The following is a 60,948-nucleotide window of genomic DNA, read 5'->3' as shown; positions in this document are numbered from 1 at the left end:
CACACAGGTTTGCGAATCCAGCTGAAGGCCACCCAAGGAGAATTGCCTGGAGAAGTGAGCAGGAACAGTGCACCGTGGAACTGCGATTACGATGAGCGTTTACGATGAGCGTTACAAATCGCTCATTCTGCCTTCAAAATCAAGCATGAACGCGCCCTATGTCTCTATCTCCTCTATCTCACACTCTGCCTCTCTGCCTCTTTTTTCTCTTTCTCTCTCTCTCTCTCTCACACATACTTTCTCTGTGTAATAACATTCCAAATATAGTCATCGCACTCCCGATTGCAGTATCCTATTCAAAACCACGCGAAGCTTTTATATTTTCTGGCATTATTTTTGTGTCGAGGGTAGGTCTTCACAATCACGATAACAACACAAAACCTAAAAACAGGTGCGTTAGTTGAAAACATATTTCTAATCGAAGTTAGGAGCGTATAGGCGTAGGCGTGAAGTGCTGAAAAACAGCACGTTTTATACTCATCCAATCATTCGCTGCAAGGGGGGGTCGTATGTCTGTAGGAGGAGCCAGCTCTCATATACATACTTTAAAAAGGAGCCAGTTCTCTTTTTGAGGCACATAGCGCTGGATATACCACTGGTGTAATTAGCCATTCTACTGCAGTTCGAAAACCTGGATGAAACCGTCATCGTTAACGATGGAGCGAGGTCGTTTGATTCTCATCATACTTTGTGTCACAATCTTACTGGTGGCCATCGTCGTCGCCATTGCCGTCCCCTTGTCGTTGAACAACAACAACAAAAGCAAGAGGGCTTCGGATCTCGCCAGGCAGTACATGAGGGATGTGCCTTTGATAGACGGGTACGTTGGTCAAACTTTGTTTTTGAAGTCTGATAGGAATTTTCGCCCTTTTCCCGATATCTGGTCATCTTTCCTCTTTCCCATAGTTAATACGGGCCCCGCCCCCCGCCCCCGTCTTCGTCATTTTCCCCCTTTCCTTTCCCCACCACTTTCCCAACTTTCCCTCTCACACACACACGTTCTTCAAGTTCTCTCTCCCCCTCTCTTTCTCTCTCTCTCTCTCTCTCTCTCTCTTTCTTCTAGCTCTCTCTCTCTCTCTCTCTCTTCTTCGTTTTCTTCTCCCCTATCTCGATATCTATATATCTATTATGTATCTCTCACTCTCTTTCCTCTATGGCTGCAGGTTTTGCGCTATCCGATTATTATTTTATTATTATTACGATAATAATTAACTTTCGTAAACACTATGAAAGAGCTGGATATGCGTTTATTTTCATCCCAAGGACAATTTTTGATACAGTTTTGTCTTGAAACTGGACCGGAATCGTTTGCATTTGTTTCACCCAAAGCACGAAAATCTAAGTACCGGCCCACTTTGTTTGATTTTATTTCTGGATTTTCAACATGATATAAAGTAATATACAAACTAGATACATATATATATTACTAAAAAAGTTACGATAAATAAATAATCATGTCATGATATAAATAAATTAATAATTATACCTTTAACAAAACACATAGTTGACAAATCATTTCAAAATTGAAAAATGCAGGAGACAGCCATCTTAAGCTAGAGCTTAAAAGGAACATTATGTGCGACCAAACCTATAATCATATAATTGTAAATAAATTAATGATAACAGCCACATAATAAAGGAAAAATTATATTCAGGTATAACATGAAATGCGTTAAGTGTAATTATTCATATTATGTAAGTGTATGTCTTCTGTGAAACGGTTTTAATTATGTTCTTTTTTAATGTGTTAATGTGTGTGTGCGAGTGCTTGTGTTTGGAGCGCTTATTAAATTATGATTTGTATGCTGATAATAAATTACGCTTCATGGCGGCCTTGAAAGAATGTGTCGTAGTACATGATTTAACATGTAATTTAATAGTTATTGAAAGGCATACTTCTGTCCCTCCATTTTGATTATCATTATTATCAATAAACGTATAGCAAATCTGGAATTATATAGCGTTTAATACAGAATACCATATCTAAGCGTTTTACAGATATTATTATTACCCCGGTCATCAGATTCATTCACGCACGCAGTGTGCAAAATTTCCACTCCCTGTGAGTATTCCTACCATAATTATGGTCACCGTGAGGGCCGGCATATGGATATTTCTACCACAAAGGCTTTCGACGTCCCCATTTCTCTCCTGTCTATGGAGTGGCAAATATAGATTAGTGTCTTGCCAAAGGAGATTAGTGTCATGTCGGGGATCGAACCCACGACATTTATATTTCCAATCGAGTGCCTTAGGGCATGTTTATGCTTAACTTTTTCTGGCCAGAATCAGGCATCTGTTACGCGTTTAGTTTAAAACACGGTTGCGTCCATGCTCACTTTTGTAGAATCACCGAAAAACGGCGATCACGATCGCCGATCGTAAACTCACAAAAAGATGCGTTTACAATTTGTAAACGCGTTTAAATGGGGTCAACGCACTGACCTCTAGTGGGTCTACGTAGCATGCACAGTGAAGGTTTGCGAATCCAGCTGGAAGACCAATTAAGGCCACACAGGGAGAATTGCCTGGAGGAGCCTGAGAAGTGAGCATAAACAGTACACCGTGGAACTGCGATTACGATGAGCGTTTACGATGAGCGTTACAAATCGCTCATTCTGCCTTCAAAATTTAAGCTTAAACGCACCCTTGCTTAAACCTTGCTAAACAAAGGTACTACTATTGCACTTTTTTCACGTAGGAACATTAAACAAAAATTGTTTTGACTTCTTGAACTTTCCGAGGGACGGGGGCTTCCCATTGTTGCTTGGGCTGGGGAAAAAGTAAGATCTGGCTATAGTGATCAGGCTCTATTATTTTAAATCAAATATAACTTGTTTTTCTTCACACACACAGACACACAAACCTTATTCATTGGCCGTGAAGTCTAGCCAGTATTAAGCAGCAATACAAAATGAATGTCATGCCTGATTATGTTTGACATTAAATAGACTAGAATGTTGTGTCCTTCTCACCTCTTGGGAGTCGATTGCAATTAAAAGCAGATATTGATACAGAACTTCTGCATCGTATCAAGTCAGCGGCAGCAGCCTTTGGAAAGTTAAAAGGGGGGGGGGGGGGTCTTCAATAACCGAAGTGTAGGCACAGGCACCAAAATCATGGTCTAGAAGAAGATTGTTCACCCTATTTTTCTGGATAGTTCTGAAACCTAGCTGGACCACTTTCAAGGCTCTTAAAGAGTTCCACCAAAGGTTCCTGAGACAGTTTCACCCCTCCAAGTTCGAGAAGGGACAGACAAACAACATTGTCCTTAACCCTAATAAGGCCGGGCTATTCGAGGTCTTAGTATGGCCGGGGGGGGGGGCCATTATGGCCCCCCCTTAAGATCTCGGCCGCGAAGCGGCCGATCGCCGCGAAAATTTGCACGCATATCAAGTGAAGTGTATAGAATAATATGATAATTTCAATTTTTGAAAAATTCACTCATTTGCATATTTATGGTAATTTATGCAAATAAAGTCATAAAAATCACATTTTTACCCATAAATCATATATTATTCATATTTAAGCATTCTTTTTCACTACATATATTCATTAGACCATTCTAAATAATAATATGACAAAAAATTTTGGAAGACCAGCTTATTTCTTATGTTATCCCTTGTTTTGATAATTTCTTATGTATTTCATTGTTTTTTTAACTTATGTATTTCACTGTTTTTGTTGTTTTATTTCATTTCTTACTGCAATTCAACTATATTGACTCCCAAAACAACCACCTAAACTTTAAACAAGACCCAATAACCCATGTTTGATCTGTTTTTAGGAAAAATGACTTTTCCATATGTTTTGTACACAAATCACGAAAATGAGCGATTTTCGGGCTGACATGCAATGACAAAAGGTCACGTGACCTTCTAACCGTAGGTCCGATTTTCAAAAAAATTCTTTTAAAAGTTGCGCAAGACTCGAAAGAAAAAAGTCAGCGAGCGGCGGGGCGCCATCCATATGCGTTCCCGAGCAATCGGAAAAATCCTGGAGGGGGGGGGGGGCATAATGGCCCCCCCCGGCCTTATTAGGGTTAAGGAGGCTATAACATGACAAGTATAGATCTAGAAGTCATGTTTGTTAAAGCCTCACCGCACTAGTTTGGCCAGGAAGGTTTCGAACTCCCAGTATGGTCACTGAAAGGTGATTATCTCATCAAATCATCTCTCAATTAACATAAGAAAAAGGGCATAGGCTATATAGAGGGCGCAATTAGCTATAAGTAGTGCAGTGGGGCTTTAAAACAGCTGCATTTGACAGGACGTACCCTCAGAATGCGGTCTACCCAAGCAGATTTTGTTTGGAAACCGTATGAGGGAATGCGGTCTAGAGGAGGACAGTGAAAACGTTACATGGACACTGGCCAATCTCAGGAAATGTTGCATCAACATGAGCATTGGCGTATAGAGGGGGGGGGGGGGGGGGGGGGAGGGGGGAGAGTGGTGTTTTGGGTGTTCAAACAACCCCCTTGGCAAACAGGGGATGTTTTAGGTGTTCAAACAGCCCCCCCCCCTCCGCAAAAGGGGGGGGGATGTATTTTCGAATTTTAAAGAATACCTTTATCCGTGTTATATCTATGCCCCCCCCCCCCCCAGCTCAAGGGGGGGGGGGTATGGAATGAGTGTTTATTTCCCCTCCCCGCTTATTCGCCAGCTGGCTGGACATATGGACATATTTTCTCACGAATTGGGCAAAAAACACCTTAAAAATCCTGGCTACACCCTTGAACACGAGTATACCCAGGAGTCCCTTGTTCAGCTACGTTGTGGTGATAGACTGTGCTCTTTAATCATCATAGAACCAGGGAGGTCCCTGGTAGAACCCTGGAATGTGCTTCACAGTTCAATCATTCCGAAACAATATTTCAAACAGGTAGAGAGTAAACACACATGAATGGCCCGATACACATACTCCCAAATCAAATGTAACGCCAGAGTTTTTCTTTTGTTCTGAACTGATACGTGTTACGTATACAAGGTAAAGACATTCAACCATGATACCCTTTGCCAAACCGACCGGCTTTCTGAGATGACAATGAACTTTCGAAAAGGAAAAACACGCACCCAACTTTGCCAAGTTTTGGGCAGTGTTAGATAAACAATATAGAGTTACAGCTGAAGTTATAATAGACAACAGGCGTCTATCATCTGGAGCTCATCAAATAGTATCTGCATGGATTTTTGACTATTTCCCCATTGCAGTGTGCCCTTACGGTGGTTACGTTGGCTGTTACAGGCCGAACAGGATGATTTATTAATTTCCCAGGGCTGCGTCAGCGACTGTCGCAGTCTTTGACGTACCATGTGAGAATGAAATTGTACGAAAGTGAATGCATGATAAACAGTACCAATAATCTGAGTTAATGAAACCCTAAGTCCTAATTTTCTTGATAGGCTTGATTGGCGAAGGCAACGACGCAGTGCATTAACGCCTCGTGTGCAACGCTATTAGGGCAAGGTTTTGATACGTCCTAATCCAAAAATCTGTACATTTTACTCGAAAAAAAAGTTGATGCGTGTGAACGCGCCAATAAAGGAAACGTTGCAAACGACTTGTTGAGTTCTTATTTCTCTTTATTTATGTTCTTTTCGTAACAAGTCATCTTCATTTAGCGATTCAGCAATCCAATTAGCGAATCATCATCTTCAGCAATCCAATTAGCGGTTCACTGTAAACAACAAAGTAACAAAGCATTATAAACATATGCATCATATAAACAGAATTAAATGCATGTAACCCTGTCTACATTACAGTGAATCTTGTAAATACTCTTGACATATAAACGTGATGTTTATATACGAAATAAACTCCAAAAGGAATGTAACTATCCAGCTATACAGTATATTCATTTATGTCTCTGTTTGATATATATATCTTCATAAATTCCTGTGCTTAGAATGTGCCTGTAAATGCACGGTGTTCTACAGATACGGCTTCATAATGCCCCCTTAACTAAGCAATTACAAAGTAGTCTATGTGATTCCAGACCCTATACAACTGACATCAATAATATTCCCTCAGAAACGGTTCTACACACTCCTTATAATGGTAATTAACCTCTTTTAACTCTTACAAGCTGTGCAAGTCATTATAACATATATACTAATTAAATCATGCACCATCTTAGAGCTTGTTTATATGAATAAACCCCTTTATGCACGACACATACCTGGGTGCAATGCGTTTCATAGCCCCATAGCAACACATAGGCTTCTGTACATAACGTTGCGTTAATCATCCAAAATCAACTCACTATTTGCACATAATTCACAGGAAATGAACAATAGTATGAAACAACTAGTTTCATATATTTGACAGTAAATCAGTTATCTACAGTAATCATGTATCGTAGCTTACCAACTATTTGTTCATCCGGAGCAAAGTCATGAATTCTATGGTAACAAACATCAAGTCTGATGCCTTTGACTAGGCTTTCTGTTGCACAAATTTTCTTAACGCCGCAGATGGCGCTATACAAGTTTCGCGCCGCTACATTCCGGCCCCAAATGAGTTACCTATCCTTAAATCATTTTCTACATTACCATAAAGCGGCATGCATTAAACTATGAATGAATTACAGTAACATTTGGTATGCATTAACGCAATGACGATACCTGTAAAATATCTGAAAGCAAAAACAAACATCCATTTAACTTTCACAAATCTTGTCAAAACTGTTTGCATAAACAATTCAAACTGTGACATACATGCAAGTTAGAAATGTTAGAAATTCTTTGAACAATAACATATAAATGTTTCACATCATATATAACAACCTTCGTTGTGTTTAGGAAGAAGCCTCGACATTGGCTTCCAAGAGGCACAGCTTTGAAATTGGCCTCTTGTAATATCGAGGCACTACTCGAACCTCTACTTGTCTTACAAGGCCACGCTTGTCTGGATAGGTCGTTAACACTCTTCCGATGGGCCACTGTCCACGAGGGGTACTTTCGTTGACCACTAGAACCAGATCGTCGACTTCAAAGTTTCTGTTTGGTCTAGTCCATTTCTGACGTTGCTGCAACAGGGGTAAGTATTCCTTGACCCATCGGGTCCAAAACTGCCCTGCTAGGTACTGGACTTGGCGCCAGTGTCTCCGTAGATGGCAGTCTTCTTTCACAAAGATCCCTGGTGGCAGACTTGGGTTCTTACGAAGCAACAACAAATGATTCGGGGTCAATGGCTCATCATCTCTGGAGTCCATGCTCAGGTGAGTAAGAGGCCTTCCATTCAATATTGCCTCTACTTCTGTGAAGAGGGTAAGTAGCGCTTCGTCTGTAAGCGTCTGCTGTGGGAGACTGGTCAAGATTTTCCTCACTGACCGTATGATCCTCTCCCATACACCTCCCATGTGGCTTGCTCCTGGCGGGTTGAAGTGCCATGTAATGCCCTTCTGTGTGAGGTATCGGTTCACTCTCTCGGAATTCAACCCTGCAAGAGCATCCTTTAGCTCCTTCTGACCCCCCTTGAAATTGGTGCCATTGTCACTGAATATAGCCTTGGGTTGACCTCTACGGTTGATGAAGCGACGCAGTGTTTGTATGAATGAGTCAGTCTCCAAGCTATAAGCCATCTCAAGATGCACTGCCCTGGTAGATAAACATGTAAAGATACATCCATACCTCTTCTGTGTACTGCGACCATGCTTCGTCGGGAATGGGCCAAAGTAATCAAGCCCTGTATTCGTAAAAGGTGGTTCTCCCGGAGTAACTCTCTCTTCCGGCAAATCAGCCATGAATTGCTGGCCTCTTGAAGCATTACGCTTCCTGCATTTGAAGCAGTTACCTATGGTGTGACGGACTGTAGCACCTCCCTTGTTGATCCAAAATCTTTCTCTGAGAGAGGTCCATGTCGAACCCATACCACAGTGTCCAACCTTCTGATGATGATGAACCACTAGAAGCTTGGTAACGTGGTGATCGTTGGGAAGAATCATTGGATGTTTCTCGTCATTCAGAATAGGAGCCTTGCTTAATCTCCCTCCTACTCGTAGCAGTCCGTCAACCATGACAGGATTCAGCTTCTCAAGGGGATTTCCTTGTTTCCTGGTTTTCTTCTCTATCCCCTTCACGTACTCATCAGGAAATGAGTGTCTCTGTACGTGTTTGATCACTTCGACCTCTGCATTGTTCAATTCCTGAACTGTCAAGCTTCCTCTTTCTGCCAAGTTGCCCGTTCCTTTGGACCGCAAGTATTGCTTGTACCGTAGTAGCCATGCAATTCCTCGCTTCAGACGATCCCATGATGAGTACCTTGTCATTAGATCATCTATCTCGTCATGTGAGCTGGTAGCGTAGACATGAGTTTTCTTCACCTCACTGTCATTCTGAAGATCAAGTTCTGGTACATCTTCCTTCTTCAAACTTGCTGGATCTTCCGGCCAGACTTCCTTTTCTTGTAACAAGAACTCAGGTCCTGTAAGCCATCTATCCAGGCTTCTTGCAGGGATACCCTGTGAACCATCATCTGCTGAGTTCCTGAGGGTGTCGACATCTTCTACTGATTCACCAACTCTTTCATCTCCTGGACCAGAGTCCATCTCCCAAAACCGCTTCACTTGATTTTGAAGCTCCTCAGCTGAGATGTGGTGAATTTCGTACGAGTTTCTGTGACTTGAGCTTGATGCAGGTCCAATAAACGTCCACCCCAAAGGCGTTCTGATCGCATAGGGATCTTTCTTTTGACCCCTCCTTTCTTCTTCTACCCAGAATGCTTCTGGGGTGTCGCCTCCTATCAGGAGCTGAACCTTTGCTTGGCCTGCTGTCACTAGTTGAATGCCCTGAAGATGAGGCCACTTATCGACATCTTCCTGACATGGTATACTTCTGGACGATATGGGTAGAACATCAACAGTCCACATCCTGTCCACATCGATCTTAGTGTCTTCTTGCAAGCCTTGAATGGTCATGCTAACTTCCATTCCTTTCCTTGGAGTGTTCATTCCATTGATTGTAGTCAACCTGAATTCCTTGTTGACTCCGACAATTCCCAGTTCCTCTGCAAGTCTCTTTTCACAAAGGGACGTATCGCTTCCTTCATCAAGCAGTGCCCAAGTCGTAACCTCCTTGGCTCCATGACGCACCTTCCAGGCGCGGATCCAGGATTTCTTAGGGGAGGGGGCCCAACTTTTTTTTTTTTTTGCTCCCGAAAATTTGAAAATCGCGCCGGCCGAAAAGTCGCTCAGTGGGGGGGGGGGGGGGGTAGTGAGAGCACATTTTTTTTTTTTTTATCCTAAACTTTTTTATTTTTTTATTTTTATTTTTTTTTTGCTCCCGAAATTTTGAAAAACGCGCCGGCCAAAAATTCGCTCAGTGGGGGGGGGGGGGGGGGGGGGGGGGGGGGGGGTAGTGAGCACATTTTTTTTTTTGAGCCTCAAAAAAAATTCAATTTGCACCCCCCCTTGAGCGCCAGGGGGGGGGGCCCAACCCCCAAAAAAGGTAAAAATCACGTGATTTTACATGATTTTTTTCTCAAGGGGGGGGGCCCGGGGGGCCGGGCCCCCCCCCTGGATCCGCCACTGGCACCTTCACAGGAAGTACTCTTAAGCGTACATCAGCTCTTCCTCTAATTGTATGGCATTCCACACCAGTTGTCACCCCGGCCCCGTTCTGCTGACTTGGGCTATCTTCATTGTTCTCCTGGTTGGGGCTTTCCTTCCTTTCAAAGTGCAACCATGTGTGGTGTTTCCATTTTTGACTGCATCCTTCTTTCTTACAGGTCGAGTCTGAGGGACAGTTCCTTGCTAGGTGTGCCTTCTTAAGGCAATTAAAACAGATGCCACTCTTCTTAAGGAAGATAAATCTCTCCTTCTGAGGCAAGTCCCTTAGCTTGAAACAGGTTTCCAACTGGTGCTCCTTCTTGCAGCATGGACATTCTTCCTTTCTGTTATTAGGCCTGTCAATTCCTCCTTCCATTGCAAAGGATGAAGCTCTGCCTCCCACGCTCCCTTTCTGTCGCTTTGCACTTGAACTTGACTTGAATGACTGTCCGATATTCTTCCCGAACACGTTGCTTGCTATCTTAGCCTCCTGTTCGATAAAGTCTGTCATGTGGCTAAAGTTGGGAATTACAGACTGCTCCATGGCTACGTGAGCCTTAGATGCCCACCTGGCTTGTAGGTGAACAGGCAGAAGGCTCTGTATCTTAAGCAGTGTGTCCGTTGAGCTCATGTCCGCTGAATAACCCATCTGTGATGTGGACATTTGACATCTCCTCATATCTCTGGCCAGATCCCATAAGGCCTGACTGTCACTTGGGCGCAGGTTGGCTCGGCAGATCACCTTATCGACGTGTGCCTTCGCTACTATGTAGTTCTGTCCGAATTGATCTTGTAGGATGCTGCGAGCTCTTGAATATCCAGTATCGGGATGTAACAAAATACAATTCTCTATAGCCTCCCTTGCCTTGCCTGTACAAAATTGTATTAAATAGGTTAGTCGCATCCTGTTATCTTGCACCTTGTGCTCAATGTTAACATCAAAACAATTACAAAAGCTCCAATAATCAATAGGGTTACCGGAAAAACAAGTCATATCAGGTTTGGGCAGGTGCATTGCCATCATCATCTCTGACAAATTATGTTCTACAGAATTTACATTCTTATTACATGTATATGCATTTGGCATTGTATGTTCACCCAACACTCTTTGGGAAGTAACATCCTGATTCTCATTACAAATATCTACCGGTACAACATTCCCTGTACACCATTCAGCAGTTCTTCGCTGAGTTTGACCTTCTGGAATTTGTAACAGTTCTTGTGGCTTTATTTCATGTTCTTGCCACAATTTTGCTTCAGCTTCGGCGTTCTCAAGTTCATTTTCAATCTTGAGTCTATCAAGTTTTTCGTTGAGTTCAAACTGTTCTCGTTTTAGTTTATGTTCTCTCTGTAGCTGTACTACCTTCATCCTAGCAAGCTGTCGCTTCACCTCGGCTTCTCTCATCTTCACGCTTGAGGAGATGCTCGCCCTGGAGGCCATCGATTTCACTTCAGCGTCCCTGGATGCTCTGGTTTCACTCCTTGCCGTTGCATCCCCGTCAACGCCGTTCTTTGGCTCTCCAGCTTCCGACCCCTCATGCTGGTTGCTTGCTTGGACCTTCTCCGACATCTAGAACAAGTTGTGAACTTTTGTGTGAACGCGCCAATAAAGGAAACGTTGCAAACGACTTGTTGAGTTCTTATTTCTCTTTATTTATGTTCTTTTCGTAACAAGTCATCTTCATTTAGCGATTCAGCAATCCAATTAGCGAATCATCATCTTCAGCAATCCAATTAGCGGTTCACTGTAAACAACAAAGTAACAAAGCATTATAAACATATGCATCATATAAACAGAATTAAATGCATGTAACCCTGTCTACATTACAGTGAATCTTGTAAATACTCTTGACATATAAACGTGATGTTTATATACGAAATAAACTCCAAAAGGAATGTAACTATCCAGCTATACAGTATATTCATTTATGTCTCTGTTTGATATATATATCTTCATAAATTCCTGTGCTTAGAATGTGCCTGTAAATGCACGGTGTTCTACAGATACGGCTTCATAATGCCCCCTTAACTAAGCAATTACAAAGTAGTCTATGTGATTCCAGACCCTATACAACTGACATCAATAATATTCCCTCAGAAACGGTTCTACACACTCCTTATAATGGTAATTAACCTCTTTTAACTCTTACAAGCTGTGCAAGTCATTATAACATATATACTAATTAAATCATGCACCATCTTAGAGCTTGTTTATATGAATAAACCCCTTTATGCACGACACATACCTGGGTGCAATGCGTTTCATAGCCCCATAGCAACACATAGGCTTCTGTACATAACGTTGCGTTAATCATCCAAAATCAACTCACTATTTGCACATAATTCACAGGAAATGAACAATAGTATGAAACAACTAGTTTCATATATTTGACAGTAAATCAGTTATCTACAGTAATCATGTATCGTAGCTTACCAACTATTTGTTCATCCGGAGCAAAGTCATGAATTCTATGGTAACAAACATCAAGTCTGATGCCTTTGACTAGGCTTTCTGTTGCACAAATTTTCTTAACGCCGCAGATGGCGCTATACAAGTTTCGCGCCGCTACAATGCGTTTTAATTCGATTTCGATCTGATTGGTTGATGCTCTGCCGCCTATTTGGCAACTGCACACAAGTCGTCAGATGTTATAACGTCATTTATGACAAGGTCAAGGACCTTCCGGGACATTCAGGCACTGACGCAGCCTCTGAATATATAGACACATCTTCTCGCCTCATTGGGGTTAGGACCCAACGCAGTATTATCATTGGTTTGTCTGTATAAAGAAATACGAACAGTCCACTCTTCCGTCAATACTGCTTTGTGAAACACATCTGAAACTTTGATAGCGCAAGGCCCTTGTACCCGATGTCTTCAATTGACACAAACAAAAAATGACACCTCATTGGCAGGCGGTAAAACTGGCAATAACCCATGGTATTCAATTTGTTTTGTTTTATTTCTACTTGACGCAGGCACAACGATTTACCATGGCAGTTGGTGCTGTACGTCGACAACAAGCTGCAAGAAATCGACCTCAATGTGCGTCCAAACTTTAATATTACCCATACCGATATACCCAGGCTGAGGGCAGGTTTGGTCGGAGCACAGGTAAGCACGACAGGGGCGAAGCTAGATTTTTTGAGGGGGAAGGGGGGGGGGGGGGGGGGGGGGGCACGGGTATCATCACTTTATGTGTATCGGGATGGAAGTTATCGGATTTCCCCCTTTATTTTGTGAGGAAGCGCGTTAAATCATAACACTTGGATCTCATATTCTGTGACCGAGTCAGCGGGTGTAGCGACCAAACGAAAAAAAAAATGCATTTAGCATCAAGTTATTGGTAGCTCTTTTCAGTCTTGGAATTATACCCAGTCCTAATATTTTTAAATAGGATAAGAACAACGTTAACATTAACATTATTTATTACGATCCTCATCCACCCCGTTACCCTCCTGTGGGCGAGCACCGTCATTGGTGCTCCTATGTGAGGTCCTAGGTTCAAACCTTGTTCGGGCTTAGATCCTTGGACAAGGTACACAATTAGAATGAGTGTACCTGGTAATACTGGGATGATAGTAATACCAGGACATTCAGGAAGAAACGTATCAGTCAATAATGATGTGGTTACCGTGGGTAAAAAGGCCCAAAACAATAAATATTATTATATTTCTATCATCGTAATTTTGTCTTTCACAGTTTTGGGCCGCCTATACGTACTGCGACTCACAGTACAAGGACTCCATCCGAAACGTCCTCACCCAAATAGATGTTATCAAGCGAATGGTGGAGAGGTACCCAGAAACGTTCGATTTAGTCACAACTGCACAAGGTGAGACAGTAGTTTTGAATCAGGGGGTCGCTAAACGGGGTTGTGAGGATGATGGGACACCCCCGCGCTGGTAATTATTTTAATCACGGCAGCAAGTTTGAGGTTTGTTGGCCTTATTGGTTAAATCGCGAAATTCACGACTTCTTCCATTGCTTGTTTAAAAAGGATTGCCTATCTTGTCTTCAAATTTGGTTTGACAACCCCCCCCCCCCCCCTCTATAAAGAATAATCTAGTGACGCCTCTGAGTGGAATAGCATGTTTCTAAGATGTATGGCTGTTGACCTGCTACCTGCTACTTGCTATTTGAGCAAAACTTATCACTACGTACTCAGGTAATTAAACCGGGTATACCAGGTACACTATAGCAACACCAGGGGGGTGTTTCACAAAGATCCTAAGTAGAACTTAACTCTAAGTTGGACTTAAAAATTATGGACAGCCATTGGAGTCTTAAAATGAAATATATTCAAAAGCAGAAATTCAAGTATTTTAGACTTTTTATAAATTCAACATCCAGAACATGAAATCTCCTTGATGATAGACAATATGAATGATTTGAATAAACAATTAATGCCTTTCAAAATAACTTTTACAAAATATTTTCAAAGATGCTAATGGCTTTCCATAATTTTTAAGTCCAACTTAGTGTTAAGTTCTACTTAGGATCTTTGTGAAACACCCCCCAGGTATACGTACCCTATAAAAGGTACCTTCCCTTACAAAAAAAGTACCATGGTAACCATGGTTTTTTGGTTCAAATTACCATCCACCATGGTACCAAAACAATACATTGTTTGATGACCTAATGTGTTTCATTGTTTTGGTACCATGATAACCATGGTTACCATGGTGGATGGTAATTTGGACAAAAAAAACATGGTTACCATGGTACTTTTTTGTAAGGGTTGTTACACCTGCTACAAGAGGTGCAACGGGTATATTTAGGTACCCTGGTATATTTGGTACACTGGCACACCCTGAACACGAGGAACATCGGATACAGTGTATATATATATATATATATATATACCAAGTAGGGCGTGTATACCAACGGGCACCCCAGGTACCCAGATAATATCTGTATTTACTTATTTTCCTATCACCGTGTAGGAATTGAAGATTCGTTCGCCAACGGGAAGATTGCCTCTCTCATCGGTGTCGAAGGGGGTCAGAACATCGATAGCAGCCTTGCAGTACTGCGCATGCTCTATGACCTTGGGACCAGATACATGACCGTCACCCATAGCTGTAATACACCTTGGTAAGCCTTCCGTCGCTCCCTCCGATTTATCAATTAGTGGATACGCCTGTGATGTAACAATGCCACCGATTCGGGAGTGGGGGGGGGGGGTGCTCTTATCTTATTTTGTTTTACATTTATTTCCTTCACCCCCCCCCCCTCTCTCTCTCTCTCTCTCTCTCTCTCTCTCTTTTCTGCCAATCAAAGGTGCTGGGGGGGGGGGGGGGAGGGAGTGTGTGTGCGGGGGCACGTCCCCCTTGTACCATTACTACGGTATATGTTTCCGTGTGTGTGTGCGCGGAATGATTGTCTATGTCTATCTCTCCGTCTTTCTGTATTTTGTTTGAGTATCAGTTTTTCATCAATATATTTACGATAACATGTATGTACATCCACATCTAGGGCTGATAACTGGAAAGAAGATTATGAGACCGCTGGCGAACATGACGGACTCACTGACTTCGGCAAGGTACGTACGTTAAGAGGGAACTTGATGTGATATTATAGTCATGATAATTGAGTTCCACGCACTTTTACCATAAATAGGCAAAAAATAAGACTGGAAGGGAAGATAGATGTATAGAGAGATAGATAGAGAGATAAAGAGAGTGGGGAAGCGAACGGGACAGGCAGACAAAGAGGGGGGGGGGGAGAGGAAAGAGTGAGGGGAAGAGTGAAAGGAGTGGGATGGAGGGACATCGTAGATGCTGAGAGAAAGTTAGAAGGGCAGAGAGAACAATTTTGAGAGAGATAAAGAGAGAGAGAGAGAGAGAGGTGAGATTTGAGTTTTGTTAATAATCAAATTTTCAAAACAAAGCAAGAATACACACTTTTGATGATGTATTAAATATATGTATGTATCGATCTATCTACCGTTTTATCTGTCTAATATATCGACATTTTATCTCGATATCAGTCTATTTGTCTGTACTCTGGATTTTAGTCTACTGTCTATAGAAGTCCTTCAATCTTTTATGTACTTGACTGCCGATCTGTCTGTATGTATTATATATCTACGTATGTACCTATCACTTACACAGAATGTTGTTCGTGAGATGAACCGTCTTGGCATGCTCGTCGACCTGTCGCACGTTTCCGTGGCGACGATGAACGACGCCCTCGACGTAGCCGTGGCACCCGTCATCTTCAGCCACACCTCGGCATACGCACTATGCAACCACTACAGAAACGCTCCAGACAGTGTCCTCAGGAGAGTGGTATGCGCCAATACATTCGTATTCGTATTCCTGTTGCATACGTGGCGTTATTTAGATTGCGTCATTACTTGCGCTAATCGAGTCTGTGAGCGCATACGTTAGTAATTCAACGCAATGTTTGCTGTGTTCATTTTGCATTAACTTTGTGTTTGATGTAACTCTCACACGGAACGTCAATGACTGTGCTAATCGCATACGTGGTTCTACGCCGGGCAAATAGGGACTTTTAGATTTGCGTGGACTGATACGTGTGACGTCCATTCAAGGCAGTCCATTAAAAGGACGTCGATCGTAGCAATCCACGTTGTCGTTGTGCAAATCTAAAAGTCCCTAATAACGCCTCGTGTGCAACCCGCACTAATCTTGACATTTTGGGAAGACGGGTGATGCAACTTTCACGGAACCCAAACTAAACTAAATGAATGTCCATAGTTGCAAGAATTTTGATATGTGTGATATGAAATTGATAGAAAAGGTGTAATAACTGAGTTAGGAGCGAATGAAATATGAAAAGTGAGCTAGTAGACTCATTCTAGAATGACTATGTAGTCCCACATGTGCATAAATGTAATATAAAATCAGCTAGTTCATAAAACATAAGTCCATTTCTTCTACGCCACGTCTTTAAAACGGCCGCTTTTTCAGTATGCAAGTTCCATTTTGATCGCTCATGTCGAAAAATGGTTACTATAAAATGAAATTGATGATACGATTATTAAAGAAAATATCAAATCAAATTTACCTCATAATTAAGGTCGATACGATGAAATTAGTCAAATCTTTTTCGTGATGTCTTCGATGATTAAGCCCTTTTTTTTCTCTCTCGACATCCAATTTCATTAATAGAGTTCCCGATAGCTTCAATTTTGTACAAATTAAGTACATACAATGGAATGTATTAGTGTCAGTCAAAGCCTGTGAATAAAAGTCACTGTTAACCTTGAACATGATATGGACATCATGAATATTAGGTTGATTCTCACATGTTTTGAAAGTGGCACATGCCTCCAGACTCTCTGACAAACAAGATAAAATAAGAATTGTCCAATCTTTTAAAGATGTTTAAAACATCATAATAGGGCCCCCATAACGCTGTTCCTACAGCTCTTCTTCCGTCTTTACTTGTTACTTTCCTTATTTTTATTAGCATTATATTTAAAGTCAAATATGTAACATGAGGACAATGTTTTCGACTTTATACTTGTTTCTCTTGTGTTTTTTGCTGTTTGTGTCTTCCAGAAAGAAAACAAAGGAATTGTTATGGTGAACTTCTATACGTATTATATCAACTGTCCGCCTGGTAATGTTACAGCTGACGACACCTACGCTACCCTTGCTCAAATAGCTAGTAAGTATACTTTGTAATAAATAAAAACAAAACAGAAAGACAAAACAAAATACAGCATATAACCGACAAAAACTTAACAAAACAACGTCACATATATTATCATGCCCACATCGTTCTCCCCTTTGATAGAAGCAGGTTGAGGTCTGTAAATTCGGGGGGGGGGGGGGCACAAGAGTACATTTTGATGGGCATTATGGCAAATTTCAATCGTTTAACATAGGGACACGTTCCCTTTTTGCACTTATCATCCTTATCGTGTCTATAAGGCCCTCTACCATCTGATTCTAGTCAAGTTAGATTTGGCTCTCTTTTCGCTGTCCATTCGTTGTACAAGGTCTCACGACGCATGTCTCGATTTTGTAGTTTTTCTTTAGTAAATATATGGCTTGGAATGTTAATGCTAGAAATATCAGAATTAAACATATTTAAATCGTGATACCTGACGTAATAAATTCAGTGGTAAAAAGTAAAAAGATGAATGCCCGAGCCCCGAGGTGAAAAAAGGTCAGAGGCAAAATAAATCCAACAGATTGAAATATCACACAGAGGTTAGAAAGAAAGAGAAAAATAGATTAGCTTACAAATGTCAATCCTGCCCGATACTTATGTTCTTTAATCCATACATATTTTCCCCTTTTTCTTCTTCTTCTTCTTCTTTCGCTCTCTACCTACTCTCCTTCTCTTTACTTCTTAATACTTCTCACCTCAGCACCCCCCCTCTCTCTCTTTTCTCATTTCGCCCTCTATCATTTCTCCCTCTCTTTCCTTCTAAACCCCTCTTTCCCTCTTTCCTTCTAAACCCCTCTCTCCCTCTTTCCCACTCATTATGATGCTCACACACCTCTTCTCTTTTTCTCTGTATATTTCTGTTTTCTATTGTTCCATCAATTCATGATTTGTTTTTAAATACAATTTTTATCTTGATTCAGATCACATGGATCATATCAAAGAGGTTTGTGGATGGGAGTGCGTTGGGTTCGGAAGTGACTATGACGGCGTTGATTAGTAAGTTTCCGGGATGAAGCTGAATTATCTTGTTGCATTCAGAGTTTTTTTCAAACAAGCCCATGATGTTAATTTAAATGGAAGGATGAAGACCAACACCATCTGCTGGTCATTGACAGTTTGCCAATATTCCGAGGCGTGTTTGCCAACAAGCACGCACGCACATAAACACAAACAAGATTATTTCAATTTGCCGAAAACTTTAAAGTCGCACCACAAAGTCGCTAGTCCTAACATGAAGTATGATTTCGATCATCTTGAAACATAGGAGCTGGAATCAGGGTCACAAATACTAAACGTTCGTTGGGCCAATGTCACCAACCTAGATTTCATTTATAAATATCGCTGTATTCAATATCATGTATCGTTTTTTGTTGGTAAACAAATCAAATCAAAATCAAACCAAATCTAACAGATGAATTGTTCATGTAAAGCAAAATAATGCACATTTTCCAGCTGTGCCGCTATACTATTATACTTTGTCTATTACATAATAATATGTCAGAGTTTAGGAAGTATAACAAGATGAACTGTTTATGTAAAGCAAATGCACATTTCAAGCTATGCCGCTATCCTATTATACTTTGTCTATTACATATTAATTATAGGTCAGATTTTAGGAAGTTCGTAAGATCGTGTTTCATGTACGCTTGATAATGAAATCTAAATCAATTCAAACTGAAGAAAGAATTTTATGCACTATATTCTTTGTAAAGGAACATCAGATGATAAAGTAGTGATAATGTCTTCCGCTTCGATTATCATAATTATTGTCATTATCTCAAGTACTATTATCATGATTATTATCATTATTCTTATATTATTATCATTATCATGATATTTAGTGTTATTAAAATATCTTTATTATTACCATTATTATTATCATAGCCGTTATTTTAATCATGATTTGTACACTGATAATTATTGATACTATTATTAATATAACTTTTATTTTTATTGTACTTTTATCACAATTCAAAAAATAAAATATAATGCCTTATTAATATCATTATCATTATCACTATCATGCAGTGTCCCTGAAGGATTAGAAGACGTCTCTAAGTTCCCTGACCTGGTGACAGAACTCCTTCAGAGAAATTGGACAGAAACAGAGGTGAAGGGCGCCCTCGGAAACAACTTTCTTCGTGTGTTTAGGAAGGCGGAAGAGGTATTAAAAAAAAAATCATTAACAAAGGATAATCATTTAAGGTTAATTTTTTACTTTTTGTTTTTTTGCTTTCTGTCAAACTTTAATACAACTTACATCTACGTAACGATACAAGACAAATGTAAAATATACATCCTTTCCCATGTAAACTGTAAACATATATATATCTCTCTCGACCCAGCGGAAAAGATTATTATTACTAATAATAATAATAATAGTGGGTTCTTGTATAGCGCTCATGTCAGTCAGATTTGACCATCCTGGCACTTCCGATTATTACCCTGGCTTTAGCACGGCTGCTATGCGTCGCTCTAGCAGGTACCCATTTACTTCACCTGGGTGGAGTGTGGCAAATGTAGATCAACGTCTTGCCAAAGGACATTACCGCGGCGGCGGGAATCGAACCGCGGACCTTGTGATCGACAGTCCGGCGACGTATCCACTCGACCACAACACCTCTATGGCATGATTGTTTTCTTTCAAATTAAGTTCAGGAATATTCACCAGCTACATTGGCACCCCAAATAGACGATAGGTCTGTATGTTTCAATGCAAATATTTGGTCCATACAGAACCGTTTACCACGAAACCTGAAACTGATAATAAGATGATTTCGTCTGGACAGAGCCAGAAGGGGGTTAACTCATCAAATATTTTGTTTGGGGTGTCGTTTATCTTGTTTTATTTCGTTCTTTTCTTCTTCAGGTTAGTACGATGCTTCGTGCAACCACCGAACCTTACGACGATGTCTTCCCGAGAGAAGCCCCTAAGGAGGCTGACAATACATGCCGTACCTACATGTACGGCACATCCTTCGCGTAAAGCCAGGTACCCATTCTCCACGACCAATAGCTATGGTTTCAAGCAGGGGCGGCGATTTCTTTTCACGACCAGGGGGGGGGGGGGGGGGGGGGGCGAAATGCAAGGGACGAGGGAGCATAGTGAACGAGAGGGGCGAAGGTGACGGAAGTGACTACCCCCTTACAGGTTTTCGAAGTTTTGTTGTATTAAAAAATGATATTCCTTATATAGCAAAACTATAGTATAAAAACAAGCAATATACTTTTTTCACACTTCACTTTTACTTTACCGGTAATTAGTGAGCAGTCCGAAGTATTGTAAATATTTAGTAGGTCAATTTTAGGGAGCTTGGGTTTACATTACGTTATTGAAATACGGAACGATTGTGCTTATGTCATTATTAATTAACTTGTTATAAATTGTTATGTAAATAAATTATGAATCGGGCAGTTTCCATATTATAATTTTTACATTCTATATTTTCATATACGGTGCTGGTTGATAATGACAATGCTTACTGTTCATATAATCAGGTTGCGTTTGAAATAATCAGAATACACAGATATTGCTATATCGGGTTAGCCTCACACAATCGCCAACCAAGCTAAAAGTCTCAACGAGATTAAGATCCTTTTATGTGATTTCATTTTGTTTACACTATAGTGCGCCTTGAGCATTTGATTTCAAGTCGATTTGGGGCCTTACAGACCTCATATATTATTAGTATTTTCAAATTCTGTCAAAGAAGTTGGAATTGCTCATGCACACATACTATTATTAAAATCGGTGTTATATGGTTAAGTATGTATTCATGTTTATTAATAAATCTGGTTTAACTGGGTTTTCGTTGTTGGTCATATAGAACTGTTATGCTTTTTCTTCTTACGAATATAAAAATATTGATAAATTATCAATATTTTTATATTCGTAAGAAGAAAAATCATGTTACACGTGTATAATTTCCTTATATTTTTATGAAACTTTGTAGATTTTATCTGTTGTTCTTGTATTGGTAAAAGTGGATTCTTGCAGGCCTGTGTGAAATTTATTATGTAATGCTATGGAATACCAATAAAATACTTCATATTTCAACACTTTTTGCAGATATTTTGATTTATGATTATCCTGGTTTATAATCATGTCTAGCAAATAGTATATGGTTTGTGTAGCTTAAATCACTTTTGACAAAATGCAGTCTTTCATGGATTAAAGTTGATGAAATATAACAATTTACTAAAGTGCATTTCAAACAACTCATTTCGTATCATTTCGATGAGGGTTGATCTACAATCTGATATAAACATAACACAAAATATCTCTCATAAGAACCAAGGGGTCGTTTCTCGAAACCGTCATAAGTATAACGTCGTTGACATCCCATTGAAACGTCTTTTATTGAATTAAAAAGCTTTTCTATGAGATGTCCACAAACTTGGACTTATGACGGTTTCAAGAAACTGGCCCCAACTTCTTGCATTAATGAAAACTTCAGAATATAGGGGTAAAAGTAAAACTATGATACACCTATCTTCTTTCCTTCAATTGCTATTGAATATTTTGTACAGAAAATGGACTTTGAGTGCATTTCAATATTTGGAGGTAACGAATTGTTGTGCTACAGAGTACATAATGAAATGTGGTCTTTCGGAGGGTTTAACAGGAAAATTATAATTATTATATGAATGTCTGCCTTTTGGTTAACAAATATTTGCATTTCAGTTTCTTTGGAGTTGCATATGCATACTTTTGAATGTATGCATGCATTTCTGGGTATTATTTGGATACCGAAACGGGGGGGGGGGGGTGGGGGTCTACCGACGAAGGTCCTAAGGAGATATGTGAGCTGTATGCATTTGTGTTTTTGTGAGCATGTAGAGCAAGTAGAGCCTGGAAACCAAAGTAAAACTGACTTAATTATTAATGTAATTATGTTTTGTACTGGGACTACGGGAGGGCTGTTACTTGCCCCCCCCCCTTCGTTTCCGTGACTTCCTACATTATTCATTCAAACCAAATGGTATCGATAAGACTGTTATATACATTTCCTTAAACAAATTAACTTTGGTATCACGTTGATAACCAAATAGAGGGCCCTTTATAAGCTTCGAGGACTAAAGGCGTTAGTCCTCGAAGATTATACCAAGCTACCAAACAAACACAAGGAATATCCTCTAAACAGGCAGTGTCCATGGTAAATAAGAATAGTTGATTTTGGTAAACTATCAATGAAGCTTGAACCCTGATTGGTTCGCAGTACTGGAGTTGTGATCAAACGCAATTCTAATAGGCTCATATTGCGCATCACGTCATGAATATTCAGCAGATAACTGCGAAGCCCTGACAAATTTGCCAGTTGATCAGATTACTCGTCCTTGAGGCAAGTTGGCAAACGAGTATAGGAAACTTAAGAGCACTGGATATATACCACCGGTAGAACTCAGGCCCTAATCTGTCGCCGTTTGACGTCCTGATCGAATCCCTTATCGTCGACCATGGAGCGTAGTCGTTTGATTATCATCCTCGTAGCCGTGGGGATCTTAACGGTGGCCATCGTCGTCGCCATTGCCGTCCCCGTGTCCATGAACAACAACAAAAGCAAGAGAGCTTCGGAACTCGCCATCCAGTACATGAAGGAGGTGCCTCTGATAGACGGGTAGGTCAAAGTCGCGCTGAGAATTGGTGGGAGTTCTCGCCATCTTGTCATGTTGTTTCCGTCTGTCTCCTTTATAATTTATCTAAGTATCTTTCTCCCCCACATTAACCATCCTCCGGCCCCTCCCCTATCTCTCCTCCCCTCAGTCTTTAGCCGTCCTTACTTTTCTTCTCTTTCAAGTCTTATTTGAATTCTCCTTCAGATTCTCCATAGGTATCCGTCTCTTTTTTTTCTAATCTTTTCGTCTTAATTTTGTTTCTTCCTTTTCTTCTTCTTCTTCTTCTTTTTCTTCTTTTTCATCTTCTTCGTCTTCTTCTTCTTCTTCTTCTTCTTCTTCTTCGTCTTCTTCTTCTTCTTCTTCTTCGTCTTCTTCTTCTTCTTCTTCTTCTTCTTCTAATGTTTCATTATATTATCTTTTGAAATAAAAAACTGTCTGTATTTGTATGTTTCGTAAAATGGCAAAGCCTGGTGGTTAAACACATACGATCCTTGTCGTTTGTGAGCTCAAAGATATGGTTTCGTAAAATGGCAAAGCCTGGTAAAACTACAAATGGCGTAAATTTTAAGATCAGATATCAAGGACATTGGCTTTCTCATGAATCTAAAATTCTAGAAAGTCAATTTGCAATCAACAATTTCTCAAGTGAAAAACTACATCATCTTGAACATTAATACTAAATTGCTCATTCGAGTACATACATTTGGGACAAATCAGATCATTTCAGCATTTATACATTTTTGTTCTCAATTCAATTCAACTTATATTTCTGTTTCCAACAAAACATTACAAATCAATTATAGTCATTTACAACCATTTATACTTGCTATAAAAAGCAACGCTTGTAAAATTGTGGACCCCTCAAATGATAGTTTGGAATAATGAGTAATTAAATTAACAAATTTGTAACTACAGGTCTATACTGTCCATTTGTTCATATCTTTCTCATTATTGTCAAGTTCAAGTTTTATTTCCATTTTCAACAAGAAAAACACAAATAGTTATGTACAATAAATTAATTACATAAATTACAAACAACATTTTAGAAAGTTTACAAAAGTAATAATACAAGTGTACATGTTATTTTTTACTAGCATAACAAAAGCCATTGTTTATATAATTCATAATTGAGTTACAAGGAATTATACGATAATCATATCATACAGTCTAAATGAAGAGGAAGAAGAAACAAATGTTGCTGTATATTTATACATGCATATGTCTAATAAAGATGGAGAGGTCCACTAAAAAGCAAAGCTGGTAGAGTGTGGGCCCCTCAACAAATAATGATATTATACAAATAATACATGTTTGCGAGTGCATTATTAAATTTGCACTGCACGCATGTTAAGTCACAGTAGGATAATGAACGAGGCTTGTCGAGTTCATTGTCCGTCTCATTGTCACTTAACCAAGTGCAGTGCATATCATTAGTACACGAGCTAAAAGCATGTATTATTTTTTGTATAAGATGGGTCTATAATATGAGTATAAAGTCGAGAAATTGACGGTTGTTATCACCAAAATGCACGCCCCGTGTATATGGTAAAAGTTATTGCACGCACACGCGATCCATTACGACGCTTTTCATTTGCTACATTCTTGAACCCATTTTAATTTTTTTTAAATAACACGATAATAAAAAACAATAACAAAAACACAAGTGTTGGGTCTACGGAGACTACTGAAGAGAACAGATATCAACACAATAAGACGCAGTGTGGAAGCATAAGGGTAGAATTATAAACTACATGGACAATATTATACAAAGGAAAAGGGATGAGTGGGTGTGGACAACAGGAAGGACATTGCATATGAAAAATAGGAAGTACGAAGGAATTAAGAGCATGATGAGAGAGGCTGTGCGCGCAATTTTGATTAGCACCAATTGGAATTAATCTTGCGATGAACTTTTTTTTAATAATTTTTTTTTGTCTCATCCCCTGTCCTTTTTTCGGCTGTTGTGCTTGTCCCTCTCTCTCTCTCTACTTCATGATTTCACATCGCTCCTTCTATCTCACATTATCCCTATCTCTATACTCCTATATACTTTCTCGCCAATTCATTGTGTTCTCCTTTTTGTTTTGTTCTATCGCTAAAGGAATAAAGATTTATTAAAACGGAGTAACTTATTCAGTCGACAGGCACGATGAACCCATTAACGATGATGCACCATTTATCATTGTGTTACATAATTAGTAGGGGATTTAGGGTGACATCGTTACTGACAGGGGAGGTTCAAAACTCAATTAGGAATACCTAAAATCTTATTAGGGATGCCTAAACCCTAGAATTGAATCACTTCCCCATCACTTCCCTTCTGTGCCTGTTTCCTGACAAAAGTTAGTAGAATGATCTCGTTACGTACTCGCTAAAATAATGTAGAGAGGTGGAATGTCACCTTTCAGAGGTCATTATTAGGGATCGCTTTGTTTTGGTTAATGGTGTAATCGTTCACATGTAAGTATATAAGAGATTAATGAATGTTTGGCGTCGACGTTTTAATATCTGATATCATTACGAACTACATGTCCAATCTTTGGCTACGTACCAAGGTAGCAAACATTCTATATCAAACATCAACACCGGGTTTCAATAATAATAGACGCGACATGATCATGCTGATGTTAATCATAATTTTGCATTGTCATGGTCATCATTCCCAGTGCGTAGCCGGGAGCAGCCCCCCCCCCCCACCCCCTTGCATTGAAAAAGAAATTATCAATAAAGCTCGCAATGACATGCAATTGTTATTTTGGGTAAAAATGTCGCGGTCCTGGCTGAGAGAATTTTTGGAGGGTCAGGCGGGATTCCCGAAATTGTATATTCGTGGGTAATCTAATCTTCGGGAAATTGTCACCCTCTGCTTTCTGAAAAAACAACATCAGGGAGGTGTTTCACAAAGATCCTAAGTCGAACTTATCTCTAAGTTGGACTTAAAAGTTATGGAAAGCCATTAGCATCCTTGAAAATATTTTGTAAAATTATTTTAAAAGGCATAAAATGTTGATTCAAATCATTCGTATTTTCTATTATCATGGGAGATTTCATGTTTTTGATGCGGAATTTATGGAAAGTCTAAAATACTTGATTTTTCGCTTTTGAATATATTTTATTTCAAGGCTACAAATGGCTCTTCATAACTTTTAAGTTCATCTTAGAGTTAAGTTCGACTTAAAATCTTTGTGAAACACCCCCCTGATGATATTTCTGATAGAAAATTCAATTAGATAGTTCTTCTAATTAGAAATCGCTTAAATTTACACTACATTTCATAGTGTGAATAAAGGTTACCGCAAGATTTCGATTAATGAAAAACACAAACATATTTTATGATTTATAGAATTTCAAAACTAATACTTATCTGATTCAAGTGGCATATGATCATATGAATGTGACTGTCGGAAATCATTACATTATCAGTTTTCCATTCAGTAAAAAGGCTAAATCGGCTACGAGTCGTCAACCAGTCGTGCAACTGGTACAGACGTTCTTACGATTCGCAGACGATCGGGCCTCTTCTCCAAATGGAATGCTATAAAAACACGCAATATATTTTCTATGCCAGTTTGCGCCTGGTCATTCTGTGCACATAATATCCATATGAGGAAAATGTGATATATGGGAATACCTATTGCTAATAATCTGATTTTCATTCTAGGAGGGATCCACGCTAAAAGTGATCTTGATAGAACTTACTGTTCCTTTAAGACCAAACATTTCAGAAAACTTTAGAGAGAAACTTAGTGCGTTGAAGCACTTTGTCTGAATATATATTATATAAGCAAGTTTAGTAAAACTGCGATTTCTGACTATGGGAGCAAATGTAGATATAGAGGTTGAAAAGGTTCACCTTTATTAGTTGGAAATCGCATCAAAATGGGAAATCGCATTAAAGTAATGAAATATAGCGATTCCCCTTACAATCATAGTAATTAAGAAAGCAAATACAGAATACAAACAAAGCACAAAACAAGACGAAAACCATTATCACATTACAAGCATTAAACAGGTAACTAAAGAAACATATTAAAATACATAGTCAGCGATGGAAAAATAGAAATATAGAAGTGAGAAGCTAGTAGATATTTTGAAAGGTTTGTTTAAACTTAGATTGAAAGGCATTTTTGGAGTATATGTTTCTAAAATGAGATTCAAGATACATACCATTACAATACCTTTTATATTGATCTACCAGGAACAGGGTGGTGCACCTTTCGAGTTTAGATTGTACTTTACCCCTCATCCAAATAAATCAGTCATTGTGAGATAATTATCAGAAGCAATTCAGTCATTACACTATCGGAAGCAATTCAGTCATTAGACAACAAACTCATTTAGAAGATAGATCACTCGTCAATGTATTTAGGATGCCATTAACATGTTTGTAATGGGAAAAGGTAAATATGTGATAAATCTATGGAAGAATAGGAGTTTAACTAAATTTATGTAACGAGTGTCATTCTCCACGTTTTATCTTAATAATAAAATATCCTCTTGAAACTTAATCGTCATATGATTATGAGGTGCATATACACAGAGTGGATTGATAAGGGTTAATTGAAGGATTTAAGATAAAAGGACTTTAATGAATAAATTCCATTCTCGCAGTCTAAAGACTGAATTTGGATGGTTACGGTGAAATGTACATGATGATATTAAAACAATGATATAAAATCAGAATAACTTAGACAATGTTTATTAATAATTAAAAATAGAAATAATAATTAGTATTATCATTATTTGTTACAATAAGAATAGATTGCAAATTCACCCCGATAAATCATTGATGTTGTAAAAGCTTTCTTATATTTTGATAAAGATTTGATTTCTTAAATACCATAGTAAAAGTTATAACAAATTCATTGAAATAAAGTACGCAATAAAAATCAATTATTCAGGTACCCTTGATTTTTATAAATGGTAAATTCTTCGGCACATTTGTTTTCTATTAGGGAAGAGAAATGAAGATAATTAGAGGAGAAAGAAAAAACAAATACATCGTGGTCCGCCAATAAAATAACTCTTTGCTTTAATTTCTAATGCTTGATTTCGTGCTCCGTGTGAACTAAAAAGCAACTTAGAGGTGGATTTATAACATCTGCATGAGTATTTTGTATCTTTTCATATAACATTATAATACTCTTGCATTTCTTTACACGTCGATTTTTCTTGTATGCATGTGTGTGTGTGTGTGTGTGTGTGTGTCTATAAGATGAACAAGGTCACCGTCTGTTTGAGAACCAGAGGGGCGTTAAACTATTTACCAACGAAATCCTTTTGAAATGACACGAGTTAACGCCCACTTTCATGGCTCTCTAGCGATTACCATACAGGGACTTGCCGGCACGGTCGTAAACATCGGACGACATGACAGGGTGCATCGTTGATGTACTAGTAAAATAGCCATGGCTGCTTCGAATGACCGATTTTTAATCCGTTATAAATACGACGTTGATAGAATTATTAGAGCATGAAACCATTCTTGTCACACCCACTTTCTCTCTCTCTCTCTCTCCCTCTTTCTCTTTTCTCCCTGCTCAATTGATCTTCATTATTGACAATATTACAAGTTCGTGATCTAAAATGTCAGTTTGGGCACTCCCACAATTTGGTATTGCTAAAAGGTAAACGAATGTCATGAGTAAATAAATGCTGTTGCTGCTGCTCTCTTCCTCTTTCTCTCACTCTCTCTCTCTCTCTTCCTCTCTCTCTCTCTAATATTGAGAATACAAATAAGAGAATAACATAGTATAGGCTCAGCCATTAAAGGGTGCATACTTGTCGGGGGGGGGGGGCACCCATCGTACTAGGCGGATTATTAAATTCAAAAGAACAAGACCATCGAGTGAAGGGAGGGTATGAAAAGCAGCATCGACTTCTTTCCGTAATGCCTCCCCTATCTTCCTATAGACCTTGTTTGTATTTATTTTTAATGTTTCACTTTTTTTTATTTTTAAATATCCCTTTCTTTTCTTTTTCATCCTTTGACTGGCTGGGGGGGGGGGGGGGGGGGTTATGCACACACTGTGCCTCACGTAGCTCTGCCATTGATAGGTCCGGAGCAGAAAATAATCGTTCATCGTTACACTCTCGGAAGCATACTCCTCGGACTCAAGTATGTCATTGGAAACCATGTTATGGGTTTGATGTTAAGGTCAATGTTCAGGTCAAAGTTAGGTTCAAAGCTAGGTCATACTCGCTCAGATAGCCTCCAAACACAAACTTAATATTATAGAGCCCATCTAACCTTTCTTACTGCACGTACTTACTGCCGAAACAAGTTGACCCCTTTCCAAGACAACTGCGCGGTTTACAAACCCACGCCAATAGATCTAACTTGGCTGATAAACTTCATTGTTTTCCTGATGTAAATACTATATAGTTGATATCTATACGCACCTGGCATAACAACTGCTGGCGTCGAAACGGTTGTGAAAAAAGGGAATGGTGAAGGGTCTTTAGGGTGGAGGCATGAACCATGTCAAAATGACTAAATCGTTTAGTATCTCAAGAAGGGAATATCATAGTTCTGATTTCACAACATTGGACCAACAGTTTCATCAACCATTCAGTACCCTCATAAATCAAATCTGCAATTGGCATTTAAATTCTAATATAATAACTTTCATCTCCTAAAATGTCATACTTTTGAAGTACTTCTGATAAGATTTGCCGATGGTGAGACTGCACGAACAAAAAGTATAGACATTATCAAATCAACATGCACTATCATCATTAAACTGGCCTTACACGTCACTCTAATACAATATAGTACACATTCAAACCGCTAGATAAGCAATTTTCTGAACATGTTTACGAATACCTAATATAGAATTGTTTGTTGTTTGAAGATCAATGGTTAATATTCATGCAAATATTAGTCATAATCTTGTCTCGTCTTCGAACGACAAAAAGTTTGTCATATTCACCTTGATTTCGAGATGTTAATATTGAAGTCGTTCTACTTATTCGTTTCACAAGCATCGCTTTTTATACTCAGCAAGTCAACCATGTAGAAGTTACATTTCAATATTCAATATACAGTGCGTCCCGAAAAAAACTATACACTTTTGAAATGGCTGCCGAATAAAAAAATATATAATTCTGGGGGAAAAGTTTTATATGTGTGGAAAGCTCATAAACTCAACTTTCATATGACACCAAAAAGTCCGAAAATAATTCATGCTTGGTTGAGTACTGCTCACTTTTGTAAAGGGTATGCAAATTAGGTTGCGCAGGAATTAGCTTTCCAATTTGTGAGAGGTAAATTCTTTGGAGCTTACGGAATTGAGGATGATATGACTAATTTATGATAAATTTTGATGAGTTTGGGTTTGTTGAGTGAAATTTGTGGTTTATGGATGAGTGAACAGGAATTGCATTTGTTATTACCGTATAGCAATGTAACTTTCCATGGTATACTCAGTTAAGTGTTCATGGGAGTCAGGACGGGGTGATGGTACATGGTGCAGGGAAGGTGAAATGTAGGGTAGGACTTTGTTTGGTAGATTGGATAAGGGTCAAGAGGACATGTATGCCCCTTCCCCTCTCTTTCTCTCTCTCTCTCTCTCTCTCTGCCTGGGTGTGCTTGTGCATAACTTGACAATCCATTACATTCAGCTATCAATCACTTAATCAACAATGTACGGTATCAGCCAATCAGTCAATCAATTAATCAATCAAGCATTCAATCACCATTCAGTATTTCAATCAATTTAATCGTTCAATAATAATTAATCAATAACTTAGTCAATCACTCAATCTATCAACCAACCAACCAGTCATTTTAGCACTTGAGTTTATGTAAATGGTTAATGGGTAAGCTGAAGAATAAGTAGCCAACATATGTGATATTCCTCTTTTCAACAAACCGTATTTGAATAATCAATTTACATAATCCCCATCTGGTTATTAATTAAATCAATGAGATGTTCAACTTATCTTACAATAACTGAAATGTGGGGTGAAGGTTTTTATTCAAAGTCACAGATGTAAAAAATAACAGTTTGTAAGATGGAAATTACAACATGTACCATCACCCCATCTTGACTCCCATGAACACACCTATCCACTGAGTCTACCAGGGAAAGTTACAATGCTACAATAAAAAATGAAATTCCTGTTCACTCATGCATAAAAGTTTGGTTTTATAAACCATGTAATTCACTCAGCAAATCATGAATGTATCATATCACCCTCGATTTTGTAAGCACCAAAGGATTTACCTCTCACAAATTGGAAGGCTAATTCCTGCGCAACCTAATTTTCATACCCTTTACAAAAGTGAGCAGTGCTCAACCAAGCATGAATTATTTTCAGACTTTTTGGTGTCATATGAAAGTTGAGTTTATGAGCTTTCCATTCATATAAAACTTTTCCCCCAGAATCATATATTTTTTTATTCGGCAGCCATTTCAAAAGTGTAAAGTTTTTTCAGGTGAGAGAGCAAACTAGGAACAACGAATACATGATTATATTGATATGTGAATATTGTAAAAAATTAAAATACAATTCATCATTTAAAAAGGTTGTATGCTTAAAATAATACTTAAAAGTGAAATTGGATAAATTATACATGTACACTATACAGAGTCCACAAATATATACAAGTAGGCTATAATTTACATTTAAAACATGATAAGGCTATAATTTACATTTAAAACATCATGTTTTAAATGTAAATTATAGCCTACTTGTATATATTTGTGGACTCTGTATAGTGTAAAAAAAGCAAAGGCAGATGTGTATATAATAATAATTGGACCTTCCTTTATAGGCCGAGGTCTTGGGGGGGGGGGCATAATGGCCCCCGGCCGTATTTAGACCTCAAATATCCCGGCCTTTATAGGGTTAAGGTAAACTTATTATATTATAGCTATTTAGAAGGAGAAGTTCTCTTCTGCATGTGTATAAGGAAATGAAATTCATGCAATTTCTCACCTTCTGTAATTTGCGGATATTATACAAAAGCTTCGATATTATCTAAATGTTTTAAATGTTAGTACAAGACTATTATCTATTCAGGCGTTATGGAGCTATTCAACACCGGGAATAGGGAAATTTGCAAAGCCATTGTGAAGCACAAAGCAATCCGTCTAGTGGTGCCTATCGTTTTGTGCCGATGTGTACGTATGGCAAACGAGTGACCTTGCAAATTGGCACTTATGGCAAATGAAAGGTTCATTTTAAAGGTAAAGATCAGTATTGGAAACGCCCCAATTTCAAAAAAATGAAATGGAAGCTCTCATTACCAATCATGCGAAAGAATATGTTTTGACTAATACATGATGATAACAAATTTGCCGGGAAACCGCCTACTAATTGATATATTTGGTAAATTATTAAATCTATTTGACTGTGAGAGATATAGGGTAGTCCCATATACATCTTTCTGTGTATAGTGCTTGTAACTTTACGACGAATGGGCCAAATTTCTTATCATTTTGATGATTCCAGAACCTTGCAGATGCTAGATGCTAGATGATCAACCTTTTCTGATCGATTCCACAACGTTTCTTTCACATCATAGTGTAATTAATGTAATTAAGCCATCCGTTATGGCCCGTAATCTTGGTGTTGTTATGGATTCTTCCCTTACTTTGTCTAAAAATGTTGATGCCATTTGTAAATCTGCTTTTGTAGCTATAAGGAAAATAGGAACAATTCGTAGGTTTCTCGACCAGAATACAGCCCATTGTCTTATTAAAAACTTATCATGGTTTCGCTCCTTCATATCTTTCTGAACTTCCTTCCTCGATACACTCCTGTCCGGACTTTGCGATCTGCTTCTCAATCTCTCCTCTCTCGGTCTCACACTATTTCATACAAACAATACGGTCAACGTTCTTTGTTTATGCAGCTGCTTTTCTTTGGAACAATCTCCCCCTTCAAATTCGCAATGCTAGCTCTGTAAATTCATTTAAAACAATGCTTTAAACACATCTCTTAAAGTCTTGTTCCTGAATAGCTCTTTTGACCTTTTGCCTTTTAATATATTTTGTGTAGATTACCGTAGGATACTATTAATTTATGAACTATTTGTATTTTTTTTGTAAGTGATTTGTAATTATGTACATGTATTATTTTCATTTGCAAAGTTTTAATGGTAATTTAAATTGATGTAATTTGTAATGCAAATTTTTCCTTTACTTATCAGCTATTTTCTTCTAAACCGCTTAGAGGCAATTTGCAATTTGCGGTATACAAATATCTTATTATTATTATTATAATGCAATCGCATGACCATAACTGGTCTTTACCTTTAACTACTTTGAGGAGCTTTAACCTGTTAATAATTAATAAGACAAAAGTTTGAGTGGTACTACTCCAAATGTAACAATGAAGTGAAATGACACCATACATCAGAAAACAAATAACATTACATTTAAGGGGTATACCTTCCTACAGTCAATTTGGCCATGTGGCTCAAAATCAGTCAAAACTATGATTGTTTAAAACCGGGTGAAATATTTCTTTCAAACTATATCCTACATTCTCTCTGAATGTACACGAGTGGAAAATTGCTTACAAATGTGACCCCGTATACTTATATTGTTATTACCTGTGACACCCATAAATACTAAGTAATGTTTTTAATGAGTATAAGTATAAGCATTGAAATCTTTAAGTTGGCAATACTTGGTGGAGTATTTAAATCATAATATGTAAAACCAGTTTGCCCGAAATTGTATTTCACTCTGTAATGATACTGGTAACTGGTTCATTTGAGATACATTTCTTTACATTGTAATAATGGGAAAAATACAATCGTGCCAATTTGAGGAGGCAAAGTATATCAGGGGGGTGTTTCACAAAGATCCTAAGTCGAACTTAACTCTAAGTTGAACTTAAATATAATATGGAAAGGCATTTGTAGCTTTAAGATAAAATATATTCAACCAAAATTTTCAAGTGTTTTAGACTTTTCATAAATTACACATCAAGAACGTAACATCTCCTTGATAATAGAAAATATGAATGATCATGTTCTGCCTTTTAAAATAACTTCTACAAAATATTTTCAAAGATGCTAACGGCTTTCCATAACTTTCAAGTCCAACTTAGAGATAAGTTCAACTTAGGATCTTTGTGAAACACCCCCCTGATGTCTGAAAATCCGCCGGTCCTTTGTGCTTTTAATGGATTCTTAGATAGGTACTCACATTCTCAACAAATTCGTAGCCTACAAACAGCATTATCCTGCAAAAGAGTATGTACGTTTTATTCAAACAATCCTTAATTTCCCTTTTATAATCCAAAAAGTCTATATATAATGATAATGAACGAATGGGTTTTATCTGATGGGCAGTGTTTTAAATACACAGTATCAACCTGATCAAATATTGGGAAGTCCAGTAATCTGGAGGCTACTATTGTATAAAAGGACAAAAATCCGCGATAGCATTGTTATCTTTATCAGTTCTTCTCATACAGGTATGCGGTACTGATAGTAGCGAATGAATGATGTTGTGCCTGGGGTACAAGAATGTGTCAAATAGAAACAAGGAAGCAAGTATTTAAAAAAAAAATATGGCTAAATATGGCAGGGAAACGTTGAAGGGGAAGGGTGCACACGTTTTGTTTGATGGGGTTGCCCGCGTGCATCAAATACGAACATATTTTGACCGGGGCACGTGTCCGCAACGCCCCTCTGGATGGGAAACTTAAAGCCCCACTGCACTATCTGTCTGTTGGTCTCCATCCTCTTTTATTTATGTTAATTGAGAGCTGATTTGATCAAAATACCACCTGTCAGTGACCCGTGCAGGTTGGTCTAATCCCCCCTGGCCAAACTAGTACAGACTGGCTTTAACATAATAATTATGTTCTACCCTTTGACCCTCTTTGTTTCTTTTTAAATCGTTTGAATATATTTCAAGGACTCTACATAATTACATACGGAACAAAAGCTTGGATGACTAGTTCCAATTATCGTCGTGATTTTAGACAGGAAATATCTTAATGGTCACCCCATGTTCAGAGGGTCCATAGTCACTCCAAAAAGGGTAACAAACGGGTGCGCAACGACGACCTGATAGAATATAATATGTAAATATGTTCGAAGGTAAAGATTAGAAGTTAAGATGATAATAGGGAAAAGAATAAAACGGCGTTTTCAGGTCCTTATTCATATGAAAAAGAAAAAAAAGCTTTCTCAAATTACAACAGTAATCGAGTAATCAATATAATTTTAAAAAAAAACTTTCATGACATTTTAAAGATATAGACCGGTAGATGTAAAATTGCGGTTCAAGGGTTTTGGGCGCAAAATATCCATTCAATATTGTTTAAATATTGCCTTCAGAGGTTTAGATAGCAATACTTCAACAACCTAAATTCGCCAAAAAACAGAAATATATGGCCAAATGTTCAATGTTGAAGGCCGGATCGTTTTGATAATTTACCAAATATATCAATTATTAGTAGGCGGTTTCCCGTCAAAATTTATATCATCACGTATTAGTCAAAACATACTCTTTCACATGATAGTTAATAAGAGCTTCCATTTCATTTTTTGAGAGGGGGGCGTTTCCAAAACTGGTCTATACCTTTAAGCAAAAAAAAAACGGTTTTACTTGGAGTTTTTCGAAAACAACATACTGTATAACTACATTAACAATTAAAATTACAATTATATTCTCGATCATTCAAGAATTCGAACAACAACAAATCCACTTACACAGTTATTCTAAGTCCATGTAAATCATTGCCCATACATTTCAAATGTCATAAATAGCTTAACTATATTAAACAAAACATGTGACAAGAAGGAATTTTGTGAAATCAGCAAACGAAAGGCCCTATCAATCATTCTGAGTATTAAATATTTACCAGGTTCACGCCTGTTTTTTTTTAATGAATATGTTCATGTATCATAGCTTGCATAGTGCTGTTGTTTGTGAATTGTATTTTCATGTTTTATATTCTATTGTTCGAATTGTATGTTGTCACGGCCTCGCTGAAAAACAGCATTTGCTGAATGCGGGCACATTTATTGTATTTGTTTTTAACCGTGGATGGATAAAATAAACACACAAAAACACACATACTTCTTTTAGATGCTGGTTCGGGTCTACTCCAGGGTCTCCTCCCTAGCTGTTAGCTGATAAGTAACCCTTGAGTTCAATGAGACCCTCTCAACTTTATTATCGGATGATTGCAGAGGGTTATCAAGGTACACTTGATCTCTGGATGTGTAATCTCCTTTTCTTCTCAAATTAACCCCCTCCCCCCCCCCCCCTCTCTCTCTCTCTTCTAAGTTCTCCTTACTCTGACGCGTCACACAATGAATGCTTTTGGAAGATGACACCGCTCATTTTCAACTATGAAGAAAAATGCCCCACTATATTATTTTGCTCAGTGGTCTATGACGGAGAGGGTCTGGGGGGGGGGGGGGGGTCACTGGTCTGATAAGATGATGAAATGTAAATTATTATCAACGCCATTGATTCAGGGGAGGGTGCGGAAAGGGGGTCTGAGGGTTCTATCATTATCTTTTCAAGTCCATTGCCGCTCTCCCTTGCCGTTTTCAATTTCTTCATCTCTACATCCCCCCTTATCTGTAAACTGATACTACCATAGGCTCTGCTCAAGGCTTAATACGAATGGTGGTAAATTGTAAAATTAGAGTCTGTGCTCGCAGACTGTAGGGAGGTGGGCGTGTACTTATAAACTCCGTAGTTACACCACTGGATACAGATAATAATTACCCACGAATAGAGAGGTATAATCAAATGATGAATAACCCCTGGTGAAAAAACGTGTAAAAACACGTTGATTTTACCTTTTTTTGAGATGGGGGGGGGGGTGCGATTTAATTTTTTTTTTCACTAGCTGGCTAATTCGCCGCTAAACATTTTCTCACGAATCGGGCTCCCTATTTGGTCCCCTCCCTTGCCGCCTACTGGATCCGCCCCTGGTCGAGCCTAACCTCTTACAGCTAAACAAAGTATTTTGGTACAAGTACATTCAGAAAACGAAACAAAGCAAATATAAAATATAGATGTTTGTATTAAAACAATACCAACTACATCATCATTGATAAGCTTATGTACAGGCATGTATGGTTTCCGTGATCTTCAAGTTTGTTATTCTTTCTTTTCTTACATAGACATACTCACATACTATATATTAACAATGTCCAATCAGTTTAAAAGAATATGCTGATGGTGTTCATATTCTTTTTTCATTAAAAAAAACACTTTCTTTTTTAACAGAAACTTTCTTTTTTGACAAAGGCGCAACAATATTTAAACCGACAGTCAAAAAGAATAGCCTATATTAATGAAATCAAATTCTCATTCTTTAAACAAAAATCTGTTATTTTCTTTTTGTCGCAGGCACAATGATTTACCATGGCAGTTTAAACAGGCTGTCAACAATATGCTACAAACCGTGGACCTCAATGAGACTCCTACGTGGGATCCTACCCACACTGATATCCCACGACTAAGGACAGGGCAAGTCGGAGCACAGGTGAGATCATTTTTGTTTTTCCTTCTTCTTCTTTTTATCTTTTTTTCTTCTTCATCTCCTTCTTCTTTTTTCCTACTTTTACCCACTATAAGGACATAATTGGTTTGAGTACAGATAAGATAATATTTTTCTTTTTCTTTTGTTTTTCTTTCTTCTCATCAGTGGCGTACCTGGGGTACTCCGTCAGGGGGGGGGGGGGGCAAGCGACCGAAACAAACAAAAAAGGCGATGCTAATTTTCACTTCTGGCGAGCGAGCGAGCAAAAAAAATCTTTAAGTAACGTTTGGTATATAAACTGATATTGTTGCAAGTTGGGGGTGGGAACATTCACTTGTTTGCGACGTTAATTACATTTTTTTGCAAACGAGTGTAGCGAGCAAGAAAAAATCACTTCTTTTTTAATAATTGCCACTTAAACTTGGTTCAATTGTCCCATGCAGGGCGCGGGAACAATATTGTGTTTAGGGTGATTTTATACCCAATTTAGCTAGCGAGCGAAAATACATCTTTCTCTCAATGAATTGCTATATAAAATTTGTTTCATTGTTGCAGGTAGGGGGCGGGCACAATCGTGTTTAAGGCAATGTCAATCCCATTTTGGTGGGCAGGCAACCCCCTACATTTCTCTTTTTAATGATATTGTAGCAGGTTAGTGGTGGGCACATAATTCCACGAGCTAGCGAGCGTAGCGAGCGAAAAAAAATTCACTTCTCTTTTATAGGGAAAATATGGTATATAAACTTGGGTTCATTGTTCCATGTCAGGGACGTGATTATTAAAAGCGGTGTTTTTTCTATTTTGGCGAGCGAGCGTAGCGAGCGAGCAAAATTTTTGTAATGATAATTGGTTCATAAATTTCAGATTTTTTTGTTGCAGGGCAGGGCTTACACAATCATGTCTAAGGTGATGTTATTTCCGTTTTGGCGAGCACGAGCACTCCAAAACTTCTTTGAATAACGTTTCGTACATAATTATTAACTGGTTGTTGCAGGTTGGGGCGGGCACGTTAGCGGTGTCAATTTCACTTTGGCGAGCGAGCATAGCGAGCAAGCAAAAAAAATTAATTCTCTTTTAATAAAAAGAGAGGGCGACAAAACTCTTCCATTTTTAATGATATTGTTGCAGGTCAAGGGTGGGCACTATTGTTTCCAAAGCAATGTCTATTCATTTTATTCGCGAGCGAGAAAAATGAATTAGTCTCTTTTAGTAACATTTGGTACATATATTGTGTGTTATTTTTGCCATGGTTGCAGGTCAGGGCCCGTCGGGGCAGGCACAATTGTATTCTAGGCAATACTAATCCTTTTCTTTTTTCAGGGGGACAAGCAAGTGAAAACATTTAATACAAAATAGGCTAGCAAGCAGTTCGCGCCAGCGAAGAGTTTCAAATTTGTTATATCACTTATATTTTCCTATTTTCATTTGTTTTAATTTTTCAGGGTCGTATGCGGAATATTTTTCTGGTGGGGGAGGGGGAAAGATGCGTTAAAAGTTTTCGAAGAATCTCAAAAGCAAAAGGAGTGAAGGGAGTTCGAGCGACCGAACTGGTCATGAGGGTACTTTTGCATTTTCAAAAGTAGCATTGAAGGATTTGGTATAGGCCTACACTACATTTTCAGGAAAAAAAACTGTACGTTTTCAAAATATCTGGGGTCAACTGCCCCCCCCCCCCTGGTGCGTACGGCCATGGTTTAAAAAAAAAAAAAATCCCCATTTTTATTCCTTTCCTTTTCTTTTCCCTTTTTCTTCCTTTTCTCTTCTTCTTCCTTTTTTCTTTCTTTTATTTCCTTTTCTCTCTTTCTTTCCTTTTTTCTTCCCTTTTGCTTTTTTCCTTTTCTTCCCTTTTCCTTTTTTCTTTTTCTTTCCTTTTCCTTTCTTTTCTTTTCTTTCCCCTTTTTCTTTTTTTCCCCTGGAGCCCGTCAGGGGGGCACTCTGCCCCCCTGCCCCCCCCCATAGGTACGCCAGTGCTTCTCATCCTTGTGTTTCTACTTCTTCTTCTTTTGCTTTTTTGCTTTTTGCTTTTTTGCCTTTTCCATTATTCCATTTTCTTTTTTTCTCTTTAATAATTATGATTCCGATATACTTTTAGTGTAAACCGGGAACCGGGAAGGGTTGGAGTACATTCCCAATAGTGCATTATATAATTGGGTAGGGGGAGGGAAATTGATAGGTTTTAATAGTATAGGAACATACAATATATTTGAGATGTTTTGTTCATGCTCATGCATGTTTTATTCTTTTCTTCTCTCTTTCCTTGTTTCTTTCTTTCTTCTGGACCTCCAGGAAGATCATATCCATTAGATTAACGACTCTGAATAGAGCGATCCATCCGTTTTATCTTCCACTAACTATCATGTTTTATGTTCATAAAAAAACTATCTATGAATATATGTTTTTATACGGAAAATAAAACCAAACCAAACCAAGCTAACTCAACTGGGCTGTCCCGCGATCGCGTTAATTTTTTGTTAAAGAATATACACACTATTGGTATTACCATCTGCACCCCTAATCGCCACCCTGTAACTTTCTCGTCCGCAGTTTTGGGCCGCCTATACGTCATGCGATTCACAGTACAACGATGCCCTCATGCATATCCTGGACCAGATTGACGTCATCAAGAGGATGGTCCAAATGTACCCTGAAACTTTCGATTTCGTCACAACAGCACAAGGTACGTCGATAAGCACGGAGTATTAAATGTAAAATAGTATGAAATAGCATAAAATACTTTATTAATAGTTATGAGCGATATGGTAAAACTTTTTAATGGGGCAAAAATACGCGACTTGAAATGCTAATCCAAAAAACGATGATTACAGAATTTAAGAATAAAAGACATGAAGTATCAATGGTCATGGCCATTGATCATGGTCTGGTTACCTTTACTTATCATCGAGATACCGGGTGCCCAGAACTACTCGACATCCAAAAATTGATGCACCTCAAGCGAAAGCCTTAGATTTGCCAGTGTGAGAGGGAGGGGCAGCGATATTTTGCATTAATTTGCCCATTAACAAACACTGTTATATAATATACAAAATGCCCATGATAGTAATAAAGTCACTTTGATAATCTTGGAGGTATGGATCCTATGTGTTTGAACCGTACAAGGTCCAACCACGGAGTTGTGAATTGACAACCAAGTGAATTTAAATGAGCAACATAATGCATTTACATGGGTACGACCAGCCAATGACCTGCTTATAGACCCAAATATATATCTAAAAATGTGATAACCCTTTTTAAAGGTAAAGACCAGTTATGGTCATGCGATTGCATTGTGAAAGAAACGTTGTGGAATCGATCAGAAAAGGTTGATCATCTAGCATCTAGCATCTGCAAGGTTCTGGAATCATCAAAATGATAAGAAATTTGGCCCATTCTTCGTAAAGTTACAAGCACTATACACAGAAAGATGTATATGGGACTACCCTATATCTCTCACAGACCATGAGAGAAACAAATTTACCAAATATATGAATTAGTAGGTGGTTTCCCGGCAAATTTTTTATCATCATGTATTAGTCAAAACATATTCTTTTACATGATTGGTAATGAGAGCTTCCATTTCATTTTTTGAAATTGGGGCGTTTCCAATACTGGTCTTTACCTTTAACTTTTTATTTTTATTCTTTGCTTGTCAGAGAATTATTTTCGGACTTGGGCCCCAATTGTTTTTAAAAAAAGAAGAAAAAAAAAGAAAAGAGTCCGTTCCTTACTTATCAAAATAGTTAGTAACAAATTTTGGCCATAATTTTATTTTTTTATCGCAGGAATTGTAGATTCCCATGAGAACCAGAAGATAGCATCTCTGATCGGCGTCGAGGGAGGTCATAACATTGATAGCAGCATGGCTTCACTGCGCATGCTCTATGAACTTGGGGTCAGGTACATGACCGTCACACATAGCTGCAATACACCTTGGTAAGAGCTTGTCGAAAAGAAAAAAAATTTCGTGATGTAATTTTTCGTGATGGTATTATTTCATGACTATTTTATGATATGATATCTCTTGTAATAAAATTGGTTATCTTTACGACTCTAACACAATGCACCGCATGCCGCTTTCAGTCATTTTATCTTCATTTATAACCTGTTATCTGGATTATTGTCCTTTTATAATAAAACTATCTCTATATTTATCTACATAATTGTCAACTCATCTGTCTTCCTATCTTCTCTCTCCCCCCCCCCCCACCCTCGCGTTCTCTTTATCTCTCGGACTATGACATGATTTCCACCTGTCAACAAATCGATCGATCGATCGATCAATCAATCAATCAATCAATCAATCAATCAAGAAAATGCAAGGGATGAGGAAAGGGGGGGGCCTGCCCGGTTCACAGCTGTGTGTGATTGACCGGTCTCGACTGCCATAGACTGCCCACGTCTTCTTGTATCGTTTTTTTTTTGTTTTTTGTTTTTTGTTTTTGTTTTTTGTTGTTTTTGTTTTGTGTTTGTTGTTGTTGGGTTTTTTTAACGGGGGTAGGGGACATAACAAACTTTATTCATTCGATATAACTAAGTTGATTGTAGTCTGTACTTTGTTCCAATATGTTATAAATTATAATATGTAATAGGATACTAGTACTGCAGAACAAAATATAGAGGGGGGGGGGGTTATAACAATATTAATTCATTCAATATGATTGAGATTACTGTATTTTGTACTCTGTAATTGGTTTCAATATGTTATATATTACAATTTGTATGAATTAATATTATTTATTGAGTGAATACAATAAAGAATATTACAAAACAAAAAATCACAACAAAAGTTTTAGAGAGCGCGAGGTAAAGGTGGAACGAAGTAAAAAAAAAAAGGAGTTTTCCCCCTTAAACAAATTAATGTATATATGAACTTCATTTGCAGTTCACATATATGAGTATGGTGGTTTTTGTCATGTTATCTTGTAAATGGAAGATAATAGATGAATTTTTATAGAAAAAAACTATTTATCTCACTCTCAAGGGCGGATAATTGGTTGATGGATGATGAGACTAACCCAGAACATAACGGACTTACCGCTTTTGGCAAGGTATTTATCATCATATATATATATATTTTTGTTTTATTTGAGTTATCATATAAAGCAACATTAATAGAAAGAGTATCGAGAACTAAGAAGAGAGAGAAAGACAAGAGACATATAGATAGAGAGAACGGAATATACAGAAAGAGAGAGAGAGAGAGTTGGAGAGAGAGAGAGATGTTTTGTGTTTGACATTTGACCTATACTCATTTTGGATTCATTAGTTAAGAATTCTTAATCATCTCTTAGAAAAAATGAATTAAATCAATGGCTGTGCATGTCATTAAATGCAGTTACTGTGTCATTAAACAAAAGAAATATAGGAGAAACTAGCGCTTTGTAGCCGTTATCATTTATCTAGATTTTCGAACCGACCCTGCTGTCTCGATCTCACATCCCTTTGCCCCTTCATCCATAATCAGTGATAATGACGAAAAACATTTCATTCCGCGTCTGCCGATCGAAAGCCTTTAGCAGTGGAGGATACAGGGCAGGGGGCATCGGAGCCACGTGCCCCCCCCCCAAAAAAAATTAGATATAGGCCTATATATATATATATAAGGAAAGGAATGGAAAAAGAAAAGAAAAAAAAAAAAGGGGGGGGGGGCTAAAAGAGAAAGTAAAGAAGAAGCATGGGCCTGTTGTTGTTGCTGTTTATTTTTTGTTTATTGCTTGTCACAGAAATTAGAGCTTGTGCCCCTGAAAATGACGTAGTCTATGAGTTAACGCCCATATTCAGTCACCCATAACCCTTACACTCTACTATAAAAATGAATTACTATTTTTTTTTCATCAAGGATGTCGTCCGTGAGATGAACCGTCTAGGCATGCTGGTCGACCTCTCGCACGTCTCCGTGAAGACAATGAACGACGCCCTCGATCTCGTAACCGCACCCGTCATGTTCAGCCACACCTCGGCATACGAACTCTGCAACCACTACCGAAACGCCCCCAATAGCATTCTTACCAGAGTGGTATGTATGAACTATTAATGGACGGACCAATGGATGCCGAATTAGCCTACATGCCCCCCCCCCCCCCAAAAAAAAAAAAGAAGAAAAGAAAATATAATAAAAGCCCTTTTTAGGGGTAAACACTGCCCCTCCCTGCCATTTGGGAAGGCTGCCAAAATAATGAAGTCGAATTAACCTTCCAAACCCCGACTGAAGAAAAAAAAAAGGAGAATCAGAACTTTTTAGGGGGGAATACTGTCCCTTTCATTTAGGGTTTTTGTTTGTTTGAGGGGCCGGCAATATGATCCCGCCAGAATTACCCGGATTTTTATTATTTTCATTATTTTATAACCATCCCCTTTAAACCCTTTTTTCTTTCAACCCCACCCCCACCCCCAATCCATAAATGGTGTCATGTGTTTGGAATGTCAAATTGAATAATCAAAAATAAACAATTTCCCTAAAAAAAAGCTTGGCGGCTGCATTGGCTCCCTCGTCTGTATGAACCTTAATTACAATGTGCTTTCAAGGTTTTCTCCTCATTACTGCAGATTATTGTTAGCATCATTTTGTATTTAATGACTTGCATAAAATTGTTTTTACTGTTGTATCTATCGAATATATGTACATGTTTTGTTACCTTGTATATGGGTTACTTTGTAAATTCTTTTCACATGAAGTTAATGTGGAAACAAAACCTGAATACAAAATAAAAAACTTGGAAAAAATCAATCACGATTGATCTAATAATAGTTAAATTGATTACGACATAAAACAAGTTTGTCGGTATTCATAAATAAGGCAGTGTGTGTATTATGTGCAGAAGTTGCATCTTTTATCACGAAAATTGCCCGTGTTTTCTATCCACCTGTGAAATCGCTCCTCCTATCCTGTCTCTATTAACATTATAATGTACCTGTCTTCACTTTTTATCTTCCTACATGTATGTAATTTTGTTGTCTTTGTTTTTCATTATGAAATTTAAAATAGTCATCTACCCATCTGCTTTATCTTACAGAAAGCTAATGGAGGAGTTGTTATGGTGAACTTCTACACGAAGTATATCAACTGCCCACCCGCAAATGTCACAGCTGATGATAATTATGCTACCCTTGGCCAAGTAGCAGGTACGTACCAATTAATGTTTTGATTTGATTTGATTTGACATGGTTTATTAATTTAAAAAAAATCTTCGCAGTCACAAAAGTTGATTTTTTTTCCTGAAAATGAGTGAGATCGAAAATGTGCATACATTATAAGTAGTAAATGGACATAAGTTCAATAATGATATTTAAGATAATTCTGAAGTGATTTTAGATTACGGCAGAAATTGAAAATACGATATGAGTGCATTTGGTTGACTTATAAATATACTCTATTATAGACTCTGATGATGATTATGGACCACACGTCATGTTTATTAGTACCATATACGGTTCAACAAACACTTTAACTTGTAATACCATTTACACAAGAGGCGCCATTTGATGACGTAGTACTTCATTGCTATTTTTTCTTTCTCTCATTCTTCCTATGTCTGTCCCCAGTCTTTGCCCCACCTCTCGTTGTTTGCCTCTTTCTTTTTACCCCCTCTCTCCTCTTTACTCCTTCAGTCTATCCCCTCTCAACCCATTCCTCCTCCTCACTTTCTCTCTCTCTCTCTCTCTCTCTCTCTCCTTCCCCCTTCTCTCAATCCTCCATGTCTCCCTCTTTGTATGTTTCTGGTGATCCTCCCCTCTTCTGCACTTTTGAAATATTGTAAATATAACCTTGTGTTTATGATCTCCATTTTTCTGTATAGATCACATGGATCATATCAAAGAGGTGTGTGGATGGGAGTGCGTTGGTTTTGGAAGTGACTATGACGGCGTTGGCACGTGAGTTTTCATGAATGTCTCACCATCCCGACCCCCTTCTCCCTGAAAAGAAGAAGAAGAAGAAGAAGAAGATGTCGGTGATGAAGAAGAAGAAGAAGAAGAAGGAGGAGGAGGAGGAGGAGGAGGAGGAGGCGGAGGCGGAGGAGGAGTAGGAGGAGGAGGAGGAGGAGGAGGAGGAGGAGGAGGAGGAGGAGGAGGAGGAGGAGGAGGGGGAGGAGGAGGAGGAGGAGGAGAAGAAGAAAAAGAAGAAGAAGAAAAGAAGAAGATGGTTTTGCTATTTTTAAATCGACTAAAAAACACCGGGGTAGGGGCCAATAGCAAAGAAGACTCGAATTCGATTGACTACTGTTGGAAAAGTACTAAAGCCTGGACAGTATTATAACGATAAATATAATCGTCTGCATCTCTGATGTGTTTTGGTTGGTTCGTTGTCTCCCTTGATGAATGCAGTGTCCCCGAAGGATTAGAAGACGTCTCTAAGTTCCCTGACCTGGTGACAGAACTCCTTCAGAGAGGTTGGACAGAAGAAGAGGTAAAGGGCGCCATCGGTAACAACTTGCTTCGAGTCTTCAGGGCAGTGGAGGAGGTATGTTGAGTCAAACCATCCATGGGCAGACTATAGAAACCCAAAATACCCAAAACACAAAATTTGATATCTAAAAAAATGAATAGCAACTCCTATATCTTAAAGCCCCGCCACACAAGTTTGGCCAGGAGGGATTAGACCTCCCTGCATGGTCACTGACAGGTGGTATAAGCTCTAAATTAACATAAGAAAAAGAGGATCATGGGGACCAATGGTTACCGATTAGGCATTGTTTGATATATAGAGGGCGCAAGTAGCTATAAGTAGTGCAGTGGGGCTATAAGTTAACAGTTGGGATTAATTTAAAGCTGCGATTGACTTGAATCAAACTCTTTGTATTAAATACAGGCCTCTCCGTGGAAAAAAATTCCCCACTAAATATTGCTTTACTAGACACATAATTATTACGCCTCGATATAGTCGCTGGTAAAAACTAAAAAAGAAAACAATTATTGCAATAAATAGGTTGATTTCCACTAATTTGATATTCGAAATCGAAGCAAATACGTTACTTTTTGTAAACGATTGGAACAAAAAATATCAATTTTGTTTTAATCTTTCCTCATCATTTTGTTTTCATTCATTTCCAGGAAAGCCAGAGGTTGCAAGCAAGCATCTTACCTTACGAGAACACCATGCCCAGAGATAGCGGGAAAGAGGTCAATAACACATGCCGTACCTACGTCTATGACCCACCTGCTCAGTAGAACCATTAAACTGGGGGGGGGGGGGGGGGGGGGGGCGTTTCACAAAGCCTTTTTTCAATGACAAATGACAACAATCAGTGGCAAATCTACTGATAACCAATCAGAAGCAAGGATTTCAGTAGCTTATAACAAAAACTGTCATTTGTCACTGATGCTTTTATTTTGAGATCTGTGTAAAATCTTATCAGTGAGAATGTACATTATGTACCTTTCGATTAATAAATAATTATAGTATAGAAACTGCGTTGTTGTCAACATTTAACTTATAATTCTGTATTGGGGTTGTGGTTCATATAAAATTTTCTGTATGGAATTTAAATACTAATGGTAATGGTAATGGTCAGCAGGCGCTGCGAGTCGTTGCGATTTTTTGAAGACCAACAAAAAAAAAGTGTCCTCTTACCCCCCCCCCCCCAGCGGCTGGCTGAGTCGTTGCGAAATTTTCGGCCCGATTTCAAAATGTTAACCCCCCCCCCTTGAAAAAATCCTGCGTACGCCACTGAAGGTCAGTAATGGTTTTATTGAAAATTGTTTGCAGCCATATGGCTGAATTGCAGAATTTTGTACATTGCGTAAAAACATAATTTTTTATATTTTTAAAAATATTTTATTAATAATTATAAAAACATCAATAATCTACAGTAAATTATTATCCAGCAAATCGTATTAAGACATATCACACAGTGAATTATTTTGTATAAATAAATCTATTCCACAATCATATATGACATATTGTATGAAAAGATTGTTCGAAATAAGAGAGAAGAGAGAACAAAAGGGCTGGAGGGAAATATAAAAAAAGAGGTAGGGAGGGAAAATAGTACAGACAGCACAGGAGATCCAGGAAAAGTGTGAGAGAGAGAAAGATAGAGGGAGAGAAAGGGAGAGAGAAAGAGAGATTATAAAGGGAGAGATAGAGATAGAGAGGGAGAGAGAGAGAGAGAGAGAGAGGGGAGAGAGATAAGATAATGCTGAGGATGAGAGTGCATAGCAGACATATCGAAAATAAGGTAAAAAGTGCAATTCTGTCAGAGAGAATATTGGTTGTAGATCCATAAATTATAAGAACATTTTACATTTTCATTGGTGAGTGCTGGATAAAATATTTGTAAATTGATAGGTAGGGTATGCAATAAAAATGAAAAACATAAAATATGGTGATTTTGAGGTTTCTATGGTAATAACTATGTGGTAAGTATGTCGGCCGTCTGGTTGCTGACTTACAAGCATTTATGCTTTTTAAGCAGTCAGGTAAAATAACCACCTAATAACCATCAATGACGTGGGAGATAATGTAATACCATATGGCACTTGTGTTTAAAGGAGAGTTGGTTTCTGTGGCCAAGAAAAGTTCTATCTATATGTAAATGAGACAAAATGTGAAGGTATAGAAAATCCACATTTTTAATCACGAGTTAAATTAAATGTTGACATGTGTATGTGTTTTTACGCGTAGATCATAATCAAAATATTATACACGGTTCAGCATTTGCTCAAAAAGCTATATAGACCATGATTAAGGAACAACGTACCATAACTCGACTATCTCCAATAACATTGATAGCGGCTTCGGAGAGGATCTCCTAGTAAACCTATACACGACTTTTTGTTAGCAATGGAATCCAATGACCGGGGTAATATGTAAGGCGTTTAGACACATAGGAACTCTATACAAACGTGACTATTATCTTTAAACTTGAAATCCATTTTACATAACCCAAGAAAATGTCAGACAAAATCCATTAAACTATAACTCCAAAGCCTGTGCCTAAATTAAAAACTTTAAAAACACCCACTAGTAGATAGAAACGCACTGTCTTGAATGCTATCATTATTTTTGTAATTAGATTATCCAAAAACTCTGTGGAAACAACATTTCCCATACGATGAGGTAGAGTAATTGAGTGCCTAAAACCCTTGGGCTTCCAAGGGCTCCGACCCCTGAACCCCACGCCAATTAGTAACCTGCCAGTGTCACAATTAGGTATCAAAATAATGCTTATCTGACCGTAATTAAATGTCTAAAACCCCTGAACTTCGGGGGCTCTGCCCCTGGACCCCGCCGAGGGCACTAAGGCGGACCCCTGAGTGCTAATCTGACCGTAAATTATTGCCTTAAACCCCTGAGCTTCCGGGGCGGACAAGGTATCAACATAATGTTCCTCTGACCGCAGGCGCGTAGCCAGGGGGGCGGTGGGGTGGTCCCCCAAAAAATGCCGGCCAAAAAAAGAGAGGAGTGAAAAGGAAAAGGGAGTAGACAAAGAACATTTTGAAATTCAGACAAGGATTAAGAGTCGAAAACGTTACAACGATTCGTCTTCTTTCTCTAATAATTTAATGAAACGTAAAATCTTCCGCGCTTCGCGCGAGAGGGGGAACCTGAATTTAGACGAAGATTAAGAGTCGATAACGACACAACGAATCGTCTTCTTTCTCTAATGATTTAATGAAACGTAAAAGCTTCCTCGTGAGGGGGGGGGGGGGGGACATAATTCAGACGAGGATTATTTTTGGGAACGGTACAACGAATCGTCTCCTATCTCTAATAATTTATTGAAATGTCAAAGCTTCCGCGCTTCGCGAAGGAGGGAGGGGGAAAACTCGTCCCTCCCTGCACCCACCCCCCCCCCCCAATTACATCACTGCTGGTCACCATTACGTACCAATATTTGGCTTGCATAATTTCAAATTTGGGTTTGTATGTTTTCAATCAATTCAAAAATTAACCATGGTAATCTTGATTATGTTATCATTTTCAAAAAGGTTGTACAACCGTCATGGTAACAAAAAGTTATATACTATTTCACAGCTTCTCTACCTCATCACTATAGGGATAAGCATTAATTAAACCATGCAAGGAGTTATAAACTGCAGCCTGATATATCCATGATTAAACTTTATAAAAACCCTACGAATTCTAGCCAAGTACCCAAGAAACTTAGAACTATTGGTACACAAGTTTTGGTAGACATGTTTTAAAAATCACTAGGGCTATTATTGTTTTTAACGTATGTTATAGTCTTTAAGCAGTATTTCAACACCAGTATCTCAAGAGCCAGTTTAAATACACTGGAATATTTTCTCAAAACTGACCCCTTTGATAATAACAATGATATATGTAATAAAAATTATTATTATTTTTATTATGATAAAATTATCCATTTTTAGCGCATAATACTGAAACGTCTTTACACGCTTCACAAAATGAATTAAAAAAGGAAGTTAATTATTGTACTGTAATTAGAGTTGTATAAAGAAAGGGGAAACTTTATCGGCATAATAGAAAATAAGAAAAACTATATAGTGGTAAATCAAAGTATACTAGGAAGTTAAATTCCCTTTGCAACTAAAGTATCTATTTACTGATATGTAGAATACTGATAAAACATGTGAAGATCTGACACAGAAAAACTTTCATCGGTTAGGGATAATCATAAAATATAGTTTTTGAAGCTTCTACCAACCTTGAATTTTGTTGCGCAATCTTCGTCCTCTCCATGTGGACTTTCTCAAGCTAAGTGATCGGTCCATCCAAAAGATCAAATTCCAAGAGAGGAAAAGACAGACATTGTGTTCAAGATAACTTGCACAGATTGTAACAATTCTTATGTTGGGGGAACTGGCAGAACTCTTAATGAGCGATTGACAAAAGAGCCCTCAGATTGAGTAACCCATTCCATTCAGCTTTAGCTGAACACGCCCTCAACTGTCCTCATTATTGACTTTGAAAGCAACTTCTGGTCAAGAAAGGTGAAAGAGTCAATATAGATTAAGAGGATTAAGCCTACACTAAACAGAGACTCTGCACTATTGCCACCTACAGGGGCGGCCGAGCGACTTCCAAAGTAGGGGGGGGGGGGGGAGAGGGCACCAACAAAAAGGGGCACTTTCTGGAATAAAAGGGCACCTCCAATGCGAAATCTCAAAGCGAAAATATACAATTTTTTAGACATTGGCCCAGATAGCAAAATATCTGGGGCCCATCTGGGTTTTGTATGGGCTGACTAAAACCCACGTGGCCCATACAAAAACCAGATGTATACCAGATGGGCCTTCCCACCCAGAACCCACACATATGGGCCCCATGTGGGCCCCATGTGGGTTTTTGTTTGTGAAAATCGCACTTCGAACATCGGCTGGGCCCAGCTAAAAACCAGATGTATACCAGATAGGCCTTCCCACCCAGAACCCACACATATGGGCCCCATGTGGGTTTTTGGTGGTGATAATCGAACGTCGAAGATTGTCTTCACCCAGCTGAAAACCAGATGTATCCCATATGGGCCTTCCCACAAAGAACCCACAGGTATACGGAGCCCACGTGGCCCATTTAAAAACCAGATGTATACCAGATGGGCCTTCCCATCCAGAACCCACAAGTACCAACACATATAGGCCCCATATGGGCCCCATGTGGGTTTTTGGTGGTGATAATTACACGTCGAAGATTGTCTTCACCCAGCTGAAAACCAGATGTACAGTGCGTCCCAGAAAAAACGAAACCGAGAAGTATCGATGTTCTATCATAACTTAATCACAACTATAATTAATGAATGATACATATTTGGAAAGCTTATAGAGTCTTTTCTTTCATGTGATGCTACTCAGATAATGCATATTTCACGCATGAGTGATTAAAAGCAATTTGAAGGAGGGGAACCAAAAATACATTTGGCGGGCGGTATCTGAATTTCGAAGTAAAATTCACATTTCTAGAAAGTTGAGTTTCTGTCCTTTCATATGACACCTCAATCAGGAAAATTGAGCGAGGAATGACAAAGTTCTGTTTGTTTAAAGTAGTGCTTGCATTTCCATAATTTTATTAAACGAATTCGTTTTCACTGGCTACCTGCAGTAGCAACAAGCAAAACTGACAAAAGACTTAACTCCGTTTCGTTGACAATCAGCCGTAGATGAGAGTCTTCATGCATGGCTGATTGTCAACGAAACGGAGTTAAGTCTTTTGTCAAATCTGCTTTTTGCTACGGCAGGCACCCAGTGAAAACGAATTCGTTTGTTAAAATTATGAAAATGTAAGGGCTACTTTAAACAAACAGAACTTTGTTATTCCTTGCTCATTTTTCTTGATTGAGGTATCATATGAAAGAGCAGAAAATGAACTTTCTAGAAATATGAACTTTTCTTTGAAATTCAGATACCGCCCGCCAAACTACTTTTTGGTTTCCTTCCTTCAAATTGCTTTTAATCACTCATGCGTGAAAAATGCATCACGTGAGTAGCATCAACTGAAAGAGGAGACTCGAAGCTTTCCAAATATGTATCATTCATTAATTATGGTTGTGATTAAGTTATGATAAAACATCGATACTTCTCGGTTTCGTTTTTTCTGGGACGCACTGTATATCAGATGGGCCTTCCCACCAAGAACCCACAGGTATACGGAGCCCACGTGGCCCATATAAAAAACAGATGTATACCAGATGGGCCTTCCCATCCAGAACCCACAAGTACCAACACATATTGGGCCCATATGGGCTCCATGTGGGTTTTTAGTGGTGAAAATCGCACGTCGAACATTGTCTTCGCCCAGCTGAAAACCAGATGTATACCAGATGGGCCTTCCCACCCAAAACCCACAAATATATCCCATCATTTGCATAATGAGTATGGGGTGCGGGCACATCTATGTTTTTTTAACAATTTATCTAAATTTACAGGATATTTCTTAATTACTGATGATTTAGTTATTTGCAATTCATTTCGAAAATACTACAAAATGTAAATTGCCAATTATTAGGAAATTTCACTACTTTGTTTAAATTACATTTAATTAAACATGAATTAGAAAAAACACTAACTATAATCTAAAACAGATTCAATAAAATACAAGTATATGGAAATGTCTTTTCACAACCAAGTCTTCTTAACACCAATGCCTTTACATTGGAAATGTTAGACGATGTGTTGTTGCCATTGACCAAATTAATTAGTACAAGTGCTACATAACCTACTAATTATGTCTGCTAATTGGAGCTTTCAATCAGTGGTTGAAAGTTGTGCCAAATGGTACGACTGGTCCAGTTAAAACTGGTAACCCTGGAAATTGAAATGGGATAAATGAATTCAACTGGGAAAAATAGGAACCCATTTAAACAATATGAAGCCCATTTAAAACCACATTGGCCCATATGGGACCAGATCAAACCCACTTGGCCCATATGGATCCCATATAAAAACCCGCTTATAGCCCATATGGGGCCCATATAGAACCCACTTGACCCATATATAGAATGTGGTAGGTCCCACATAAAACCCACATATGGCCCATCTGGTGCCCAATAGGTAACCCTTGTGTATATTGATGGGCCAATTGTGGGGTACATCTGGGTTTCACGTGGGCCCATCTGGGCCAAGTGGGTACAATCTGGGCCGCCCATCTGGGGCCCTTCTATAACCCGGGTGCAGATTGCTGGGCCCCACATGGGGCCTATCTGGGACCCATCTGGGCCAAATGGGCCAAGTGGGCAAGAGATGGGCTGGCCCATCTGGGCCAAGTGGGCCAGCCCAGTTGTAACCAGATAAAACCCATATGGGCCCCACAACATTTTGCTATCTGGGGGTATATACCCCTACATTGTGATTACATTATCAGGGATGATTTCAATATTTGTTTCTCTTTATAAATCATATTATAGTATTAATGACTGCTTTGAGAGAACTAGTTGTTTTATTACGCTCAAGGGAAGGTTAGAATTGTGCTATTCCCCGAGGCTTGCCGAGGGGAATAGCCCAATTCTAACCTTCCCGAGAGCGTATGAAAACAACTATTTCTCGAATATTAAAGCAGTCATTAATACTTTTATATGCCGAAAAAAAATAGACTAAAAAATGCAAAATTAAAAATATTTATCAATTTTGTCGAAGACGGGATTCGACCTCTTGCGTACAACAAGAGGTGTACCGAAAACCAACGCTTAGACCACTCGGCTATGGCCCGCCGTTAACATGCTTGGCAGTTTTCTCCAATATATACATTAAAATGGATTGAAACCGGCTTCGCGTGTGATGAATGCTTCGCAAAAGCTTCATATACGGACTCTTCTTTTACTTTTGCAATGCATATTGGCACGAACTTAGATCAAGATCTATCGGCAGATGTTGTTTTTAATACTAGCAGTCATTAATACTTTTATATGCCGCATGGTTATTAAAAATATTGAAATGTTTTATGCATGGTTACCGAGAATTTTACAGGAACAGTTGAAGTTTATGAATGCAATTCGACCAATCAGATGGCTGGATTTCTTAAGTGAGGTATATAAAATATATTGCTTAAGCATTGTACTTTGCAGTTTGGTGTGATGTCTGACTATTAATTTGCGAGCGGGGAAAATTTTAAAGATTTGTGAGGTCGCAGTGCGAAAAATTACATCTTATAAAGAGGAAAAAACACGATCTTGATGGGGTTATAAGCACATTCTCATAACGGAAGACTGAAATGACCTTTGATAAGTAACATAATTATATCATTTATAAATGCGAGCGAGCTTTGGGCGAAATTGCTCTTAGTCGCTTTAAATTAGGGGCACGTTTAATGATGAGAGGAAAAGGGGACACTTATCGAAAGGGATGATAAGACACTTATTAGAAAAGAAAAGGAGCACGTGTCTTATCAGAGGTGAAAATGAGGCACTTCTTACACCTGGAAAGAGGCACTCACCAGAGACGAAAAAAAGCACTTTCGGAATGGGAAATGTGCATTATTTTGTTGGCGGAAATGGGGCACCCATCAGATTTTGATAGCGGGCATTTATAAGAGGTGAAAAGGGGATAGTACCACAAAAAAAAAAAGAAAAAAAAGAAAGAAAAAAAGTGAAAGGCGTAAATATTCTAAAAAAAGAATGAAACGCCGATAATACCAAACACAACAACAACAATATAGGTCCCTTATTAGAAAGGAAAAGAGGCACGTATCATTGTAAAAAGGGAAATTACCAGAGGTGAAGAGGGGCCCTTATCGAACCAGAAAAGGTGCACTGCAAGGCCAGATATGAATAGGGGCACTTAAAAGGATAAAAAAGGGGCACTTATAATAAAGGAAAATTTATTTCTTGAAAGAAAAGGAGCACCGATCAGATTTTAATAAGGGCATTTATCGGAGGGGGGGGGGGGGGGTAGGGGGGAACGAGCATAATTTTTTTTCTCCGTTTTTGCCCCCATTTGGCAGGATTCAACTCAACCGAAATCAAGTCGAGCGTTTAATACGGTGCGGTCCATTGACCTGACTTTCGATATTTCGTGCGTACCGTCGCTATGCGTATCTACGTAATACTTGAAGTCGCAATGGCTGCCAATAAAATGACGCAAGCGGCATCAAGAAAGCGATAATCCTGACACTTGGAGTTTTACAGAGCATGATTTTCAACTTTTTATTGAATCTTCACATCAAGGTAAGCATTTATTAGGTGTTGCATGTTGTTAGTGCCCATAATGTGTTTTCCTGTTTTATATCGTTCATAATCATTATATGATTGCACCATATCCGTGCGTGGACCGTGGTCGGGCGAGTGGCCCGATCCGAGTGCACTGCAACGTTAAGCTAATACTAAAAGTAATACGAATCGGGCAGACTATAGGTTAGGCTACGCTGCGGTTACGGCCCGGCCGAAAGGAGGGCCTGGGAGTGGAAAATGCCGTGTAGATCTAGACCTATGCCTCTGGGCAGGGCCCATTAAGCTAGAGCATAAGAGCTAGACGAAGTCCTAACATTAAAACCATCTGCTTGAGCTAAAGTAGATCTAGATCTAGAGATTCCCTGTGAAATTAGGAGGTTGATCTATAAACTCAACATTGGCATTGCTTAATTTGTTGCAACAGTTGCTCTGAATCTGATAATACTTTTAATAGATCTAGACTATAAATAATTACGATTAGTCTATTCTTTGTGTGTGAAAAGTGTGAACAAAATTCTGATTGGAAATGATCATGTTGAAAGAACAAGAAGAGCAATTTTCAGTCTAAATAGAAAATGCTGCAAATTGTTTTTTTTTTGTCATTGTCATTGTCGTTTTGGGAGCAACTTTAGAATACCCCACCACAAAAATTGACCAAACGCCTAAACGCGTCACCAATGTGGATAAATCTCGAGACGTAAGCTTTTTAAGTTACACTAATACCCATACATGCCAACTGTTCAGATTAAAGAGGAACATTCCTCTTTTTGGGAGAAGATAATTATCATTTTAATGCAGGTGTTCCTCTTCCTGTACAACTTTGTCTGTAGTATTGAATAGGAGAGTTAGGATTGTTTCTCTTTTTTTTAAAATAGCATAATTTGTACAGATTTCTGATTTTCAAATGTTGGCATGTATGAATACCTTATCCTAACTCTAACCCTAAACCTAACCCTGGGTCTTGACGTTTATGTACAATAATTGGAGGGTATTCCGAAGTTTTTGTTCTTGAGATAAATTGACCAGCCCAACACACATCAGTCGGCCTTGTCAGCATGCATAATTGATTCATCTAATCAATACACCACTTCATTCTCTGTATTGACACAGACATCAATGAATTATTACCAAGTCCAAGTTCCTTCTCATCTTTTCATACCAATAAAAAGTACACCAATATTCAATTTTTGTCAAACGATCTATATGCAAAGGTTAATTCATTTTTTCTATACATTACATGTCCTGTTGTAAAAACATTCAGGAAGGATTATTGGCTCCATTTTCCATTCTCACTCGCAGACATTTGTTTTGGAGTCGAGACTAGTAGTAACAAAATGTTAAACACTTAATTTTTTCTGAAATAAATGCAAAGAAAATAACTTGGGATCTATACAGTTGAAGTTGGAAATTATTCATTTAGAAAAAGTGGAAAGGGACATTGCCAAAAGACAAGGAAAATGCTGAAATATAAGTTGAAATGGCAAAACATAACAAATATGTAATATGGTTATCACTATTCACTTATCTTCACTATTTTCTGTATGCTACGTACAGTAATTGACGGTTCGTACTCATCACTATGTTTTTTGTTATGTTCTAAAGTAAAGCTTGTATACCTGTAATTTCCCATAGTTCTTTACAAACTGCTTTCTCATGAACTCTGATTTTAGTGATTTGAAGCAATAAACTTTAATAATTAATATAATGAAAACAAATCCTTCTCATCAAAGGATTCATGAAAATTAGCAATGTTGATTTTTGGTCTATTATGCAGAAGTTAAATTTTAGTTCATCATAGCGGTACTCATATACTGCTCATTAAAATAGGAGATGAGTATCAGTTTGAGAGTAAAGCCAAAGGTACAGTACATTGTAATATTGGTAGCATATAGCAGAAAGAGAATGGGAATGAATCTTGTTGTACCATATTTAAAGAGAAGGTTGAGTTCTGGGAAGAGGTGACAAATACTTTGACCAGAACTCAACTTAACTTAAGTCTTTGTACAGTATAGGAGAAAGTCATATATATCAAGGAATGTAAATATTGGACCTACATGTACCTTAAAGGTAATACAAAGTTTTGGGAAATCTGAAAATTGGGTGGAAAGTGATTCTTTACAATTTTAAAAATATTTGGATGCCCCTGTAGATGTTTTATAAGCACAAGAAAAATTAGCTTATAAAATACTTCTCCTTTCAAGAAAAATTGAATATAAAAATTTACCAGTGCTCTCGATAAATTTTGATACATTTCAAATAGCGTCTACGGCCGTACAATGGTAGCTGTGACCATGAAAATCTCAGAATATGTACATGTATCGTAGTTGTGATATATAATTTCCAAACGGGAATAGCTAATTGGTCGATTTTAGTCAAGAAACATTGTTTTATAGCTTAATTAATATCTTGACCTTGAGAGTGAGCTATATAACATAAAGAGTTTATTATTTACAATTTCATAACTTTAGACTCGATTTCAATCGCAACAACGATCTCTATTGTATCTCTGAATATTGTAGGATCGCATATGCTTCCAATATGTTCATTTGAACCAAATTCATGACACCATCCCAAAACTTTGTATTACCTTTAATATCAACTGTATTTACATTTATTAACATTTTTATTTTATAGGTCTTTTGTACATGTACATGTACATGAACATGAAGGGTAATTCATGTAAAAAACGGAGACTATACATTCAAACGTTTTGAACGAAAAGTGAAAGTCCATATGGCACAGTGAGTGCATTCTTTTGTTCAGCATGTCCAGATTGAACAAATACATTTTAGATTGGGTACTGTACTTAGTGTCTATTTAATGTGCTGAAGAAAAGAATGCACTCATGTTACTGTGCCATACATGTACAGGTATGGACTTTCACTTTTCCTTTGAAATGTTTGAATGTACAGTCTCCGTTTCTTACATGAATTACTCTTCCTCAAGGATTGAATTCCCAGAATTGAGAACAGTGCTAAGAACTAGGGCAAATAAACTGAAAAGGTCAATGTAAATAAAATGCATTATGTATAGTAGTACAGACCACCAGGCTTGTACAATGGCCATCTAAGCTATTCAATAACATGTAGCTTCAAGCTAGCAACCCTTCAACAGCGTGATATTGTGTTGTGGTCATAGCAACGAGCAGTCCGAGCGATGCACATTGATTTAGCAATTTTCCCCTCGGATGGTAGATACAGTGTAGCTACTTATAATTTTGTCTAATCACAAGCTATCTGTTAGTGCTACTCAGGGATGCTGTTACTATTACATCATACACCTAGTTCTGGTCAGGAAAGCGAAACCCTTTGATTATTAAAGAGCTTTCTCTTTTTAATGGCCTTACAATACATGAACATGTACTACAGTACCTGTATACTGCATGTAGTTTCATTTTGCGACTCTTGGGTAATTTCAAATGTTGTGAAGATGAATTTTTTTCTTCTAAATTCCTAGTCTTTTTATCTTAGATGTTATATCAATCTTCTTTTACAATTTTGTATGTAGCATACCAGTAATTCATTTGACCTACGATACTATTGTAAGAGGTCTCCATGTACATGTACGGTTAGTACAAACATGTGTGTTCATAGGGACAAAATGAATTTGCACTTTCAGATATATACATGTATCTCTTAATATTAGTATTACATGTACATGTATACAAAATTGTATACTAAATTGTATACTGTAAATTTGTAAATTGCAATATTGTCCAGAAAGGAGTGTTTAAAAAACAACAAATAAATACTAGTGTGTAACTACTTTACATGTATACATGATATACAGGAAAAAAAAACTCCAGTGAACTCGTTACCGGTACAGTTTGTCATTGGAGCGTACAGGTGTATTACTAAAAAAGATTGTGGAAAATGAAGCAGTATTATAATGTACAGCTACATAGCGCTAGAAGTAATTTTTTTGTATGCCAGACTCCATGTTTACTTTGAAAATTTTGTGTCTTCATTATCGTGTTTTAATAATTGCAAGTGCAACCTTACAGACAAAGAATGCTCGAAACTGAATAGCCAGCTATTGATGCATGTCTATAGATTCCAGAGCAGATTATAAGACAAGTCTTGGAAACGTTTGGGGAGGACAATAACAATTAACGGGCAAGAAAGCAATTGATTATCTGGAGAAAATATTATCAGCCACTACGCACTACCCTATTGATTTTTTTCTTCAAGAAAGGCTGACATGTACAATATACAGTAACGGTATACACAGGTACACTACATGTACATGTTATGTAAAAAGTACATGTACCAGTAGATGTTCTTTACCGTAAGTCAAATTTACACTTCACACTTAATACTTGTTATGCACTGTTGTATATGTATGGCAATATGGGTATCTACCGGTTCATATACCGGTACTTTGAGCTTGTAAAGACCGATATTGCTATTTCGTTAAGGCAAAACAATTGGATGAATCTATTAAAAGATACATGTACATGCATACATTGGTAGGTGAAAGTTTCTGAAAGATCAGACTTCTATAAAAACACCCAACTTTTTAGAATTTTTATCAGTTGGGATTGTTCTGGAGGTGCGAGATTAACTAAGATATATTTTCTCTTAAATGCATTTGTGATGACTAAGAAGAATTCAAGTATAGGTAAAATAGATAACGGGAGTTGCTGCTACCCTGTTTGGTGTTCAACAATAGGGGATAGAGCAACGTCGATCTGGCGCTGCTCAGTGGCTGCCGGGCTCACGATCAATTGGGCAAAAAGAATTTCCATTTCGGTTTAATAAAATTTGGAGTGGACTTTAAAAAGATTATTATTATTATTATTATTATTATTATGGCATGGATTAGTTCCTGAAATGGAACTTACATTTGAAATAAATTAATGGAAAGAAACAAGCGTACAAAAGTTTTACTATTGTACTATGAGCTCTGAGGTATCTACACTATACAGTTCAATACAAGTCCATTTGTTCTGTTTCCAAATTACTCAGTTTCTCTTTTCTCAATTTGTGTGATAAGTACAGACTTTTGTTTGTTGTTGTTAGGACAATATGTTATATAAAGTGTATCATGAAAATTTACAGTCACAGTTGTTACTGTATGAATTTGAAATGACATGTCATAGCCAAAATGCTAGAACAATGTGGTTAGAGATACTGTACATTTGTACATGTTCCTCATACCTGTATTTTTTGTGGTCTCAACCTTTCATTTCTGTTCCTTCAGCTGATTTTTCTAGAACTTTATGATCTGTTTCTCAGACTTATCCGTTTCCACTCAAGGGACCTTAAGGATCAATTACTGCGTGCAGCCGAAGATCCATCTAGTTTGCTAGTACAATTATTTCATTCTCTTCCCTTTCTATCTAATCCATTGCAGGCAACAACCACTTTATGCTGACAGTGACACCAAGCAGCCACTATTAAACCAGTCGTTAACCGCTCCGAGACAACCAAACCCAAGCAACCATGGGTTGTGGATCCTCCCAGAGCCTGCCCCTGTCACAGACCTACGAAGTCTCCTCGGTCTGGGACGCCGTATCAAGGACAGTGGAAGCCAGGCGAGAAGGCTCCGACAAGCTCATCGTCAGACGGTCGGGATGGAAGACGATACGCATCTTTGTTTCTTCAACCTTCAGGGATTTTCACGCAGAGAGAGAACTCTTCATCAAGGAGGTATGTTTTAACTTTTAAAGTTTTTATTGTTTCACATTTTGCAAAAAAAATATAGATACATATAAAATACAAATTATACAATACATGTAGTATAAATGAGCACATCTCAATGATTCTCAATTTATAAACATTGAAAAGATTAAGTAGAATGTGAGGAATCTATTAAAAACAGTGCTTGTATATTATAGGTTCCTGGAAAGATAAGTATTGTAGATAAAAAAAACGTAGCAGTAGAGAAAGACGTATTGTAATTTTGAGGGGAGAATTTAAAACACAATGGAATAAGGAAATTTGTATACAAAATAATGCATTGGCACCAATACCCAGAGTTTGATTGTACTTGTTCTGGCAAATTCTGTGACATATTTTACTTTCCTTTTTAACAATTGTTTTGCCTTGTATCCTTCCTGTTTCATATTGAGCATGGATGAT

The 60,948-nt window shown here is 38.1% G+C and overlaps 3 protein-coding genes and 1 long non-coding RNA gene across 5 annotated transcripts in view; 3 read left to right on the top strand and 1 right to left on the bottom strand.

The window, feature by feature from the left end:
- Window positions 1–278: 278 nt before the first annotated feature.
- LOC592606 (dipeptidase 1) lies at window positions 279–20,249 on the top strand. The gene is made up of 10 exons (XM_030975517.1): window positions 279–820; window positions 12,527–12,662; window positions 13,251–13,383; window positions 14,495–14,645; window positions 15,027–15,093; window positions 15,665–15,841; window positions 17,081–17,189; window positions 18,119–18,194; window positions 19,227–19,362; window positions 20,068–20,249. Exons 1-10 carry the CDS (start codon window positions 636–638, stop codon window positions 20,182–20,184), a joined length of 1,287 nt encoding a protein of 428 aa, XP_030831377.1. The 5' UTR covers window positions 279–635; the 3' UTR covers window positions 20,185–20,249.
- Window positions 5,565–12,112, bottom strand: LOC115920218. Its single transcript, XR_004062264.1, has 2 exons — window positions 10,911–12,112; window positions 5,565–5,677 (listed from the first exon to the last, which is right to left on the bottom strand). It is a non-coding gene; the product is annotated as an uncharacterized LOC115920218 (long non-coding RNA).
- Window positions 20,250–22,507: 2,258 nt separating the features above from the next.
- Window positions 22,508–46,476, top strand: LOC592585 (dipeptidase 1). Its single transcript, XM_030975840.1, has 10 exons — window positions 22,508–22,816; window positions 37,157–37,292; window positions 39,834–39,966; window positions 41,069–41,219; window positions 42,268–42,334; window positions 43,126–43,302; window positions 44,300–44,408; window positions 45,083–45,158; window positions 45,609–45,744; window positions 46,335–46,476. The coding sequence occupies exons 1-10, from the start codon at window positions 22,656–22,658 to the stop codon at window positions 46,449–46,451; spliced, it is 1,263 nt and encodes a 420-aa protein (XP_030831700.1). The 5' UTR covers window positions 22,508–22,655; the 3' UTR covers window positions 46,452–46,476.
- An 8,234-nt stretch (window positions 46,477–54,710) lies between these two features.
- LOC762747 (telomerase protein component 1) overlaps window positions 54,711–60,948 on the top strand; it is a 34,671-nt gene continuing 28,433 nt past the window's right edge. Inside the window, exons 1-2 of one of the 2 annotated variants that reach the window (XM_011663862.2) lie at window positions 54,711–54,862; window positions 60,221–60,516. In XM_011663862.2, coding sequence (XP_011662164.1) covers window positions 60,310–60,516 — 207 coding nt within the window. In that variant the 5' untranslated portion in view covers window positions 54,711–54,862; window positions 60,221–60,309. The remainder of the gene's footprint in view (window positions 54,863–60,220; window positions 60,517–60,948) is intronic. The other variant, XM_001198485.4, reaches the window with a different exon arrangement.

This window comes from Strongylocentrotus purpuratus, unplaced genomic scaffold (genome assembly GCF_000002235.5).
Source record: "Strongylocentrotus purpuratus isolate Spur 01 unplaced genomic scaffold, Spur_5.0 spur5_scaffold_8, whole genome shotgun sequence".
NCBI classification, from domain to species: domain Eukaryota; kingdom Metazoa; phylum Echinodermata; class Echinoidea; order Camarodonta; family Strongylocentrotidae; genus Strongylocentrotus; species Strongylocentrotus purpuratus.
Note: the sequence above shows the minus strand (reverse complement) of the source record. Positions and strands in the feature narration are given on the sequence as shown.

What these genes read in the sequence shown, in the direction of transcription:
- LOC592606 (XM_030975517.1), top strand. Translation starts at nt 636, where the DNA reads ATGAAACCGTCATCGTTAACGATGGAGCGAGGTCGTTTGATTCTCATC. An exon ending in GACTCACTGACTTCGGCAAG is followed by an intron (nt 15,094 to 15,664) that starts GTACGTACGTTA and finishes TCACTTACACAG; the next exon opens with AATGTTGTTCGTGAGATGAA. An exon ending in ACAGTGTCCTCAGGAGAGTG is followed by an intron (nt 15,842 to 17,080) that starts GTATGCGCCAAT and finishes TGTGTCTTCCAG; the next exon opens with AAAGAAAACAAAGGAATTGT.
- LOC592585 (XM_030975840.1), top strand. Translation starts at nt 22,656, where the DNA reads ATGGAGCGTAGTCGTTTGATTATCATCCTCGTAGCCGTGGGGATCTTA. An exon ending in TACCCTTGGCCAAGTAGCAG is followed by an intron (nt 44,409 to 45,082) that starts GTACGTACCAAT and finishes TTTTCTGTATAG; the next exon opens with ATCACATGGATCATATCAAA. An exon ending in TCTTCAGGGCAGTGGAGGAG is followed by an intron (nt 45,745 to 46,334) that starts GTATGTTGAGTC and finishes ATTCATTTCCAG; the next exon opens with GAAAGCCAGAGGTTGCAAGC.